General features: G+C 35.3%; 3 protein-coding genes and 1 non-coding gene across 7 annotated transcripts; 2 read left to right on the top strand and 2 right to left on the bottom strand.

Annotated features, from left to right (window-relative positions):
* Positions 1-21,778: 21,778 nt before the first annotated feature.
* Positions 21,779-26,021, top strand: LOC122319120 (pyrrolidone-carboxylate peptidase 1-like). The gene is made up of 5 exons (XM_043137034.1): positions 21,779-21,932; positions 23,062-23,386; positions 24,246-24,350; positions 24,453-24,500; positions 25,507-26,021. The coding sequence occupies exons 2-5, from the start codon at positions 23,120-23,122 to the stop codon at positions 25,744-25,746; spliced, it is 660 nt and encodes a 219-aa protein (XP_042992968.1). The 5' UTR covers positions 21,779-21,932; positions 23,062-23,119; the 3' UTR covers positions 25,747-26,021.
* A 3,475-nt stretch (positions 26,022-29,496) lies between these two features.
* Positions 29,497-34,587, bottom strand: LOC122318880 (shaggy-related protein kinase alpha). Of its 3 annotated transcripts, none has more exons than XM_043136602.1 (13): positions 34,339-34,587; positions 33,206-33,386; positions 32,991-33,083; positions 32,578-32,637; positions 32,194-32,466; positions 31,907-31,981; positions 31,726-31,782; positions 31,482-31,622; positions 31,345-31,395; positions 31,005-31,100; positions 30,835-30,918; positions 29,979-30,081; positions 29,497-29,879 (listed from the first exon to the last, which is right to left on the bottom strand). In XM_043136602.1, the coding sequence occupies exons 2-13, from the start codon at positions 33,317-33,319 to the stop codon at positions 29,797-29,799; spliced, it is 1,230 nt and encodes a 409-aa protein (XP_042992536.1). In that variant the 5' UTR covers positions 33,320-33,386; positions 34,339-34,587; the 3' UTR covers positions 29,497-29,796. The 3 variants fall into 3 exon arrangements, with proteins under 3 accessions (XP_042992536.1, XP_042992534.1, XP_042992535.1); XM_043136600.1 differs by having other exon boundaries at positions 34,409-34,586; XM_043136601.1 differs by having other exon boundaries at positions 34,428-34,583.
* An 8,594-nt stretch (positions 34,588-43,181) lies between these two features.
* On the top strand, positions 43,182-43,288 carry LOC122274810. Its single transcript, XR_006228354.1, has one exon. It is a non-coding gene; the product is annotated as a small nucleolar RNA R71 (small nucleolar RNA).
* Positions 43,289-50,408: 7,120 nt separating this feature from the next.
* On the bottom strand, positions 50,409-66,468 carry LOC122318538 (protein transport protein Sec24-like At3g07100). Of its 2 annotated transcripts, none has more exons than XM_043135984.1 (14): positions 66,362-66,468; positions 64,342-65,429; positions 64,114-64,252; positions 63,605-63,795; positions 62,833-62,940; positions 62,536-62,739; positions 62,015-62,246; positions 56,614-56,763; positions 53,778-53,934; positions 52,826-52,953; positions 52,426-52,748; positions 52,155-52,340; positions 51,118-51,385; positions 50,409-50,756 (listed from the first exon to the last, which is right to left on the bottom strand). In XM_043135984.1, exons 2-13 carry the CDS (start codon positions 65,374-65,376, stop codon positions 51,152-51,154), a joined length of 3,087 nt encoding a protein of 1,028 aa, XP_042991918.1. In that variant the 5' UTR covers positions 65,377-65,429; positions 66,362-66,468; the 3' UTR covers positions 50,409-50,756; positions 51,118-51,151. The 2 variants fall into 2 exon arrangements, with proteins under 2 accessions (XP_042991918.1, XP_042991917.1); XM_043135983.1 differs by having other exon boundaries at positions 66,190-66,440.
* Between the last annotated feature and the right edge of the window lie 5,621 nt (positions 66,469-72,089).

Below are 72,089 nucleotides of genomic sequence, written 5' to 3'. Positions count from 1 at the left end.
ACATGTACGAATAATAAGCATTGGAGTTCTCAAAAGGGCTGAAGTAGTCAAGATATCAACGAAGCCTCGCGGATTTTCGGCCATAAATAAGTGATATCCGTTCCACAAAATTGACACGCAAGTACCAACAGCGTCTGTGGAATTTATGGCTGTCAATCGGCCAGTCCGGAGGGCCGGTGGGTTTGAATTATTTTGGAGTCAATAATTCCGAAACATATGGACCCAAATTTAACGTCTATTTAACGGATTAACTTAACACAATCCATTTAAATATATATATATATACAAATATTATAGAGCCCTCCTTACCGATAACAAGATAAAAATTACAAGAAAATTATATAAAAGGTTTGAAATAAGTGTTATATTTTCCGTTTCAAATACATATATGACATGTCAATCAAGTCATGTAAGTTTTCATCTGATTGAACAGTGACCTGAATAATCCAAATAACATTTTTTATTTTTTCTAATTGGATTGTTTGATGCAAGCTCGCCTGGCCCAATCCGTTTATTACGTGTTAGGTCATTATCAGCTTCATGGGTAATCTAATTATAATATTTGGAAACAAAAACTCTATAGAAAGTCAGTTTTGCCCATTTTTCTATTACGGTGATTGATTATATTATTTTATTTTTTGCTGTCTAACTGTGGGTCTGAGCCAGATAAGCATAACGCGGAATTGGTTTGACTCCAAACCAAAATGAAGGTGGAGCTTTCCAACTTCAAGTCAGGGTTGGGAGCCTAACCTTTATGAGTCCAAAACAGCATGTAGGCCATAGTACTAGTCGTCTCTCAGTATAACCATTTTTCTTTTGCTTTCTTCTTTTTTCCCCAAGCCATCAAAGTGATCAGTTCAACCAATTTGAAACTCACAATGGCGTATGACCCAATTGATCAAAAGAAAGAAAAAAAGAAAACAGATTAGATCTGAGGGACCCCAATGCAAATGACTCTGATGGGAACCTAACACTCTGCCCCAGTGTCTGCTACAAATACATAATGCTGTACAAGAAAAAATATCATTAATGGGTCAGGAATCATGATAGCCTCGGAAACGAATATAATCATGTATGCCTTAATTAGTTTGGGTCCTTTGGGACTAACTCTCTTAATTTGTCCCATAAGTACTCTCTCTCTGGGTTTTTTTTTTTTAACATGTTATTAGAAACTAATAAAAATACAAGTCAGACAGCCGAATGAAAAAGGTAATGAGAATGGAATCCGAGGATAGAGAGCGGAATGAATAGAAGAAATTTATGAGTTTAACTTATTTCGTAAAATTAGTTTAAAAAGAGAAGTTTATACATTACTTTTAAACATGTTGAAGATATTGTACGTCTACAGATAATGTGAGATTTATTTTTTAATATGTCTTCTTACCATGTAAGTCAATATTTTTTTTTTATTTTTGTTATGAGAAAGTAGTGTGGGCTTTCATTCATCTTATAGTAAATTTTGATACTATTAAAAAATTTATAAATTTAATTCATCTCATCAAATTAAATCAACAAGAAAGATTTGCATATTATTTATAAATATACCTAAAACTTTATCTACAAATAATATAAAATTTATTTCTCAACATAAAGGAATATCATCAGGTGTAGAGGTACTATATTATATGAGAAGTTGGATTTTTTTTCATTCTCTTTTTAGGTTAGTGGATGTTGATCATCATGACGCTGGCCTATCGCATGTGCATGAGTGATGATCAGGGCCAACAAGGTTGCATGCATGGCTACAACTATTAATGAGCGGGTCAGATGATACTGATATCGAATTAATTGAGGTTGTGAAAATCCGTTGAATGCATATTATCTCGTGGAATATTAATTTTTTTATATTTAAAATTTAAATTAATATTATTTTTAATAAAATTTATTTTTTAACAATTATATTAAATTAATATATATTAATACACAAATATATTTATAATTAAATTTTTCATTTATTATGTTATATCACATCATATCATACATTAGGATCAGTGTTGAGCGAGTCAAAAGATGTCATTTCAAATCATACATTAGGATCAGTGTTGAGCGAGTCAAAAGAGAAAGGAAAAGAGACATTGGTGAAGATGTGTGAAGTACGTACCTTGAGTTGGGAGGTCTGAGCTGAATGGTACTGGATATCCATTCAAGAATGGACAGACCGATATATGTTTGAGCAAAGCGCGCAGCGGAGATTTAAACAGCTTGGCTGTGTACGTGGGTGGGTGCATGAGGTGCAGAGCAATTGCTATACACAACGCTAGGGGTAGGATGCCAGGCTACTTTCCAAAACAGTACGTGAACTCTACAAGTGGCAGGGGAGAGGATGAAGTACTGGAACTTTGGTCTTCTGGTTGAGGAAGAGGTACGTAAGACATACTTGACTGAAATTAATGGGAGTCCTCCTCGGTCTTCGTGTTGGGGGATGCGGACGCCTAGCTAGGATTTGACTCGCACCTCAATTTGCACAAACTCATTCTTTATCAAATAATTATGCTGGCTACGATTCATTAAGTTCTGAAATCACATGCAAGTTTATGGAAACAAATGCCTTGAAACGGACATTATTGCTACAAAGAGAAATAATTTCTATAAATTTTAAAATAGGCAGATTTTATGTAAATCTTTGTAAAAAAAAAAAAAATGATTTCATTTAAAAAAACTATAAAAATTTCATTTATTAAAAAAATCTGATTTTTTACGATAAACTTATATGAAATTTATCTTTTTAAAACTTGTATCTAATATTACTCTTCATAAAATATCTTAATTAATTACATTATTACTGTAGAGTATCTATTGATGATTCTTAAAGTTATTTTGCTAATTGGTTTATGATGCTATTTAGAAAACATGAACTTCAGACTCTCTAAATTACCACATGACCAACTTTCTCTAAATCCGCTTCTCTCAATTCAAAGGAAGAGCGGATCCTCCCTCTCTTCTTTCCCTTTCCCTCCCACCAAAGTGTTTGATCGAAAGTTGTGGCTTGTTTTTCTCTTTTAAAATGGAAAATTGTTGATTTATTGTTTTCTAGCCACCTCCAAACTACACGCGCAATATCATCGGATTCTCAAGCCACCAATTTATGAGGAAGAAGAAGAGATATATATATCGCAAAATGGGGGGCGAAAATCCAATTATCAGGCACTTCTAGAATCGATCTTTTGCTTACTAAAAATGTACCATATTGGCAGTTTTCGTTGTGCTATGATAGCCCGTTACGTAATTTGTTAATGACGACACATTCCAGCTACTAAACTTCATCGATCTTGCAAAGAATTTAATCACAGACAATTATTCCATGTTAAACCAAAGTTCCAATGACAAAATGTCAGCACTAAACTTTATACATTAGACGGAGTCGAAAGAAAGGAACTATACATGATGATTAAAATTGATCTAAACATAGGCACACAACTTTTCTACCCACCTGAAGACTAAACTAAATTAACTTTCTGTCATGCAGAAGAATGTAGAAATTGGTGTAGTCAGGCAGCTAGCATACTTTAAAAAATTGATCAGTATTGATCATGATTTCGCATGCCAATATGTCATGCAATTGAACTACGGTAATATGTCTTACTTGTACTTGATGAGTCGCAGGCTAGCTTTGATGAAAAGAGCAAAACTATCTGAGCCTGTGCTTTCAATTTTCTTGTGTAAGATTTATGTGTAAATCGCATCTTTCTCTTAACAAAATGTAGCCATTTAAGTAGAGAGATGCTCGTCAACTTTGCCACTTCAACTTTACCTCAGTCTGCTCCATCCATCATGGCATTCAGCTTTGACACGATCCTGATCTGTCTATTGTCATAACCTCCCTTAAGCTGGTAGCTGTATGTTGATCATCTACTGAGAAAACCATCCATTTTGTCCCGACGGTTTTGTTTGCAAGCATTTTTGAGCTCGATGGTTAGTGCAAAGTTTGAATATTATTCGAACTTGGCCAAACAGATTGACAATCATTTTGAAATACAAAATTGCATGTAGATAAAATGCGTTGCATTGAGGCTAGGACAATGATACCCTTCCAACTGGTTAACAACAGGGAAGGCTGGTATCATTATTCATTATAACATATTTGATAAAACTGTTCCCAGAGTACAATAAAGCACGTTGAAATGACTAGTTTTCTGTTTAATTTTTGTTACATAACGTGTGCCACATTGAGTAGAGTCCAAATCCCATTAATTATTGTTCTTGACTGAGCGGCAGTGGTTTATATAGCTTTCTTCTCCATCACTTCAAGATCGAAAATGTTATAGTGGGGATAATTCTTTATAAAGTACTTGTCTACTCAAAAAAGCTATATTATAGTGGGGAGAATTCTTTAGGATGTGTTTGGTTGTTGAATCAAACTCAACTCATTTTAATTCATTTCAAATCAATTATTGATGAGATTTATTACTTTTTAATTTTTCGTAAAAAAATTAAACTTATTTCAATCTACTTCATATATTTCAACATAAAAAGATAAACTCATCTTATTCTAAAAGAGTTAAACACATTTTTATAGCATTAACAAAATACTTTAAAATTTTTTGATTTAAAAAAAAATTAAAGCATTTTAAAGCGAAAATACTTTAAAATTTTGATTTAAAAAAACTTATTTTTTTTTTTATAATAGATTCTATTTTTATTCTTAAAGAATTTAAACGAGATTTTCGCTTCCTAAACTTAAATTCCTGACAACTCAGAACATGAAAACAAGGTTAATTTTTTCAAGCAGGTTGCAGTAGCTGTTATCAAGATTCAAAACCACCTTGATTAACAATAATGCAAAAAGGAAAGATGCAGCCTTACAAACAAGAACGCCGCTAACTAAAGGCCATAGAGTCAAATGGTCGGCTGTGTATGTATAAATGGTAGTCCAAGGACAGGGACAACCAACGACCCATGTATCAATTTGCATTGGCATCCGATGCTGCAGATAGATCAGAATTGCCCATAATTACATGCCACAGCTCTGGCTCTGAAGTCTATATATCATATCTAGCACTGCTTACTTTTAAGTGGTTTAATAATTAGTAGCCATGCTTTTAGTCATGACTCATGACAAAATGCATCATAACAATCTGATTTAATTCAAATTTTGAGTTTACAAGATTTAGATATTTTAAAAAAAAAATGAAGCTCAATGCCAAATATTAATGATTTTTTTCCTCTCAAATTAATAAAATTCCGGAATTAAAACAAACCATGGGATTGTGAATCTTTATTAGAAAACAACAATGCCACTTTTCATCTTAAATTTTATTACTGTTAATTATATATGCTAATATGATACATTTTAGCTGGAATGTAGATTTGGTATATGAAATATTTGAGAGAGATGAAGCTGTTAAGATTTGCATAATCATATATGCTAATATGATACATTTTAGCTGGAATGTAGATTTGGTATATGAAATATTTGAGAGAGATGAAGCTGTTAAGATTTGCAATATTCCATTAAGTAGAAGGGAGGTAGAAGATAAGTCTATATGGGGTTATATCAAGGATGGGAAGTTTTCTATTAGAAGTGCATATCACTTGGGAATTAGTATGGACAAAAAACAGAAGGGAGAGCCATCAAATTATCATGAACACAAAGGTATGTGGTAGATGCTGTGGAAGTTAAATGTTGCTGGCTCGACAAAATAGTTTATTTGGTGAGCTTTATAAGTCATTCTTCCTACCAATCAGATGTTATTTAATAAGAGAATTGTTGATGTTGTCTCACATCAATTATGGAATAAGCTGGTGGTCAGTTTATAAGTGTGAGGGAAAGTCTCACCTCTTGAGCTAGTTTTTGAGGTTGAGAAAGGCCCAAGATTGCCCAACACTCATATCAGAGCTCAGGTTTACCAACAGTTTTAGGTCCAATAGTCTCCAGGAGAAACAGGTTGTCACAGCTCCGACTCAAGGCTCGATGTCTGAGGTGGAGATTGTTGGAGTTGTCCCACATCAGTTGTGGAAGGAACTGGTGGTCAATTTATAAGTATGAGGAAAAATCTCACGTCTTGAGTTAGCTTTTGAGGCTGAGAGAGGCCCAAGACCACCCAACAAGAATTATAGAAAATGAAATTTGCCCAATTTGCTGCAAGGATGTTGAATCTATAAGTCATGTGTTGTGGTCTTGTCCTGCAACTACTAATGTGCTAGCAGAAATGAAGAGTCTAGCTGACAAGTGGAGTAGCTATGACATGAATTTTATACAACTGTGGGAGAAGATGCAGGAAAGGTTTAACCAAGAGAAGCTAGAAGAGATTACAGTAGTCTTTAGAGGATTGTGGCATAGAAGAAATAAGTTCATTTTTTAAAACATGTTTGAGAGTCCAAGTTATGTAGTAGAAGTAGCACGGTCTAATCTTGAAGATTTTCAAGAGGCTCAACAAATGAATAAAGGTGTGCAGGAAAAATTGAAAAATGGGGGCATAAACAGAGAAATAAGGAGATGAATGCCTCCTACGGATGAGTACACAAAAGTAAACTTTGATGCAAGTGCGGATAGAGCAAATAGAAAATTGTGGATTGGTATAATTGCTAGAAATAGTAAGGGTCATATTCTTTTTTCATCATGCACACGTCTTTCCTTTATTGGACAACCTTTCCTAGCTGAAAGTTATGCTTTGTGGAAAGCAATTGAAATATGTATTTTTTTTTAATGGAAATATGCTTCATTGCATTCATTCATAAACGAAATTATAACTGTGACTTCTCAATACAGGAGAACCAGACTATAAGTCAACTAACGCAAACTGTTCAGGAGCTTCCCCGTCAACAAATTTCTTTGTGATGGACATTGTCTAAACTTCTATACCTTCTCTCCTGACAGCAGTCAAAAAGAGAAAGCGCTCTGTCAAAACAAAGCTAAACGACCTTTCTTCCAAAGAAGAGAGGTACACCCACGCTCCATCCTCCAAAGAGGAGGAGTACTACTACACTCTCTCCTCCCAAAGAGGAAGAGTACTAACACCTACCTTCCTCCAAAAGAATGAGTAGGACTAATACCCACCTTCTTTCCTCCAAAAGAGGAGTGGGACACTGATCTATTTTTATTTTATTAATAAAAACTAAACTAAACTAACAATTACAAATACAAAAAAACAAAAAAACTGGCTTTGGGCTATAAAAACAAATGGCCCAGCCTGAGACAAAAGCCCAGATTGTCTGCTTGTGGGGGCCCAACCCGTTAGGGTTTCCAATACTTGCTCTGACGCCGCCGCCACCCATATTTTCACTTTTCTTCCTCTGCATCTTCCCCCGCCGAGTCCCTTGCACCAGCGCACGAGAAAGGCCTCATCACAAATGTTGAATTCAAGGTTTCAAGTTTCATGTGATTATAAATCTACACATGGATTTTGATGATAACAAATGAATTCAAAGAATAAAGGAGTTTCAAGCTCAAGTTGTTCACACAATGGAATCAAGCACATCAAAGAACCAAGCATGAGCAAGAAGGAAACAAGTTCACATTAAAGTTATAGAGTAATGTTGTAAATCTCTTAAAATTCGAAATTAGGATTAATGCTCAAAATTAATATTTTATCATAAAGCATTAAAATACATTTTTCACATGTGCATAAATATTTTTGAAAATTAAATTTGAAATTTTTGAAAGATAATTGATTGTCATCTTTTGCATGTGCATGCCTTGATTAAAGGGTTGAACTTTGAAAATATTAAAGATGATTGATTGTCATCTTTCACATGTGTATGTTTTATTTGAATATTTTCAAAAGTGATTGATGCTTTTTTAGACTTATATAAAAAGTAAAAGATTAGGTTTGAATTTTTTGAAAAGGAAAGTGTGCTCCTTTTGTCATATGCAAAAAGTAAAAGATTAGGTTTGAATTTTTTGAAAATGAAAGTGTGCTCATTTTGTCATATGCCAAAAGTAAAAGATTAGGTTTGATTTTTTTTGAAAAAGTGAATGATATTGTCTTTGACAATTGAAAAAGAAGAACCTTTTATTTGAATTTTTTGAAAAAATGAATGATGTTGTCTTTGACATGTGAATCTTTTTAAATTTGAATATGAAGTCTCATATGCCTATAAATAGATCATTTGAGAGCTTCACATTCACAACATCCAGAGCATACAACATTCATTCAAAGCTTTCATTCTCTTTTCTCTAAGCATTGAGCCTTAATCCTTATTCATTTTGAGAGATATAGTTTGTGCTGTATTGTTCTTATTTCACTCATTGAGGAGTGTTTTCTGATAACCTACCCACTATCAGTTTTTGTATCAAAAAAAGGGTGTGTATAACCCTTGTACGTGTAGAAAGTATTCTATACGGGGAATAGTTGAATCACCACTTGTAAGGTGATTGCAAGTGTAGAGGGTGTTCTACACGGATCCTTTGTAGCGGTGTTGTTCAAAGGTGTAATTGGTTTCTATCTCTACCTGAAGGAGGTTGAATAGTGAATTTGGGAATCCTCAAGGGGTAGCTTGAGGCGAGGACGTAGGCAGTGAGGCCGAACCTCGTTAACATACTGAGTTTACTTCTCTCTTACCCTTACTCTTTATATTTATTGTTATTTCATATTTTGTTTATATTTTATATTATATATTTGATTTATAATTGTTATTTTTTTTAATACAACTCAATTCACCCCCCCTCTTGTGTTAGTCATCTGGGTAACAATTGGTATCAGAGCTAGTTGACCTGTACTGTTCATACAGGCAGATCACTCATGGGAACTCTCGCTTGTGATTGTGTCACCGAAGCAAGACTCTCCGACCACGAGTGACGATGCACCAGTAGAGACGGTGGCCGGCTAGTCTGGTAGGTACAATTGTTAGGTGACATAGGTGCGGCCTATGATCAGTAACAATTGGTATCAGAGCTAAGAGCTCTATTATAAGATTAACTATCTTTTGAATTAAGATCTTATGGCTAACATTGCAGCTTCATTTGGTGAAGGTCAATCTAGCAGTCGGCCTCCACTCTTTTGTGGAGATAATTACTCATTCTGAAAAGTTAGAATGAGAATATTTCTTCAAGCTCAAGGTAGAGAAATCTGGAAATGTATTGTAAATGGACCTTATATTCCAACAAAAGTGGTTGATGGAGTAAAGGTCAAAAAGGAAGAAGAAGAGTTTGATCGTGAAGACGATAGACTTTATACTTTAAATTTAACTGCTATGAATTTATTATATAATGCTCTTAATGGAAATGAGTTTAATAGAATAATGAAATGCGCTACGGCAAAGGAAATTTGGGATAACTTGGAAGTAACTTATGAAGGAACTTCGCAAGTCAAGGAATCAAAAATTTATATTCTTACTCATGAATATGAAATGTTTAAGATGAATGATGATGAATCAATTTCTAGTATGCACACTCGTTTTACTAACATCATAAATAGTTTGACAGCTCTTGGCAAAGTTTATTCCAAGGTAGAGATAGTAAGAAAAATTCTCAACTCTTTACCAAAACGTTGGGAATCAAAAGTTACAGCGATTCTTGAAGCTAGAGACCTCAAGAAGCTCGAAGTCAATGAACTCATCAGATCACTTATCACCCATGAGTACACATTAAAAAGAGGAGAAGAAGAAGGAAAGCCAAAGAAGAGCTTAGCACTTAAAGTTGTTCCTCATGAAAGTGAAAGTGATGAAGATGAGGAAAATGAAGATAAAGATGAAGAAGTTGCGATGATAACAAGAAGAATTCAGAGGTTCTTGAAGAAAAATAGAACTCCTCCGAGGAAATCCTTCAAAAAGTTTTCCAAGAAAGATTCAGGTAAAAATGATACTTTAATTTGTTATAAATGCAATAAACCTGGTCATATCAAACCAGATTGTCCTCTACTAAAGAAAGATCGAAACAAGGGCAAGAAAGCAATGAAAGCTACATGGGATGATGATTCAAGTAGCTCAGATAGTGAAGCAAGCAATGAAGAATTAGCAAATCTTTGTCTTATGGCTAAAGATGACATTGAGGTAACAAATCTTGATAATATTGAAGATCATTCATATGAAGAATTGCAAAATGTTTTAGAAGAGGTATATGAGGAATTTGAAAAATTAGGTATCAAGTATACTGCTTTAAAAAAGAAAAATTCTTTTTTAACAAACGAAATTGAAATTTTAAGAAAAGAAAGTATCATTTTGAAAGATAAAAATCTTGAATTAAATAAGAAGAAAACCGATTTAGAAAATATTGTTGAAAATTTTACGAATGGAAAAAGAAATTTTGAAAAACTTCTTGGTAGTCAAAGATGTGTTTTTGACTAGGCAGGTTTGGGATATATGCCAAAACAAAAATACAAACCTTATAAAAATTTCTTTGATAATCATTCTACATCAAAAACTAATATTCAAAATTCTTTTCATAAAAATAATTTTGTCAAAAAAGGATATTATTATAATCATTCAAGTTTTTCATATATGTCACATGCTATTTGCAATTTTTGTAATAGAAATGGTCATAATTATCATACTTGTCCTATTAGAAGAAATCATACAATGACTATTAGGGCCATATGGGTACCTAAAAATCTTGTTTCTTCTAATACTAATAAATAAAGGACCCAAAGAACTTGGGTACCAAGAAAAATCATTTTAATTGTTTTCATAGGTATGCATGAAGTCTTCCACAAGCAAAAACAAATGGTTTTTAGATAGTGGATGTTCAAGACACATGACGAGAGACAAGACTAAGTTCTTTGATCTTAGATCTAAAGAAGAAGGACACGTGACATTTGGAGACAACTCGAAAGGGAAGATCGTGGGAATAGGTAAAATTGGTAATGAATCTTCTCTCATAATTGAAGACGTTCTACTTGTTGAAAGTCTAAAACATAATCTTTTGAGCATAAGTCAATTATGTGATAAACGATTTACAGTTACTTTCAAAATGGATAAGTGCATTATTTTGAATGATCATGATTGTAATATTTGTTTTATTGCTTTTAGAAACAATAATGTTTATACAATTGATTTTGAAGAAATTACCTCACAAGATGCTATTTGCTTTTCAGTTCAAAATGAAACTAGTTGGTTATGGCATAGAAGATTAGGTCATGCTAACATGGAACTTATTTCCAAACTTTCAAAAAATGATCTTGTGAGAGGTTTACCAAAAACATATTTTCTTAAAGACAAAATTTGTGATGCATGTCAATTTGGTAAACAAACAAAAACTTCTTTTAAAACTAAGAAACATATTTCCACTACTAAACCATTGCAACTGATACACATGGATCTTTTTGGACCAAATAGAGTTGCAAGTTTAGGAGAAAAATATTATGCATTTGTTATTGTTGATGATTTCTCTAGATATACTTGGGTCATCTTTCTTGCTCATAAAGATGAGGTACATAATGCCTTTACCAAGTTATGCAAGAGAATTCAAAATGAAAAGGGCTATACTATTTCAAGTATCCGAAATGATAGGGGAAAAGAGTTTGTTAATAAAAATATTGAAACATTTTGTGATGAAAACGGTTTTGTGCATAATTTTTCTGCTCTTCGAACTCCTCAACAAAATGGGGTAGTAGAGAGAAAAAATAGATCTCTTCAAGAGATGGCAAGAACAATGCTCAATGAGAACAACTTGCCTAGTTATTTTTGGGCCGAAGCGGTAAGTACTGCATGCTATGTTATAAATAGAGTTATGCTAAGGTCTAAGTTAGATAAAACTCCCTATGAGCTTTGGATTGAGAAAAAACCCAACATTGGTTACTTTCATGTATTTGGATGCAAATGTTTTATTTTGAATGACAGGGATAATTTAGGCAAATTGATGCAAAATCTGATGAAGGTATCTTTCTCGGGTATTCTACTAATAGTAAAGCTTATAGAGTATTCAATAAAAAGACTTTGACTGTACAATAATCTATGCATGTAGTATTTGATGAATCTAATTCTTCACTCTCCAAGAAATCTATTGATGAAGAAACAGGAGGTATAAATAATACGAAAAGTCTCAATCTCAACAAAGAGAAAACAATAGAGGAAGTTCAACATGGAGTCATCAGGAAAGATCATCAAAATTTAATACAAGATGCAACCAAACAGTGGAAATTTGTGAAAGATCATCCAGTGGAACAAATTTTGGGAGAACCTTCACAAGGTGTAAGTACTCGATCATCTCTTAGAAATATTTGCAATCATACTGATTTTCTATCTCAAATTGAACCCAAAAATATTGATGACGCACTTCTTGATGAATCTTGGATTCTAGCTATGCAAGAAGAGTTGAATCAATTTGAAAAAAATGATATTTAGACACTTGTTCCTAGACCCAAAAATCATACTATTATTGGAACAAAATGGGTTTTTAGAAACAAGAAAGATGAGTCCGGAGTCATTACTAGAAATAAGGTTCGACTTGTAGCCCAAGGTTTTAATCAAGAAGAAGGAATCGATTATGATGAGACATATGCACCTGTCGCAAGATTAGAAGCTATTCGAATGCTACTTGCATATGCTTGTTATAAAGATTTCAAACTTTTTCAAATGGATGTTAAAAGTGCTTTCTTAAATGGTTTTATAAATGAAGAGGTATATGTTGAGCAACCTCCAGGTTTTGAAAATCATATTTCCCCAAATCATGTTTTCAAACTCACAAAAGCACTATATGGACTTAAACAAGCTCCTAGAGTTTGGTACGAAAAACTTAGTGGTTTCTTGATTGAAAAAGGTTTTTCAAGAGGAAAAATCGACACAACTCTTTTCATTAAATATGAAAATGATGATATTCTTTTGATTCAGATTTATGTTGATGATATAATATTCGGTGCTACTAATGAAAATATGTGTCAAGTTTTTGCTAAGACTATGCAGGAAGAATTTGAGATGAGCATGATGGGAGAACTTACATTCTTTCTCGGATTGCAAATTAAGCAAGCAAAAAGTGGGACATTCATCAATCAATCAAAATATATTAAGGAATTACTGAAGAAGTTTGGGATGGAAAATGCTAAGGAAATTGGAACACCAATGAGCCCATCAACTAAATTTGATAAAGATGAATCCGGTAAGCCAGTTGACTCGAAGATATATCGAGGTATGATTGGTAGCTTATTATATTTAACAGCCAGTAGACCAGATATTATGTTTAGTGTGTGCTTATGTGTACGTTTTCAATCATCTCCAAAAGAATCACATTTAATTGCAGTTAAGCGCGTTTTTAGATATCTTAGTGGTACAATTAACCTAGGGTTATGGTACCCTAAGCATACATCTTTCGATCTAATCAGCTACACAGATGCAGATTATGCTGGCTGTAAAATAGATCGAAAAAGCACTAGTGGAGCATGCCATTTCTTAGGTCATGCATTAGTTTCCTGGTTTAGTAAAAAACAAAATTCTATTGCACTATCTACTGCTGAGGCAGAATATGTTGCTGCGGGTAGTTGTTGTGCTCAAGTTCTCTACATGAAGCAACAACTTAAAGATTTTAAACTCAAGTATAATCACATTCCAATCAAATGTGATAATACAAGTGCTATAAATCTTTCAAAGAACCCAATACAACATTCTAGAACTAAACATATTGAAATAAGGTATCATTTTCTTCGAGATCATGTGCAGAAAGACGATATAATATTAGAGTTCACAAACACACATGATCAGTTAGCAGATATTTTCACAAAACCTTTACCAGAAGATAGATTATGTATGATCAGAAGAGAAATAGGTATGATGCATGCTATGAATATCTCTTAAAAGATAGACCAAAGTCAATAAAAATAGAGATAGATTTTTTAAATACTTTTACATAAACTTGAGATTCTTAGCCTCATGTTTGAGACGCTCATTCTCTTCATACAATATCATGTCATTCTTATCCATGGGAACCGGCAAGCGGAATGAAGAATCTAATAAAGATTTCAACTATTTATTCTTCTGCCGAATGATTCATTCTTTTGTGTGAGACTCTTGAACAATTCGTTGAAGTACAACAATTTGTTCTTTGAGCTTTTCAACTTCATGATTTTTAGCTTGTAGCCGCTGAGAAAAAGCAACAATAGAGGAAGAGTAGCGAGTCCCAAGACTCACCAAGTCATAAATAGCATCAGAATCTGACTTATTAGTCAGATTATTATTTTCTTGCTGCAATATGGCACCAATGGCAGCTGCAGAAAGGACAGGAGGTTGAGATGCAGAATGCCTCATGGATGGATCTAGAGAAATGTTAGAAGAATGAGCCATTGAGAAAAGAATAGAAGGCTTAAAACGAGAATGTTGAAGAAATGCAGATGAGTTATAGATATGAGAAGAAAACTTAATGCGGATTAGATGAACTTCAGGACTGATTTTATAGAGATAGCATAAAGAATAAGACAAACTATTGTCTCTTCAAATCTTATTTAGTCAAAAGAAATACAAGATATGCTGGACACACATTGTCAAAAGTTTTCTTACTAACCCAGCGAGATTAACAGTAGATTGTCCCTATTTTTCTAGTAAACGATGAACCTCTGCTGTTATCTGCCGATGTTGACCTTGTATCTGAACCATTTCTCGTTCCAGCTCCTCTATTCGTGGTTGCAAATCATAAGCATACCAATCTGTAAATTTTTTCAACTCTTGGTTTTTTTGCTTTAGCCTTTTATTCTCAGTATCCTTATTAGCAAGCTTCTGTCGTAACTCAGATATTTGCATGTTAAGATGATCAATCTCACTCACCCTCACCATTAACCTTCGAGACAAGATCGTAACAGAGGCAGCATATTGACTACTGAGCATTCTTGATTCTGCAATAATCTCAGAATCAGCCTTACTAGAAAAACGGTTCACTGCTCCTATCATGGTATTGACGGTCTCAGGAGAGAAGATTGATGATTGATGCGTCAAGGGTTCCTGATTCAAGTCTGGAACATTAGTGGAAGAGAATTGCTCAGCCATTCTATCGTTGTGGAAAAACAGAACTCAGGTCAAGAAGCGATTATTTTTTTGGCATCCGATAGATGAAAATGATCATTTTTTTATAGAAACTCGGAGTCTTCAATCCCGTTTGTCAACAACATCAGGCGATTATTTAAATCTTCAGCCGTATTAAATTCATAGAGTTAGGCCTCGAGGCTTTGCAGCACTTGTCGGGTCACGGACGGCTCCATTTTTCAACTATCTACAGTGACTATTAAACGCATCGTTTTCTTTAGTCCATTTATTTGCTGCCGATCCTTTTTAATGATGCCAAAAGAGGGAGAAGTTTTAGACTAAAACATTAACATTGTTTAAATTGTTAAACTTGTTATATATGCTTGGAATTATATTTATACTTTTGCTTGAAAAACTAACGCATATTTTCAGGGGGAGCTTAAGTATTAATACAGGTTTCAAGTCCTATCAAGTATTTGTCATCATCAAAAATGGGGAGATTGTTGAATTCAAGGTTTCAAGTTTCATGTGATTATAAATCTACACATGGATTTTGATGATAACAAATGAATTCAAAGAATAAAGGAGTTTCAAGCTCAAGTTGTTCACACAATAGAATCAAGCACATCAAAGAACCAAGCATGAGCAAGAAGGAAACAAGTTTACATTAAAGTTATAGAGTAATGTTGTAAATCTCTTAAAATTCGAAATTAGGATTAATGCTCAAAATTAATATTTTATCATAAAGCATTAAAATACATTTTCCACATGTGCATGAATATTTTTGAAAATTAAATTTGAAAATTTTGAAAGATAATTGATTGTTATCTTTTGCATGTGCATGCCTTGATTAAAGGGTTGAACTTTGAAAATATTAAAGATGATTGATTTTCATCTTTCACATGTGCATGTTTTATTTGAATATTTTCAAAAGGGATTGATACTTTTTTAGACTTATACAAAAAGTAAAAGATTAGGTTTGAATTTTTTGAAAAGGAAAGTGTGCTCATTTTGTCATATGCAAAAAGTAAAAGATTAGGTTTGAATTTTTTGAAAATGAAAGTGTGCTCATTTTGTCATATGCCAAAAGTAAAAGATTAGGTTTGATTTTTTTTAAAAAAGTGAATGATGTTGTCTTTGACAATTGAAAAAGAAGAACCTTTTATTTGAATTTTTTGAAAAAATGAATGATGTTGTCTTTGACATGTGAATCTTTTTAAATTTGAATATGAAGTCTCATATGCCTATAAATAGATCATTTGAAAGCTTCACATTCACAACATCCAGAGCATACAACATTCATTCAAAACTTTCATTCTCTCTTCTCTAATCATTGAGCCTTAATCCTTATTCATTTTGAGAGATATAGTTTGTGATGTATTGTTCTTATTTCACTAATTGAGGAGTGTTTTCTGATAACCTACCCACTATCATTTTTTGTATCAAAAAAAGGGTGTGTATAACCCTTGTACGTGTAGAAAGTATTCTATACGGGGAATAGTTGAATCACCACTTGTAAGGTGATTGCAAGTGTAGAGGGTGTTCTATACGGATCCTTTGTAGCGGTGTTGTTCAAAGGTGTAATAGGTTTCTATCTCCACCTGAAGAAGGTTGAATAGTGAATTTGGGAATCATCAAGGGGTAGCTTAAGGCGATGACATAGGCAGTGGGGCTGAACCTCGTTAACATACTGAGTTTGCTTCTCTCTTACGCTTACTCTTTGTATTTATTGTTATTTCATATTTTGTTTATATTTTATATTTTATATTTGATTTATAATTGTTATTTTTTTTAATACAACTCAATTCACCCCCCTCTTGTGTTAGTCATCTGGGCAACAACAAAGAACACTGAAGTTTCGCCCCGGCCCTCACCCTCATGTAGCCGTCTCTTGCCCAGTCTTACCCCAGTCAGGCGTACGTGCTTAGCATGCTTCGGAAATCATCCAAAAACAGTCCAGCGCAGCATGCTTCGGTTGGAGTTCTTCACGGTTCACTCGCACACGACCCAGAAAACACGGTCCACTTAAGCGACTTTGGATGGACTGGTAGCATGGTCCAGAATGGCTGGTAGTAGGCTACGGTCGTGCCGCCTATCACAACCATCCCGGACGTGAACAAACCTTTGCTTTTCAAGATGAGAACAGAGCTCACAGAACTCTGCTTTTCAAAATGAGAACAGAGCGCTTGCCGATACCCAACTTCGGAGGCCAAGCAAACACCAACATAGAAACACCACCCCGGAGCAGAGGTGGTTACTAGAACCACTACGGGAGAGATACACCAAAAAGCCTTGAAACCACCGTTAAAACAACCACCTCAAGCCTTATTATTAGAAACTAAACCGATCTAAACCAAAGACAAGAGCAACCGGAGAGATGGGAGGGAGGGGAAGCCGGGGCTCCCACCTCCCTCTTGGGAGGACAATCGGCTTTGTTCTCTAGAGAGAGAGAGAGAGAGAGAGAGAGGACAATCGGCTTTTTTTTTATTATAATTCCAAGAATCTTAGTTCCATCCATCAATTGAAATATGTATTGATCTAGAGGTGAAAGATGTAGTGTTTGAATGAGATGCTAAGAATGTGATCCAAGCAATTAAAGAGTGCAAGACTAATTGGACATGGACTGGGCAACTATTGGCAAATATAAAGCATATCATTTCCTTGAGAACAGATTGGCAAGTTGATTTCATCTATCATGAAGGAAATGGAGCTGCACATGTATTAGCACAGAAGGCTCTATGAATGAATGGGGAGCAAATATGGATGGAAAAGGGACCAAATAAAATTAGTACTATTGTATTGAGTGAAATGGAATGTATTGAGCGACATGGAATGTCTATATCGTCTTTGAATGATTTAAAAAAAAAATAAAATTATACATTTTAAATGGTTTTAGATGTCTACTACTTAAATTGACAGTCACATTTTTTAAAAAAATATTTATAAGAGTAAAGGGTTTCGAATCTAGGCTTTTCATTTAGAGAATCGAGTCATACGCCATCAGGCCATCAGGTTCTTGACAAATTGAGAGTCACTTAAAACGTATTAAGATGTATGATTAATGATCAAATTAAAATCTAAAAACATTAATTCTCGTTAGAAAACTCGAGGATGCTATTGTCATTTTAGGTGTTACACATGCATCAAACACTACTACTACTTTTTTAAAAGGAAGATTTGATGAGCCACTCCTGTCTACTTTAATCAAGCAATTATTAATAGTACCCCAGTATAGGATATTAAAGAGTACCCACATTTAGATAATTCTCATAGTTATCAAACAACTTTGTACATAAGGTACATTAATTGGAGAGAAGGATTCCTCATTTTTTATATGTTTTTTTTTTCAAATTTATTTAGGGATGGTTTAGGTGGTGAAATATTTCGCTATTATTTATTATTTTATCATTATTTTTTATTTATTTTTTACTATTTTATATTATTATTTATCACTATTTAATTTTTTTATTATTTTTTTATTATTATTCACAAAATATTTAAGATGACCTCACTGCTCAAACATATCCTTAAAACATCCATTCGGCATTACTGAGTCACAAAGTGTCCACTAACCTCCTAGCTACTTACTGCACTGTACTTAAAGTTATAAACAGTGAATAAAATCGCACATCTAATTATATATATGCACTATTATATTCCTTATTCCTCTAGATCTTCACTGCTTTAAATCAAAAGAATGGGCAAGCAAAAGATGCAAATTGTCACTAGTCAAGTCATTTTTTTTACTTTTTCGAGTAGGCCTAGTTTGATTACATACTTTAAATAAAATGAGATTAAATATTTTATTAAAATATTAAATAAAATATTATTATAATATTTTTTTAATATTATTTTTATTTTAAAATTTAAAAAAAAAATTAAATTATTTATTATATTTTATATAAAAGTTTAAAAAAATGATAATAATTACATGAGATAAGATAAGATAATGTTTATAAAAATATTTATTTTTTAAGTTTTATACTATTGACTAAAATCTATGAAAGCTCCGCTATCCATCCCTACTAGATATTAATCTAAGAAAATACTCTAACTACAAAAAGATTACATAAAAGTAATCTCACAAATTGATGTGATTTAATATGGTTCGTTAAATTGTAAAGTTACTTTTATTGTAAAGCAGATCTAATAGATCAAATGAAACCACATCAGTTTATGAGATTCTTTTTGTGAGATTCTTTTGTTAATGTAACAGTACTCATAAATCTATAACATATAAATCTCATTAAATATTTAAAAAAAATAAAATTTATCATAAAAATATTAAAATATTTATGTGCAGTCATTTTTGCGTACTCCTTGCACACTTACTAATTTGATTGGTTGTGTCACTTTTTTTAATATTAGTTCTATATACAGTCATCCTTAGAGGATTGTATTGCAGTCCCAGTGTATGAAATGACCAAATTGTCCCCATTTTAGGCTTGAATTAACTACATTGCCCCTCTTTCTTCTACAACCTAAACCTAAAATATTTCAAATTGCAAAAAATTGTTTTTCCCTCTGCCGTACATGCCCCCCAACCTGAACTACTCTCTCCTCCACCATCGATGACCACCCTCAACCCAATCTCCTCCGCCCCTTAAAAATATTTTCATTTGCTGTTCTTTGTGCTCAAATATTTTGTTCCGAATTTTTATTATTTTCCCTCTCTTTCACAAAGCCGCTTATCTCTCACTGTTTGGGTTTTTTGTTTTGGAATTTGTGGAATGCAATTGTAGAAGATGGAGGAAATTGGAGCAATGGACAGAGGCAGCTTGTTTGCCTAGCCAGAGTGCTCCTCAAGAAGAGAAGAATTTTGGTGTTGGACGAAGCTACTGCTTCTATTGATATTGCAACAGATAATTTAATTCAAGAAACAATAAAAGAAGAAACAAGGGGATGCACCGTCATTACTGTTGCTCATCGAATAAATATTGTTATCAACAATGAATCAGTTATGATCCTTGATGAAGGTATGCTAAGAAATCCAATAGCCATTTTAGAAATTGGAAGGATTGACTTCCTGGACTTTTTCATATATATATAAAATTGCTAAAAATTATATAGAAGTCATTACAACTCAACCATGTGCATTTCACGTTCTGTGTATGAATGAATCATGCTGATTGGTGCTTGTCTTAAAAATTGTCTAATCCATTGAAAAGATTCTCCAACTCCAACCCAAAAACTCCAATCAATTGACGATCACAACTTTTTACAAAATGTCTTGAAATATCATACTTATATTGTTGTAGCCAAAGCTGATAAAGGCGTTTGCTTATTATTCCACCTGGCATGAAAGTCAAGGAATGCGATGGGGAGAGGCAACAGTGATAGCGATGGCAATGGGGCGAGGGGAGGGCAATTTCATCCAAGGAAGGAAAGTTTCTCGCCAAAAGACCTCCCTTAAGCGTCCATCTCCCGCTTTTATTTTCATGTAATGAAACAATGAAACGTAGCGTTTCATTTAGTAATGAAACACTCGTTTCATTAAGGTCTGCAAAGCAATCCTCCGAATGGGGATTGCAAATAAATTTATTCTAAGTAATTTTATTTTTAAAATTATAAAAATATCATTTTTAAAATAATATTTTTTTTTCATTTAATAAAATACATGTACGTACAATCTCCATTTGAAAACTGCCAATAGAATTAGGGCATGTTTGGGATTGCGGTTGGAGGTCTAAAAAGTGCGGTAGAATGGTATAAAGTGCTTATATGAAAAAATTTATCTGTTTGGTAGTTTTACATTAAAGTACTTCTAAACTAAGAAAAAGTAGAAAACTACGTTTCAACAAAAGTACCAAAGTGATGCTTTTTGTCAGAAACACTTCAGAAAAAATAATACCTATTTTACTGTGCTATGTACATTACGAAATGACCCTCATCATTTTAACACAATGACAATTTTGTCAATCTATATTTTTTATTATTCCCTTATAATCTACTCAAAACTTTACCCATCAATATTTTTCATTCTTCTCCTATCACTTATGCATCATTGAAGAAATTTTCTTTTTCATTATAATTATTGAAAAATCTATTAGACTATTTTTGTTATTATTTTATTATAATATTTTATTTTTATCAAGTATATGCCTTTTTATGTCTTTTTTATGTCAAAAAGTACTTTTTAAATTTGTTTCCAAACAAATTAGCATGTTTAAAAGTATTATAGACATACGGATCCTAAACAATAAATAGCTTTTTAATAATAGAGCTTATTGCGTTAAGCTCTAAGCTATAAGATTTAAGTTAAAAGTAATATTTTCTACCGCAACCCCAAACATGCACTTAACACGTTGGCCAATAAATCAATGTTTCAAATACCATACCATACTGGCCACTGATCCGATACAAATATTATACCAGTTTCGTACCGGCCTAAGTACCGGCCGATATTTCAGCCTTTACTTTTTTTTTCATTTTTTCAAATTGTAAGTTCTTTTTTTACCCCCAATTCAAACCAGATTATTTATAATTTATGTATATATATTTATATTTACTTTATTCATATATAGATTATTATTTTAGAGTATAGTTTTTATATATTTATATATATAATTTATTTATATATCAACTATCTCGAAATAGTACAAGAAACGATATCAATATCAAAATATTTCGTTCTAATACTTCAACCGATATGAAATCCGATATTGTATTCAAAATTTTGCAACAAAAGACAACATTAGTTAGACTCCAATAACAAAAGAGCATTGCCACTTACTGTCATAAACTTTACTGTTGCAAATTCCTACGCAAACGGCGGGTAATGTTAAGTGGATAGGTTGTTTCAGGAGTCTCCCATGAACAGTCATATGCCAATAATAATAATAATAATAATAATAACAATAATAATAGTGACATATGCGCTTGGATTTGTATTACCAGCCTACCACCTTTCCAAATAACTTTTTCTTTTTTTCAATGGAAAATTTAAATACGTATATATCTCTGTGTCTATATATATATATATATTTTTCCTATTCATTTATAACTCTCTTTTATGATATGATCGGAATCTTTACCAGTTAATGATCTTCGAGCTGATAAGACTGGTGGCTGTGTCCATTTTGTTTCCTTTTCTTTTGTGAAGATTAAAAGAGGTAAGGAAGGAAAGCCATGTTCGTTCTTTATCCTAGAATTTTTCTCAACCAACTTGATATGGTTTTCGTTTCCTCGCTTTGTTTCTAGACGTAGGTTTCTGGGTTTTTGATAGCTGTGAGAATCTGTCTGATTAAGCTTTCTGCTTGGATTCTAGTTTTTGGAATTTCGGTTCTGAGTGGTTTTTCTTTAATACGGTGATTCGTTGGGATTCCTTGCCTTCATAGTTCTCTGAAGGGTCAATCTACTTTTCTATATGTGCACCTTTGACTTCGGATCGGATTATTTGTTTAATTTAATGCGATAATGATTTTCTAAATTGGGTTGTCAGTAAATTCCACTGATTTTTGTTTTCTCGGCAACTTTGATTTCCATGGTTATATACTCTCATTCCTCGCATTGCCATATTCTTGCCTGTTACTAAGACTACCTAGCCTTTCCGATTTTCATATTGCCTTGGAGCTTTCCGAATGAACTGCAGGAGTCTCTTTCTGCTCCAATTGTTTCGTTTTATGGGAAATCTCATACTAAGCTGTATAGTTATCTACAGGAATGGAAATTCATTGGTGTCAGCATATAAATGATTCGTCAACATCTATTGTTATGATTGCTAAAGGATAGCCTTTTGTTATGGTTTGAAGAAACGGTGGGACAGAGATACAAAAGTGTAAAAATTATAGCCTGATAAAACATCAATTTACCTTCTATTGGTAGAATTGTTAGATAATGGCTTCATTAGCCCTAAAAATTTGGGTGGCTCTAGCTTGAGTTAAGGCACCTTTGGAAGGTTGACGAATTCTACCCCCAATCCCTTTGGCAGCTATGCCTTGGGGTTTATCTCTCTGTAATTGCTCTGTACTTGTGGGATGGGGAACTGCCACATTCCTGGGAAATTACTTACTGCTTGGAGGGTCCAGGACCCTGTGTTATAATTATAAAAGAAACTGAAGATTATGGTTTTCTGGGATTGTATGGTAAATGCAAATTCTATGTAGGGCATGGAGATTGTTGGTTTGAAAGTAGTCCATGAAATATGTAAACTACATTGATGGTAGATGTTATAGCTTTCCTAGTTCACCATGATTTTGTGTTCGCAGCTTCCCGATTGCCTAATCCATTTCCTCTCAGCAGGTTCTCAGATATTGCCTTTGATTTTGGCACAATTTTTAAATATATCTCAATAATTGCTATGGGGTCTGAAGGGCCTCCTGCAATAACAATTTATGTGACGGGTTTCAAAAAATTCCATGGAGTTTCGGAGAATCCAACTGAGACAATTGTTGGTAATCTCAAAGAGTATGTAGAGAAGAAGGGATTGCCTAAAGGTCTAACTCTTGGGAGTTGCAGCATTCTTGAGACTGCAGGACAGGGAGCGCTTGCTCATTTGTACCAGACATTGCAATCTGCCATTAGTGGGGTGGACACAGAATCTTCAAATTCTGGAAGAACTATTTGGGTCAGTTTCCATCATGTAATCTCTTCTGTTTTGTTATATGTTTTTCCCCAATTACTCCTTTTCCAAGGTTATTTTTGTGTAAGATTTTTTTCTTCAATTAGAAAAATTACAAATTTTGTTTTCCCATTTCCTATTCTTCCAACAGAGATGCTAACCTGGTAGGGAGATCTATTAAAATCAAACTGTGATTAGAAATCCCAATCTCTAATCAGCAGAGCATGAGCCAAAATTCTTAAGCTTCATTATATAGCTGGAAACATTGACGAAATGCATATTGGACACTTATTGGAAACGCTTCTTACTCTTGTAATAGCAGCACAGCATTAAGAATACTTGGGGTGATAAAAACTCTCGATTCTCTAGGATCTGCTGAACGTTCTGGCTTTACCATTTAGCTAATTCTTCACCCTTCTAATCCCCTCTCTGGCACACAAAATAGGAGACAAGAAATGAGAGATAATGCAAGACTGAGAATAATTTTGAATTCATATGATTAGTGGCTCTATTAAGTTCATACGGGAATGTGATACAGGTCTAGAAACTTATCAAACCCTGCTGAATATGATAGTGATTAAGATTGGCTTGTGTCAGTTCGATCCTCTGCAAGTACTATTTCACACTTGCAAGTAATAATGGTTTCTCTACACCTTGAGAGAGAAGATGAAACTTGAGGATTGTAAAATGCTAATGGAACCTCTTAACTTCTTACTGTGGTTTCACTAAAATTGTCTTTTAAAACCTTAAATTAGAACCAGAACAGTATCTACATCAAGCCAATGACAATTCGTTGCTGCTGAGTTCACTGTACACTGTATTTATATGAGTTATGTACCGTACATTTGTAACTACCTTTCTTCAGGTACACTTTGGAGTTAATAGTGGTGCAACAAGGTTTGCCCTTGAGCATCAAGCTGTCAATGAGGCTACTTTCCGTTGTCCTGATGAGATGGGATGGAAGCCCCAGGTTAGATGAAGTTGCCAAGGTTTCTTGTGCACATGTAGATTTTATTTCATTGCACATTTTAAATGTAATTTTTTTTAACTTACCTCATTTTATGTTATGTAGAAAGCTCCCATCATTCCTGCAGATGGTGGAATCTCACACATACGAAAGGTAAAATGTGTTTTTTTTCATTACTTTCCTGAAAAGAGTAATTTTTTTCTTGTCTTCATATAGTTTCATTGAGTTATAATAGACCATTTGTTTAGTGCTATATATATTTGCACACATGCATACGTATAGATAGATAGGTATTATTTAATTATAAACTCACTTGCTTGAAGAACTGCAGGACTTATCACCGTGATGGATGAAACTAAAGTTAAATAATATTTATGCCAATTTGCGGTCACGTTTCTTACGTGTACTTTCTTTCTTGTTCGCTTAAAATTTAGCAAATCTATGGTCAATTCTCTGTTTGAGCATTTAACTTTTTACTTTGGTTTAAGGATTTGTTGCTTTTGTGGGGAAGGATGTGATTGTAGAAAGAAATATATTTTTGTATTGCAAGTGGTACAAAAGTCAACTTTATGGGAAGCAGGTCATTCACTTTTTGTGTCTAACCCGTCTAAGTTATTTGAGCTGTCCTGTTGGCTACTGTTTTTATGCAAGTGGAAAGAAGGTCTTGCTGGCTCCTGTTTTTATATGGAAGAGATTAAGTCCAACTTCAATCAAAATAGAGGCGTTTACATGCGAAAGATTTTAGTTTTATACTGTTGCAAAACAGAGTTACAGTCTAGTATTCTTTGTTTCGATGGCATGGATTCAGTTTTTTTATTCCCCCTCTCAAATAAAATTTCTGTTAAGATTTGAGTAGAGGACAGTTAGACGTGCACTGATTTCCTCTAAAGTTAATGTTGACCAAAATCTCAGCACATGATGACACTCTTTATCGTCTTTTCTTGTTGTCTTGATGCTTGTGTGGAGATACCTGTTTATACAAGACTGTATGTCACAGTTGTCCAGAAGTAGAATGTATCTCATTGTCAATATTGGTGCTAGTGGATTTTTTGGACAATTGCTTTTCTTTGTCATGGTTTTGTGATTTATTCATGACTATTCTGTATTTTTTTCTCTGTTTCACCCTTCCTAAATTGTTATCTTTGTTCCAACTGTACAGACTTCTCTTCCAGTTGAGGAGGTCACCAAGGCCTTAGCAAAGATGGGTTATAAAGTGATGACCTCAGATGATGCAGGCCGCTTCGTGTGCAATTATGTTTACTATCATTCCCTTCGGTTTGCGGAACAAAATGGGACCAAATCGTTATTTGTGCACGTGCCTCTCTTCTTGACGATAGACGAGGAGACCCAAATGCAGTTCGCTGCCGCATTGTTGGAGGTACTAGCTTCTTTAAATTGATACAATCCACCCACAACTTCATGTCCAAGAGCTCTGTCCTCGTGATGTTGGCTTTTTTCTGTAAAGGTGGCTGGATGCATTTCTATTAATATGCTTCAGTTAAAAAAAAAAAAAAAAAAAGGTGTGTTTGATTTAAAAATAAGAAACAAAGAAAATGTGTTTTAATGGTTAAGGAATCTACTGCACATGTACATGATGCATTGTGGTGAATGCTTTTGGCAACTTGCTGAAATCTTATATGGCAATATATGAGTGAAATGCTAGTTTGCTTCGTATTGTTTGCCCATTTAATTCTCTGTGCCTCCTAACTCAAAGCTTGCTTTTTATGATTTAGTTTTCTCCTGGATGGTTTATATCTGGATTGCTTGCACTTAACGTTTTCAGTCCGCGTATACAATAAGAACATTTTCAATGTAATTATCAATTTCAATGCATAGTTGTAGTTGGAGGCTAATGCTTTTTCTTAAGCCTTTTGAGCACACATTACTCTTCTATGTTGCGAGTATCCTTGGTATCACTTACTAACAACTCTCACTTTACTCAAATTTTCTTGGGTAGATTGGCAACAGACAACTCTTTTTCGCTTCTTCTTGAGTGTGAATCCGTACTTGTTCTCTACAAAATGTGCCATAATTTAGCCATATGGTTATCTCACTGTGAGCTTACTCTGTTCCAAACTTCCGAAGTAGCGACATGTCGCTTTGTAGAATTAGTTATTTTGATGGCAAGTTAATAATAATAACTCAAAATGATTGAACTAGTAAAAGATATTCAAGCAGAGAAGAAAATTACGGAAAGTGCTGACAAAGTTCTAGACGACGTAAAGAACAGAGGAAGAACCTTATTGGTGTGATTTGATGTGTCAAAATAAAGACTTGAAAATAGTTTTTTTTGTTGATAAGCTGGTTGCTTAGCAAGTTTGCGAGCTTGGCATTGATACCAGCTTTTATCTCTACGTGCAATACCATTCATGAGTCTCTGTACAGATTTCAGCCAAGTTCAAGAACGAAACTTTCACAAACTAAATAACATTTTTCGGAGATTTATATCTTTGGTTAGTTCTCAAGTTTCTGACGATGTTGTGAATTCCTAGCAATACAATAGTCGGTATACTTCTCATCTTTTATTTCATCTGGACTCTTTCGTATTGTTACGGGTATTTCATCAATTCCGGTTAGTTCAAGCAGTATTTACATTTCAGCCGGAGAGTGTGCTTAAAAACCATGGCATCTTGATAAAATGGTTGCAGACCTCTTTTCCAAATCCCGGAGTATTGTCCCGGTTAGTATCTGCAATAAAAAAGACAACTTGGCGTTATAATGGGGCTGCAATCGACGTTTGGTCGCTGGAAAGCAGGGGAAAACGAGGCTGGGAATTTAGATTATTCCATAATTCCCAAAAAGCTCAATTTTTATTATAATATATATCATTCTAGCAGGCCCAAAAATAAGTAGCCTAAGTCGGCCAGACGACCCATTAGCCCATTAAGGATCCCTGGCCACAAAGTTAAGGTCGGTTTATAGTCGTAATCGCATGGGAAGTTCCAAAATGCAGGGAAGAAAGGGACACTTAACTCCTGCCTCCCCCTACAACGCCTAGCCTTAGAGAACCTGTATAGGCAGGCAAGCGGAAAGAGCGGGGAGCCTTGATCTTTTGACAACAAGTGTGAAGGAATCTGACAGAATGCACCTACAGTAAGGCAGAAGAGACAGGAAGCCATGCCGCATTAAAGGGCTCTGACCAAGAAAACAGCTGCGGTAACATATACCCCTGACACAAAGTATGGGCGGTTGATCCCTAGAATCCTAGTATAAAAGCCAGCCATGCCGCATTAAAGGGCTCTGACCAAGAAAACAGCTGCGGTAACATGTACCCCTGACACAAGGTATGGGCGGTTGATCCCTAGAATCCTAGTATAAAAGCCAATCCTCAAGTACGAAGGTCTCTCTCTCTCTCTCTCTCTCTCTCTCTCTCTCTCTCTCTCTCTCTCTCTCTCTCTCTCTCTCTGTGATTCCTTTACTCTCTCGCACGAACTACTAAGGTGATATTGACTTAAGTATTAGAGACTCTCCAGCCTCCACCAAGGCCTCCGATTCTCTGTGTTTCCTTTAAATGAGCAGACTCAAGATCGAAGACCCGAGTCGCTAGAATCTGATCCAAAGGTGTGTGAAACATGACGTTAACAGTAACGCTGTCTGTGGGATTGTTATAGACTTCATGTGTCTTTCATATACTTGTAACAACCCATTCTCATACGACTTGGGGATAATAAGAAGTAACATTGAAAAACATAAAAACAAGGCTCGCAATGATGGAACATCTAGTAGGGAAGGAGAACAAGGCTAAGAGAGGCCACCAACAAGTCGAAAAATGACGTGGAGCCAAGCAACAGGGAATGCAAAAGCTTTGGAAATGTTGGAGGGGGTGGCGACATGAAGGAAGAAATGAAAAATGGGCAAAACGTCCTCCCACGTCCACCTAAGTGCACCCAGTAGATAGCGATTTCCAGAAGGAGCAAGCGCATAGAAACAGGAATTTGATATTTTTGTAATTTTAATGTAAAAATCTTGATTTTTTTTCGTAATTTTCACTACTATTCTTTTTTTTTTTTTTGATAAGTTCACTTCAATTCTCACATTTGAAGATTCTTATATGTGTTTTAACTTTTTAAGACTTGCTTTGATATAATTTTGAAATATAATTTATACATATATAATTAATTTATCTATATATAGATTATCCCGAAATAGTCTCAGTATCGAAATATTTTATTCAAGTACTTTAACTAAAATGGTCACCAGAACTATATTCGAAACTTTGATATATCCTTATCTTAAAATATAACTATGAAATATGTTGTATGGGTATCAGAATACCTCTCGTGAGAATGTTATGACACGTTTCATTACTTGCTCGCCTTGAGACATCATCTCATCCTTCCCATCATATGGGTTTCTTGTCTAACTGCTTCGTCTCACCATCCTTTTTCCATGGGCGATGTCATAAGGGATTACTTAGAAAGCATTAATCAAAGGAAAATTTTATACACTATATTACCATCTCACTCTGATCCTATTATGTAAGATGTGACATATTTATCACTATTAGATGATCATTTATTAAATAATTCTTTACCATCTAATAATGATAAAATATGTCATCTTACATAGTGAGATGAAAATAAGATTGAAGGATAGAATATAGCATTACTCCTTTCATCTCAACTTCACTTATGTAATTTTCTGCAATCTCATGTTTCATGCAGGGAGAATTTTGATTTATTTAAATCTATAAGGTGGAATCCATACTAAAAAGGTGGGGGAAAACATCTTTCACTCTCAACGGTCGTCCACAAATGTGAAACTAAAATGGTCAACAACTTCTTGGATAATTGCCAGCAGAAAAACGAGTTCAATATGGCAAGTTTCACGCTGACCATTCCTTGGTAGGGGCCCGCAACTACGAAATAAAAATTATTCACTTGTTATATTATGAGTACAAAGACCAAACATGCCTAATAAGTAGAACAGAGCTGCGTTTAAGTTGAAAATTTCAACCATTAATCCAATTATTGAATGGAACACGTCAAGGATAACATTATTCAACTAAATACCATATGCAGACATGACAAACGTGGTTGAGCTCGTCCAAACAGACAAAAAGGTGGTTGGTTCTCCCAAGACAGATAAGACTGATAAATGAGGATTGTAGAAATACCAACACAGAAAGAAGCCACTAGACATATGCAGATGTCTTCTAGAAATACGAATATAGATAAAGGCATTTAGATAGTGCTGATATTTGTCTTCTATGTGAGGTTACAAGCTGAAACGATTCAGGAACAGGGTAATCAGAACGTGACCCATCGAGGAGTTTGGGCAAGATAGTTGGCATATCTCTAGATCTGCTTTCACAAAACAAGGTGATACAACAAAAGATACATTGACGGAAAGGAGAACAAATGGCATAAAATGAAGGAACACATTACATTCATTCACTGCTTCCATATAGGGACAACGCTATCACGGGTTCATTACAATTCACATCAAATCACAAACCAACAATGGGGCATTGCTTTCTTGCATGCTCTGGGATCAATCTCACCAAAATCTCAACGGGTACCCCCTTCAATTCTAGTTGACAATCAGCAGCAGCAAATGGCAACAAGATCTTGTAAGACTTTTGCAATTGTTTAAATGTTTACAAAATGTAACCATAAAATGTAATCATACCATGTGATTTAAAGTTGAATAAAGGTGGGAGGAAACGTCCATTGGGCAAGCGACCGTTTGGATCACGAAGCTCATCAAAAAAGGGATGTATCAAGGCATCTAGCTGCATTCCAATTGGAGCATAATTAGCAAGCCCAAAGCTTACAAAACAGAGGAACGAGAAGGAAAAATAGAACAAAATGTCACAAAAGACGAGATGTTGCTGTTCAAAAACAATTCTGATTGTCCAGCAGCACGAACCCAGTTAGTTGGAAAATGGATCCATAGAGCCAACCTTAATAAGTTGGGGTCCTGAAAAGTTTATTATGGCGCCAATGCAAAACATGCTTCTAGGACAAACACTCGGTGGTGACATGGTAACAAGATGAGCTGCGAGCTAAGTTTCAAACAGGAATATGCTTGTCAAAGACATTGGAAGATGCTATTGTACAATTTCCACTACTTCTGAGACACATTCCTAACTGGCCCCCAGTTATGGAAACTTTATATAGCTCTGACTCACCTCTTTTTTTGTTTTTAAATGAATTAGAATCCCCCATTTAAGATCATGACCTGTTTATTCAGACATTTTTGGTGAACTTTGTCATTTATGCCTTTTCCAAACCCACCCATCCCAGAAAAAAAGGGGGAAAAACAAAGGATCTATAGTTTATAAACAATCTCTTCCATCTTGCAACTATATTGAACAATTACCAAGACTGACTGACCAGATTTCTACGTTGAATGCCTGAATAAGATGATAGAAATTTAAGATACTATTAACTAATATATATAGGCATTATACCTAGTGATGAATGTCCCTTAAGAGTGAAGGTAAAAGCCAGGATAATAGAAATTTAAGATATAATGTACTCACAGCTGCGCATCGTAGGTTTGGGGAGTACTGCAGTAGTCTTGAAACCAGATCAACAGCTTCTGGAGGCATACGCTTGTGGAATATCTAATCAAAGACAACTCGCAAGCATTATGGTAAAGCGGTCTGATAAAGAAAAATACATGAGATTTTGACATTTACATTATGAATACCTTATGCCATGGATGAGCTTTAATCTGCGGGAATTTGAACTCTGTATAGTTAGGGTTCATGCATTTGATTTCCTCCCTTGTCGGAGTGCCCAGAATCTATAACAAAGAAGAAGTCATGATACAGCATGGAGGGGAGGGAGATTAAAAAATAAAAGTAAAGAAGCATGAGGCCAACTACTGCTTGGCCTAAGAGGCTAAAAGCTAACACATCTTTTGGGTTATTGTCAGCCCAGTGAAAGAATTATAATTAAAAATCCTCAATACACTTATCAGATAGATTCAACTCACACAAATCAGCAATTTTAGAGAATTACAAGAAAGTCCACGATGTTACAGTTACCTTTATTATCTCCACCAGCTGGTCGACTCCACTCTCCCCAGGAAACAGAGGCTGACAGAATGAAAACTCATTTTAAGCTATGTAAATATAATTACATGACCGATAGCTTGAAAGAGCTTAAATGTATAATCACCAACCTGTCCAAGCAGTAGCTCAGCAAGAACACAGCCAGCAGACCATATGTCAATAGCTGTAGTATACTCAGTTGCTCCAAATATAAGCTCTGGTGCTCGATAATATCTAGAGCAGATGTAAGAAATATTTGGTTCCCCTCTTACCTGTCAAACATCAAAGAAAATAAAGACATTGAATAATCCTATAGAAATCAAGACAACTAAAGCTGCAGGAAAAATAGCATGGATAATAAAAACATAAACATACCAAAACTTTTGCACTTCCGAAGTCACATAATTTAACCTGGTGTGTATGTGGATTCACCTGCACAAAGCACAAGTTTATACTTCGAAAAAGTAGTTAAATTGAATTCCTGTCTCAGGCGATCCTCGCCACTCCCCAAACCACCCTTTCAGAAGCATATATGCAATTTCTGTAGTAAGCATACCAAAAGATTTTGAGGTTTAATGTCCCTATGACACACTCCAATGCAGCGATGAATATATGATAGTGCCCTAAAGATCTGCAAAAAATAAAGATCATAGTGAAATCTCAGAAGGAACAAAATAAATTGATTGAACCATGGAAACAACAAATGTCAATGAACTTAGAGCTGGCTACAACCCAACCCAACAAAAATTTCACTTTTACCAATCTTATGAACATTTAAACATTCTCGAAACACAAATTGCAGACCAGAAATACATAGTGAAAGCAACTCTCAAGTAAAATTACCTGGTACGTATATAGTTTCACATATATCAACGGCATCCTTTGGTTCAATTTGTTGTAGTGTTTGATCACGCGATGAACAGTTTCAGGGACATATTCAAGTACCAAATTAAGGTACAGTTCATTCTTTTCGGTTGTTGAAAAGAAACAATGCTTCAAAGAGACAACATTAGGGTGGTCAAGAAGGCGCATCGTTTGCAGCTCTCGGTTTTTATATCTCTTGTCTTGCAGCACCTTCTTTATAGCCACAGTTTCACCAGTCTCTAAGCACTTTGCCTATATGAACATAGAAACCAGTTATATGGACAAGAACAGTTCATATGAACTAAAAAAGGTTAAAGTAACAATATTGCAATAATCTATAGTTTGAATGATATAAAACCTCACTTGGAACACAACTCCAAATGATCCATGTCCAACAACGCGCTCAGCCATATAGCTTATTGTCTGCAGCATGAAGAAATGAGATTGCATTATAGGAAATACATAGAATTTCCGCATCAATTGAAGCCCCAATGTATTTTATAAGCTAAAATGATGAAAACATGTATTCAAAATTTCAAACCAATAAATATGCACAAATCCAACTAACAAATTTACAATCATTGATGTTTTTTGCAATAGTTCAAAACCAGGTCTAGTTGGATGGCTATTTGAGCATGTTGAAGAGAACAAAAATAAAATTAATAAAAAGAACAATTCCAATAATTAATTTCAACTTTTTCATTTGAAGTAACACTCATAATTAATTCCAACTATTACAAAAATATTGGAGGATATCTTGTAAGCCAAAGAAATACCTGCTTCGGTTGGCCATTTCTACCACCAATAGTTGTCACAATTATGTGACCCGTCTCTGTCCCATTACCATCAACAACCGTGGCTTCCATTTCCTACATATTAATGAATCATATGAGTAACTAGCATATGAAATTCATAAATCAGATAAACACTAGTAAAACAGGAAGAACAATTAGAAGTAGAAATAGAAATTACAGATCGATGCTGTCCTTACTTTATCATCCTTGATTTTCATATCATTCATCTCCTCAGGCAACCGATCAACACCAATAGTATGACCACTGGGTTCTCTCAAACCAGAAGTAGGAGCTACGCCCACTGAAGCCATTGGTTTAAAAATTTTCCTTATATCCTACTTACGTTCTATTTTCACCGTGATTAAACAAATCATTTACCTGTTCAAATTGAAAGGCATTAACAGATTCAGTTACAGAACATTCCTATAAACAATAGAGAACAACACATCCTTTCCCATCCTCCACAATCCACAGAAAATTCATCATAAAGTAAAATAAAAGGAAACATAATGAGACCCAGAACCTACCAAACTACAAATCATACTAGAATCACTCATAAATTTGAGCTGAAGACAACAAAAATTCTCCTAGTTCAACAACATAAACTTTTTTTTAAATATTAAAGGTTTTTATTAAAAGTAATCAACACAACCTAAATTTTTTATGCCACTCCTTAAAAAATATCAACCTTCACCAAATTTCTAAGTTTCCATTAAAGCACACAAGAAAAACCCAACAACATTTATTAATTATTATTTTATAAGTAAGAAAATCCCAAAAACATTTCTTTAACACAGTCAAAGTATGTATAGCCTTTTGTTTTGCTCAAACCTGGTGACTTCCACACGGAAATAAAACCGTAGAAACCCATCAAGAAAAATTCCATTCATGACAAAAAAGAAAAAAGTGCCACATAGGTTAGTGATAGGGGTTTAGAGAGAGAGAGAGAGAGAGAGAGAGAGAGAGAGAGAGAGAGAGAGAGAGAGAGAGAGAGAGAGAGAGAGAGAGAGAGAGATGGGCATCGAGACGATGAACCCAAAACGGAAATTTTCATTTGCCATTCGGAGAACACTAACTGACCCAAAAAAAAAAAAACACAAAATCGTTTATGTTTCATACATACCCACAGATAATTAAAGGAAGAAAATCCAGAAATCTAATCATCAAAGCAACCAGATCCAACCCAAACTTCCTAATCAGAAACTAAAAAAAAATGAACAAAGAAAGAAGGCTAGTCAAAGACCCATGGATCCATACCAACCAAAGTTCTAACACAGCAAATCCAATCAGAACACCAAATTAAAATAACTCAAGCAAAGAATAAACCCACCAAATATGCCAAAAAGGTTTCTTTCTTCCTCAAGTTGCTGAAAATAAGCAATAGAGGAAGAGAACCATACCGATGGAACCAAAAATTACCAGGCATCAACGATAGCCTCTTGAACAACGATGTTTAGGAGAATCAGAGGCCTAGATCCATAGGCTTCGATGTGTATGAGTTGGTTTTCCTCTTCTGGACTGGTGTTGTCAGAGAGAGATGGATGGTTTGCTTTTTTATGTGGTGCGTGCTATAATGCGCTGGTAATAGTCAAAGTTAGAACCCCTAAAAATTAATGTTACAGGTGCTTTCTCCTTTCTTTTTTTCTTTCTTTTTTTTAAATGATAAATAAATTAGTTTTTTAAAAACATTGAGAATTTACTAAATTAAAATATGGCAAAACTTCGTAAGTAGAAGCTGTCTTTCTTTTTGACCGTTCAAACCCTACTTTCATTTTTTTTTCTTTTTTTCTTTTTTTTTGCTAAAGATTTGGTAGGAGATTTAATAAATCCATAAAGTATATTGATTTTGACAGCTATGAGAAATTGCTTATTGGGCACCCACTCTCCAAAAATAGAAATAAGGAAAATTATATATATCATTCTAATATCTTCCTTTCATCATATTATATAAGATATAATACATTTAATATTATTAAATAATTATTTATTAAATAATAGTAATAAATAAATAATACTATAAACTACATTTTTATCCTATTAAGTGAGATGTGACTCATTTATCATCATTATATGAAAAAGAAACATACAATAAATAATCAATTAATGGTAATAAATATATTACATCATACTTAATAGGATAAAAGTGAGATAGTAGTATGGTGTATAGAATTTTTCGTAATAAATATGTCACATCTTACATAATTAGATAAAAGTGAAATAATAGTGTGGTATATAACATTACTCAGTCTTAAGAATCTTTATTTCATTTTTAAAATTAACTAAGAAAAATATACAAAACATACAAAGCAGTGTGAATATCCTACACCATATATAAATATTAATATTGATTTTATTTGTCTATCTCATTTTAATTTAAACTTAAAAGTTTGAATCAAATTTTTAAAGAATACTAATGGATGAAAAATTTTATTCTTAAACCAATATGTAGAACACACATAGTTGATCGATGCAAAACTGCAAGTGCACAATATCGTAGTTTTATAAGAAAGTGATAAGAAGAGTATCGTCCTCAGGGATTGGTACCTTACTTTTGTCAAATATTAAAATTATACTAATCTCAATTTTATCTAGAGGAATCACTAAGATTTTTGTAGCTGCCAATTAAACTAAGATCAACTCAGAGAGTAATACGCAAATGAAATAAAACAAACATTCGAAGATCAAATTAATGGGAAAGAAAACTTCTAGGAAATCGATTTCACCTAATTCTTCACTATGCTTTTCTTATCCAGCTAACTTAATTTAATTCTTTTTGTTCATTAGAAAATCTCTAATCCATCCAACAACCTTTTTCGATAGTCAATTGGAAATTATTCTTATTCATCAATTCACATAAGAATATGCAAATTAATAAAGCAAGAAAGCAATAAAACCAATGATTTAATTACTACATAGGTTCATATAAGTCTTTCGATCTCTATACTTACCTATGCTGAAATATTCAAAATCTACCCTATGATTCCCTCTTTCGATAACAAATCACAAGATTAAAAATCATCTAATCAATGGCCGGTTAATTAGAAGCAATAAACTCAGAATAAATAAGATAAACAAAGAGAGAATTTCCTTAAAATCAAGCATAGTTCGGAAATAGGTTACATCGTTTTCCTAGAATGAATAAAATTTAACTCATACTAGAAATGGAATTCAACATAAACGAATTCACCATAATTGTTCTGAGAAGATTGGAAGAAAATAAACGCTGAAAAATACTCCTCGAGCTCACTATCGAGCGGCCAAGGAAACGATTCAATGCTTTTCTCCCGTCTGTGCTCGTGTATGATTCCAACGTACGTACAAGAATTGGAATTCCCTCTCCAAAACAATTGAATTGAATCCTTCTAACTGTCTTTTTCAGTCCCAAAAGGTGTTCTCCAGTCAAAAAGTATTGCCATAGAATGAAAAATCCATTTTATATCGTCTGACAGCGGAAGACCCTAGATCTGTCAAAATACGATGTTCGCTCGAGCGGGGTGTCGAGCGCACGTCGAGAGTTCGACTCTGTCTGATTTCGCTCGAGCGTCCAATCAAGCGCACATCGAGTATTCGACTCTGCCTGATTTCGCTCGAGCGTCCAATGTCTCCGCTCGAGCGATCTTGGTTTTTCAGCAACCCGCTCGAGCTCCCTGTCGAGCGACAGTCGAGCGTTTGAATCTGCCTGAATTCGCTCGAGCGGCCAAAAGCCTCCGCTCGAGCGAACTTGTAAAATCTGCAATACGAAATTTTTGCAAGTCATCAAATACCCCCAAACTTACAACTTTGTTTGTCCTCAAACAAAAAGAAAAGCAAATGATAGTTTAGGCAATATCAACTCGACCTGACAGAGAAGTATCATCACTCACCAAGCTTTTATGAATTTAGATTTCATCTCTAGTATCTTACTCTTTTAACATCAAAGATAGCAAGAAAATCAATCAAAAATTTTGCAATTTGCCAAGCAAGAGTTAGGCGTTTACTTCAACGTAAAGTTAAGACCTTGAGTGTGTGTGTGATATAGTCAATTTAACCTCAAACCACCTGCAAACTCAAATAAAAGTAGAACAACCAAAATCAGAAGAATTCTCTTAAAACTTAACCCCATAAGTCCAATTTTCAGAAATCCTCTCCACTAATGTAGTCAACACCAAAATCAGAAATCAAAAGGTCTTTAATAAGGTTGTAATGATAGGCCACAGGGTGAGGGTTAAGAAAGAATTAGATATGGAAAATCAAAGCAAACTGGGAAAATACTTAGTGAAAAGAACACTAAAAGAGATATCCACATCATTCAAATCATAGCTCTTTCTTGGCAATATGCTGATACTTGTGGCATTATTATTGCTGTAATCACTGATGCAATACCAACAATTCTCTTAACAAAATCTAAAGTAATTCACACTCCGCTTAACGATTCTTTTTCTTTTTCTTTTTTCTTTTTTTTTCTCTTTTTTTTTTTCAGTCACTTCCTTTCTTTTTCTTCTTCTTCTTTGATCAAACAGAGCAAACATAATACGGTTCATCATGAAACAAATTTTCTCTTTTAAATGTACTCTCCACCAAAGTATTTTCTCAAACTATCAAAAGTAGATTCATTGTTTTTCAGGCTTAAAGGGGGCATGGTTTATGTAGTTCAAAGAATAAATAAAGGCTTATGAAGGCTCAATGGGATTGACTATGGAAACACACCATGTAATGATGGCATGATATTTAGAACGGCTGGGAAAGCTTTTTAGTTATGCCAAAGAAATGCCTAGATCATTTCTCTAATATTTGGTCTCAACTAGGATTTCGCCTCAAGGACCCATCAACGGATTCTAGAGCAAAACAAAATCGAACTTCCCTCTTTCAATTAATTCAAATTCTTCTCTTCATAAGCAAAATGGAATAAGAGAAAAACGACTATGTGCTCAATTTTGTTCAAGGTCAAAGATTTAAACCAAAGTACCCACAAAACTCCACTTGACATAAAAGAAATTTTTGAAAATTTTTCTTAAACCATCTTCAATCACAAATTTCAAAGTCATGGAGAATTCAATTTTACTCCAATACATGCTTGGTAAGAGAATCAAACAACCCATCAACAACCCAAGACTTAGAAAATAAGAGGATCAAATGACTATAGGAGTTTACACCCCCAAACTTAAACTAAACAATGTCCTCATTGTAATGCAAAAGTAAAAATGAATGAAGAAATAAAAGAAACTTCCCTGGTTTCATGATGAATCTTCCGTAGTTTAAAATTTTTTTCAACTCTTTATTCATGCTAAATAAACCTACATCAAAAACCAATTTATTAAAACTAAATAAATAAAGATAATAAAATAAATGAAAGAATGAAAGAAAGATCTATGGGTTGCCTCCCATAAGCGCTTGTTTTTAAAGTCTACAGCCAGACTTTTCAATCATCATCAATTAGGATCTCCAAGAGGAATAAATGCATAGTTCCTCTCTATTTGTTCTCCATAGTAGTGCTTCAATCTCTGACCATTAATTTTGAAAATATTCTCTGTCTTGTCCTTCAAATCTACTGCTCCAAAAGAGAAAACCTCATGAATTGTATAAGGACCTGTCCATCTTGATTTTAACTTTCCTAGGAAGAGTTTGAGTCGTGAATTGAAGAGTAAAACTTATTGTCCTGGAGCAAACTCTCGCCTAAAAATTTGTTTGTCATGCCACTTCTTCGTCCTCTCTTTATAGATCTTTGTATTTTCATATGCATCATTCCGGAACTCTTTCATCTCATTCAATTGAAGAAGTCACTTTTCACCTGCTGCCTTCAAATCAAAGTTAAACTTTTTTACAGCCCAATAAGCTCTATGCTCCAATTCCACAAGAAGATGACATGCATTTCCAAACACTAATCGGTATAGAGACATCCCGATAGGTGTTTTAAAGGCTATATGGTATACCCACAAAGCATCATCAAGCTTTTTCGCCCAATCCTTTCTATTGGTTTTGACCGTCTTTTCAAGGATGTTCTTGATTTCTCTATTGGAAATTTCAGCTTGGCCATTAGTTTAAGGATGGTAAGCAAGTGCTATCTTGTGCTTTACACCATATTTAGAAAGAAGATTTTCAAACAACTTGTTGCAAAAGTGAGTCCCTTCATCACTAATAATAGCTCGTGGAGTGCCAAATCTTGTGAATATATGCTTGTGCAGAAATTTGAGCACTACCTTTGCATCATTTGTTGTTGTAGCAATTGCTTCCACCCATTTTGACACATAGTCAACTGCTAATAAGATATAAGCAAAACCAAAAGAAGGAGGAAAAGGCCCAATAAAATCTATTCCCCAAACATCAACAACTCTACTTCTAAGATACCTTTCAGTGGTAACTCATGACGTCTTGAAATATTTCCCATACGTTGGCATCAGTCACAAGTTTTCACCAAAGTGTAACTATCACGAAAAATAGAAGGCCAAAAGAACCCACTTTGAAGTACCTTAGCTGCTATACGGGTGGCTCCAAAGTGTCCTCCATATGATGATGAATGGCAATGATGGAGGATGTCTTGCATCTCTTCTTCCGGCACACATCTTCTAATGATTTGATCAGGGCATCTTTTGAACAATAAAGGCTCATCCCAAATATAATAATTCACATCATGCAAAAATTTCTTACGTTGATGGTAAGTAAGATCAGGTGGTAAAACTTTACAAGCTAGGTAGTTAACAATATCAGCATACCACGAAAACTTGATCTCACATGCAAACAACTGCTCATCAGGGAATGCCTCTTGGACCACTGACTCTGGTCTTTCTTCCTCTTGCTCTAATCGAGAGAGATGGTCAGCCACTAAATTCTCACTTCCTTTCTTGTCTCGAATCTCCAAATCAAATTCTTGAAGAAGTAGGATCCAACAAATTAGCCTAGGCTTAGCATCCTTCTTGCCAAACAAATAGCAAAGTGCTGCATGATCAGTGAACACTATCACCTTTGTACTAATGAGGTAGGACCGAAATTTATCACAAGCAAACACCACAGCAAGCATCTCCTTCTCAGTTGTCGTATAATTCAACTGAGCTTCATTCAATGTCCGGCTTGCATAATAGATGGCTCTAAACAGCTTGTCTCGCCTTTGCCCCAACACTGCTCCAATTGCAAAGTCACTTGCATCGCACATAATTTCAAAAGTTTGACTCCAATCATGCACAATCACAATTGGTGCTGAAATTAGTTTCTCCTTGAGTGCATTGAAGGCCTGCAAACAAACAACATCAAAGTCAAATGCAGAATTTTTCTCAAGAAGATTACATAAAGGTTTAGAGAGTTTAGAAAAATCTTTGATAAATCTTCTATAAAATCCCGCATGTCCCATAAAACTTCTGATTCCCTTCACATTCTTCGGAGGTGGTAATTTCTCTATGATTGCAATTTTGGCTCGATCCACCTCAATTCCTTTAGATGACACTCTATGGCCAAGCACGATCCCTTCTTGAACCATGAAATGACATTTCTCCCAGTTCAGGACTAGATTCTTATCTTCACATCTTTGCAAAACAAGAGCTAAGTTATGCAAACAATGATCAAAAGATGTATCAAAAACTGAAAAATCATCCATGAAAACTTCCATTATATCTTCCACCATATCAGAAAAGATAGCCATCATGCAACGTTGAAATGTCGCAGGGGCGTTGCACAATCCAAAGGGCATCCTCCTAAAAGCAAACGTTCCATAGGTGCATGTGAATGTAGTTTTCTCTTGATCTTCAAGAGCTATAGCAATCTGATTATACCCCGAATAACCATCCAAAAAATAATAATAGGAGTACCCAACCAATCGATCCAGCATTTGATCAATGAATGGAAGTGAAAAATGATCATTCCTTGTTGCTTTATTCAACTTGCGGTAATCCATGCATACACGCCATCCCGTGACCGTTCTTGTAGGAATGAACTCATTATTGTCATTTTTCACCACCGTCATTCCACCCTTCTTTGGTACAATTTGCACTGGACTTACCCATGAGCTGTCTAAAATAGCATAAATGATTTCGGCATTAAGGAGTTTCAAAATTTCAGCTCTCATTACTTCCTTCATTGCTGGATTTAATCTTCTTTAGTACTCGATCGTTGGCTTGTAAAGCTCCTCCATTAAAATCTTGTGCATACAAATGGAGGGACTTATTCCTTTTATGTAAGAAATAATTCATCCCAAGGCTGTTCTATGCTCCCTCAATACACGCATCAACTTTTCCTCTTCTTCGAGTGTGAGTGATGTAGCAACAATCACTGGAAATGTATCACTATCCCCCAAGAACGCATAGCGAAGATGATCAGGTAATTTCTTCAACTCCGGAGTTGTACTTTTCTACATCTTTTCTTTAGCATTTTCAGATTCAGCCTTTGGTACCACTGGCTTCTATCTTCCCCACTTCATTACTAAGTGATGTAACCTGCTGCAATGCTCCCAAAGCAAAAACATAGTAGAGAAATTCTTCACTAACAAAAGACAAGTCAGATTAAAAAACAGTAGAATTATTAAAATCAAAAGCATGAGATGAAGTGGTGATACAACGTTCTAGGTGATCGGATGACATATCTTCTTGAAATGCCTCTTCTACACATTGCTTAATGATATCTACCCGAAAGCAAGTACTTGGGTCTTTTGGAAATTTCATGGCTTGGTAGATGTTGAACATAACTTCTTCCTTATTAACTCGCAATGTCAATTCACCATTTTGAACATCAATCAAAAACCTTCCCGTAGCCAAGAATGGTCGGCCAAGAATTAGTGGGACTTCTTCATCTTCTTCCATGTCCAACACCACAAAATCAGCAGGAAAAATAAATTTATCCACCTTTACCAATACGTCTTCTATGATTCCACGTGGATACTTGATGGATCGATCCGCTAGTTGCAAGGAAATTGGTGTGTGCTTCATCTCTCCAAGTCCTAATTTCCTGCATATAGAAAGTGGCATAAGATTAATGCTAGCACCAAGATCACATAAAACTCTATCAAAAAATGAATTCCCAATAGTGTAAGGCAAAGTGAAACTCCCCGGATCTTTTAATTTTTGAGGCAATTTCTTTTGAAAAATGGCACTGCATTCTTCAGAAAGCTTTACTGTTTCAAACTTCTTCAATCTTCTCTTCTTGGAAATGATGTCCTTCAGGAATTTGACATAGTTTGGCATTTGTTCCAAGGCATCTGCAAAAGGAATATTTATGTGAATTTTCTTAAAAATATCCAAAAACTTAGAAAATTGCTTATTTAATTTTTGCTTTTGAAAATGCTGAGGGTAAGGAAGTGGAGGAGAGAGAATATGAGGATTGTCAGGAAATGAAATTGCTGGAGGCAAGTCAGTTTCATTGACAATCTCCTCTTCTTCTACTTGATCTTTGCTTTGGCCATTGTTCGCAGCGGTAGGGGTGGACTTGCTCTCCTTTAATGGTGACCTCTCAATTTCTTTTCCACTCCTAAGTGTGATGATCTTGCATTGTTCCTTTGGATTCACTTCAGTGTTGCTAGGAAAAGCTCCTCTTTGTTGGGCATTGATGGTCGTGGCTAGTTGCCCAATTTGCACTTCAAGATTCTTCATAGTGGCTCCCATGTTGCTACAATGAGTCTCAATGTTGTCCAACCGTGAATCAGTCTTTTTAAACCTTGCATTGGTCTCCTGAACAAAGGAAACCATGGCATCCTCAAGTGACATCTTCTTCTCGCTTGGTTGGCTATCAAATCCTGGAGGAGAATGAGGTTGCAACACATTCTTTGTATTCCCATATGACAAATTCTCATGATTTCTAAGCCCTGAATGATAGTAATTTGGCAAAGGATTACCACAATAGTTGTAGTTCCGATTGTTGATGTATTGAACTTGTTCTTGACTCGCTTCATTACTTGGAACTATCATACTTGTAGATGCAACATATTCTGTACTTTGTGGTATCCTTTGTGTTGTCAAGGCTGAAATCTGATGAGATAAAGTAGCTACTTGAGCTGAAAGGGCTGCTATCGGCTCCAAGTCATGAATTCCAGCAACCTTCTTAGCCAAAGTCCTCTCAGTTGGCCATTGATAGTTGTTTGAGACCATTTCTTCCAAAAGGACAGTAGCACCCTCAGCTGTCTTTGACATCAAAGTGCCACCAGAAGCAGCATCAACTATAGTTCGAGTTTGCCCATTTAACCCGCTATAGAACATCTGAACTTGCAACCAATCTGGCAATCCATGTTGTGGGCAACGTCAAACTAAGTCTTTATACCTTTCCCACGCTTCATAGAGTGACTCAAAATCATTTTGCTTGAACTGGCCAATCTCACTCCTGAGTTGGGCTGTTTTTGCAGGAGGAAAGAATTTAGCAAGAAACCTCTCAGCCATGTCCTGCCAACTAATGATGCTTCCCGGTTGTAGAGATTGTAGCCAACCTCTAGCCTTGTCCCTCAAAGAAAAAGGAAACAATCTCAGTCTAATGGTATCTTCAGGAACACCATTGATCTTCATAGTGTCGCAAATCTCTAAGAACATTGCCAAATGAATATTAGGATCATCCAGTGGCGATCCGCTGAATTGAGCCTGCTGCACCATGCTAATCAAAACTGGTTTGAGCTCAAAGTTGTTGGCATTAATTGTCTGACGCATTATGCTCGAGTAATTTCCATTCACAACTGGTCGTACATAGTCTTTCAAGGTGCGTGGTAGTGCCTCACGTTCTTCTTCAGCCATGGCTAGTATCTTATTTCTTCTTAGTGATCTAAGAGTTCTTTTAATCTCTGGATCAACAGGAATAATATCACGGGATCTAGCACGGCGCATCCAACGTCAAAAACACACCTGTAGAACAAATTAAAATAAAATTTTAAATTAAAAACCAAGACTATTTTGTATCGATATTGACAAAAAGAATAAGAATAAACCAATCCCCGGCAACGGCGCCAAAAACTTGATCGGTGCAAAACTACAAGTGCACATTATCGTAGTTTTATAATAAAGTGATAAGAAGAGTATCGTCCTCAGGGATTGGTACCTTACTTTTGCCAAATACCAAAATTATACTAATCTCAATTTTATCTAGAGGAATCACTAAGACTTTTGTAGCTGCCAATTAAACTAAGATCAACTCAGAGAGTAATACGCAAATAAAATAAAACTGACGTTCGAAGATCAAATTAATGGGAAAGAAAACTTCTAGGAAATCGATTTCACCTAATTCTTCACTATGCTTTTCTCATCCAGCTAACTTAATTTAATTCTTTTTGTTCATTAGTAAATCTCTAATCCATCCAACAACCTCTTTCGATAGTCAATTGGAAATTATTCTTGTTCATCAATTCACACAAGAATATGCAAATTAATAAAGTAAGAAAGCAATAAAACCAATGATTTAATTACTACATAGGTTCATACAAGTCTTTCGATCTCTATACTTACCTATGCTGAAATATTCAAGATCTACCCTATGATTCCCTCTTTCGATAACAAATCACAAGATTAAAAATCATCTAATCAATGGCCAGTTAATTAGAAGCAATAAACTCAGAATAAATAAGATAAACAAAGAGAGAATTTCCTTAAATTAGCATAGACAATCAAGCATAGTTCGGAAATAGGTTACATCGTTTTCCTAGAATGAATAAAATTTAGCTCATGCTAGAAATGAAATTCAACATAAACGAATTCACCATAATTGTTCTGAAAAGATTGGAAGAAAATAAACGCTGAAAAATACTCCTCGAACTCACTGTCGAGCGGCCAAGGAAACGATTCAATGCTTTTCTCCCGTCTGTGCTCGTGTATGATTCCAACGTATGAGCGTTTGAATTGGAATTCCCTCTCCAAAACAATTGAATTGAATCCTTCTAACTGTCTTTTTCAATCCCAAAAGGTGTTCTCCAGTCAAAAAGTACGGCCATAGAGTGAAAAATCCATTTTATATCGTCTAACGGCGGAAGACCCTAGATCTGTCAAAATACGATGTTCGCTCAAGCGGGGTGTCGAGCGCACGTCGAGCGTTCGACTCTGCCTGATTTCGCTCGAGCGTCCAATGTCTCTGCTCGAACGATCTTGGTTTTTCAGCAACTCACTCGAGCTCCCTGTCGAGCGACAGTCGAGCGTTTGAATCTGCTTGAATTCGCTCGAGCGGCCAAAAGCCTCCGCTTGAGCAAACTTGTAAAATCTGCAATACGAAATTTTTGCAAGTCATCAATAGTACAATGCTTACATGTTATAATTTGATTTGGAATATAAATTTTAAATTTTATAAATCAAATCTTAATATTTAAGTAATGTAAATAGTGTGCTTTACACACCTGTTTGAAAATAAAATAACTCTTAATAGACACGGTTCAATTTATCTATTTTATCTATAAGTGGCCGGTACAAGGGCTTCGCAAAGGGTTGCTTAGAATAGCAAGGATCTAATGGCTACTACTGCAATAGTGAGTGAAGGGAATTTAGGTTCGATAGACGAAGGTGCTTCAAAGGGGGGAACGTGGAAGCGAAAGGCTAGAGCCCATGGAAGTTCGGGTCAGTGTTTCTTTCTCTGTACTAGAAGACATGTGATGGTTTATTTTTATGTGATAAGGAATAAGTTAGTGAATTTAAGAAGAAACAGAAGGGAATGGATGGGGCTCAGACTAAGGCAACTGTTGTCATATCAGCGGAGGATGCTAGGCAGCCTCACCGGGGATCATGAGTCTACTCAGTTGGAACTATTGAGGGCTTGGAAACCCTTAAACAGTTCATGATCTTTACCTCATGGTAAAGAATAAGTCTCTCAAGGTGGTTTTCCTAATGGAAACATTACTAACAACCTCACGTATGGACAGAGTTAGGAGGAAATTCGATTTTGATTGCTGTTTTACTATTGAGCTTTGAGAGTATTTTCAGGTAATCCTTCTATTGAGATGGTGGAGGGGGAGGTTAGCTGATCTAAGATGCAAAGTTACAAGGGATATGAACCAAAAGTTAGATAAGCCTTTTGTGAGGGCTGCAGTTGAAATGGCCTTATCACAAATGGCTCCTTTCAAGTCTCTTGGCCCGGATGGCTTTAGTCCCTATTTTTTTCAAGATTGTTGCTACAATTCTGGATTTTCTAAATATAGATTAGTTTATTAAGGAACTAAATCACACTAATTTGGTTTTAATCACTAAGATTGAGAGACCTATATCTACTAGTGAGTTTAGACCCATTAGTTTGAGTAATATAGTATATAAACTAACGGCTAAACATTAGCAAATATATTAAAATAGTTTTTACCTGAAATTATATCCTATAATCAGAGTACTTTCATTCCTAGTAGACTAAATTCTGATAATATTATAATTGCCTATGAGACTCCTCATACCATAAGATCTAGATTAAAAGGAAAAATGGGCATTATTGCTATCAAACTGGATATGTCAAAAGCTTATGATAAGGTTGAATGAGACTATTTGAGAACTATTATGTTGAGATTAGGCTTCAGTAATAGATGAGTGGAGAGAATTATGGTGTGTGTATCTTTTGTTCAGTATTCAATTCTAGTCAATGGATAAGGTAGTAGATTAATTAGTCCTTTAGAGGGTTTAAGGCAAGAGGATCCTTTGTCCACTTACCTGTTTTTGTTGTGTGCTAAAGGACTTTCCTCTATATTACAACAAGCTGAGTCTCGAGGGTCATTAAAAGGGGTGAAGGTTAGTAGGGGAGGTACCAGTATAAGTCATATGCTTTTTACAGATAATTGTTTGATTTCTGCAAAGCTAAATTGTATCAATGGAGAACTTTGGAGGGTATTCTGAATACTTATGAAATGGCTTCAGGTCAAAAGCTGAATTTGAATAAAACCCCTTTGTTTTTTAGTTGTAATACTAAAAGAGAGGCGAAGGAATCTATAGCTCAGACTATTAGGACTCAAATATGTGATGAAGCTGAGAGGGGAGGTCAAAGTACAAAGCTTTCTGTAGTATTAAAGTGAGAATGGAGGATAGAATTAAAAGTTGGCGTAATAAATTCCTCTCTCAAGCTAGTAAAGAGGTCTGTTAAGGATGTGTCCCACCACCGCAAATGCAACCATTCACCTGCACAATGTAAAGATACTCCAGCATGATACGCTTCGAAACATTCCGACACTTAAATGAGTAAAATGTATCACACAAGTAATTTAGAATTTAAAAATGTACCGTCTTTGGGGTTACCTGATATATATAGAGGTTTCCTGTTGAATTAGATTAGCACTATATGAGATTATCATCAGGTGATGTCTATCTTGTGTAGTGTTTATCAACTTAGATCATCTCTAAGTAACTGAAACAATCACGTATATGCATGAAATTCACTCATTCCCAAGTTAGGTGGCATGTAGCATGTAGACAAAACTGGAGGAGTATTACAAGCATGGGGACTTGATGAGTGTACTGAGATCAATTTAGTTCAATCTAATTTTAAATTGAATCTAACATTCAAATACAACTATTAAATCACTAAACTCATTTTAACTCAAAACCTTCTTACACTTAACCGACAACATTTTTCAACTCAACACTTCTTTACATGCAGGGTCCACAACTATTTTCAATTTTTTATAAACAAATCTAAACTTATCTTAACATCTAAACTCATCTTAAGTAAATCTCATAAAAATTACTTTACCATCTCAATTAATTACAATTCATAAATAACTCAACTTATCTTAATTAAGCTCAACATTCAAATGTAGCCTTAATGCTATTCAAGAAATTTACTCGAATAATATATATTTTGCAATACCTATTTTGTGTCCCTCTCTTCTATTATAAACCCCAGAATTCGAACAATAATTCTATTGAATCGATTGTATGGCACGCTTGTTTTCGACTTCTAATTCTGTTTGTATGTATATATTTTTATTGTGAATAAAGCATTTGATATTATAAAAAAAAAAAAAAAAAGATATACGCGGAGTTTATGCCTACAATTTTATTCTTTATTTTAAGATAGGGAACTTTTAGGTCCATTCATATAATCCCTTTAAATTATATAAAATCACCTTTAATTATTGTTCATATAATCATTTATCGACATAATTGCTTGGAAACATTCTTTTTGCAATTATAGCTTTTCAAAAATTTAACAGATATGTCCCCTGAGGCTAACATGGTCTTTTCGCAACGGGCGCCTCTTTCGTCAGGAGCGTCCAAATCATTTTCAGAAACATGCGAATATACATGCAAAATTGCTACCATCTTTGTGCCATAAGCAGACATGATATTTTAGTCAACGATATGATGTAGAGTCAACGATATGATGTAGAAAAATTAGGCAGGTTGCCTTAGGATAAACCATTACAATTGGAGCATATGCCTTTCTTCTTTATTTTTTTTAATTCTCTTAACGTACATGTTTGTCCATTTTGAGTAATAATACATATAATTATAAAATATAAAATTTTCATACAGTCGTTTTAAAAAATAAAGAGATTTATTATTAAAAAATTAATTATTTTTTTCATGTGAGTCCCGTATTTATTCAATTTTTTAAAATGATTATACAGCACTTATATATTTATGATTGTAAGTATTATTTCCTTAATTTGTTTTTACAAGAGTTATTAACTTGTTTTTTGTTTGGTAATTGTTTGGGAGTTAGTAGATTTAGTAACTACTCTTTTGGATCTTGTAAAATCTATTTTTTTTTTAAATTTTTATGTATTACAAAAATAAAAATTGAGGTAAGGTTTTATGTTGATTGATTTATATTTTTTTTAATTAATTAATAAAGTTTTTTTTTTCCATTTAAACATCATTAGTATATATTCTTATAATTTCACTGAGAGTGATGAAAATGAGAGAAAAATTAGGTAATGATTAGAGAAGTGGGATGGGTAGAAACCGGTAAACAACAAATAAGCAGTCATAATTAAAAAAGAAGAAAAAAAATTCCCCCAACCCCACTTAGAGCCTAATAAAAAGAAAAACTGGCTGCTGTTGGAGGATCAACGCTCCTAATGACACTGGCGGTGGAACAATCAGCCCCTAATAATGACTAAATGTCCAACTAAATAATAAATAGTGGTTTTCATTTAACTATTTAGAAATTCTGGCCAAAAGCCAGTTCTCCGGGATAGGTTTGAAAGATATATTTAAATTCAAAATTTTTATCTTATTATTATAAATTTTTTAAATTTCTACATAAAATATAATAAATAATTTAACTTTTTCATATTTCAATACAACTTTTTTAAATTTTAAAACAATAATAATACTCAAAAATAATATTTTAAACTTTCATTTCAATTCAAATTATCATCTTACTTACCAAACCTGCGTTTAGAAAAACTTGGGTTCAAAACCCTAAACCACCCTTTATTAAAAAAAGAAAGAAAGAAAATTCTATTTATAAGTCAACGTTAATAATATATTTAATAAAATATTTATATAGTTTTATATAGTTTTATTTATAAGTCAACGTAGATAACAAATTTAACAAAATGTTTATATGAAATGACATGATTTGAAAAATAAATTTTACATTCCAATTGTTAATAGCTCTAAGGTTTGGTATCAAATTGAATATTATCTACTAAGTGTCTAATGATCTGATAACATATGATCCGTGTTAGAAAATTTTTTCTCTCAAGCCTGAGGCCCAGGAACAAAGGTCTAAATGCAAGGGGCTTGAGCCAACTAGGCAACCCCCTCGACCTATAGAGGGTCCCTAAACCCTAAAGGATTGTGAACATGGGACACACTGTCCAAGTTTCTCCCCTGCACCACCTAGCTCCGAAAAGTTCGAACAGACAGGTGGGCGGTATAAGCGGGAGACCCTTGATCCCTTGACAACAAGAAAGGATGGAGGAGAGATCCGATATATCACACCTGTCACAGGCCGACGGCCTAGAAGGTCACACCACATTTATGGCATCTAACTGGAGGCACGGTGGAGGTGGCATATATCTCTGACACCACCACAACCCCCTTCGCAATGTTTTCTTTGTGTCCTCAAGCCCAAGACAGCACAACTCAAAGGCATGCGAAATACTACATTAACAACCTGGTTCTCCGAATGAAAAATTTAGATTCAAAATCCTCCACATCCTTCCCCCCCCCCCCCCCCCCCCCCCCCCTCCTCTTTTTTTTAATAAAAAAGAAAAGCACTTACTGTTATCTTAAAATTCAATCCTTTGACAAATTGCAAGACACCTAGATACAAAACGGGTTGGTCGGTTATCATTGAATTTCAAAACCTAACCCAAGGTCTCGATCACCAAAAATCAACCGATCTGAATCTAACCAAGTCCATCAATAGTGCTTGATTCGACTAACATTTTTGCAGTATAACCATCAAACTATTTAAAATATTACATACCTCCACATATTAAAATATAAGTTATACGTTAACCCCTCCAAAATTATGAGTATCATATCTGATCCCTACTTACCTGTGTTTTGTTTTCAATGTTAATACAGAGATATCAAAAGGAAAAATACTTTATAATTTGTAAGTGAAGAGAATCAAATAATTTAGTAAGAAAACTGTTGTTCCAAAACAATCGTGGCATGTTGGGAAAAAGAAAATCAAAATAAAACACAGATTAGAAAAATGGCTAAAAATAGTTAAAAAAATCGCAGACAAAAAATTCACTCAGTTTGTTTTTCTTCTCAATTTTAAGACTACATCTTCCCTAATTTTTACATCCTGATCCTGTGAAGGACAAACAAATCTTTCAATATGTCTGGTGACCAGTTCATCAAGTTAACCATCACTCAAATTGATCATGATTTTGATAAAAAGAATATGCTCCATCAACTAGTGTATGAGGTGCAGAAGGTGCCTGTTGGGACCCTGCAGAATTCAATTCAAGGAAGGCATCAGAAAGCAAAGATCATTTAACAAATATTATACTTCTAAAACAAAGAGATGGCTGTTTATCGCTTTTATCCAGAAACATTCTGAAAACAAATAAAAAACAATCTGAAGCATGGGAGTTCCTAAAATTCCATAACGATGCGCAACACGGAGTTTAACCTTGAGTATCATGGTTTTGTTCTACCATGCAAAAAGAAAATCTGTAATTGATCCGTAGAACAGGTTGGCCATGTACTGAATCAACTTCCAAGGTGGGATACCGTCCTCTCTCTCTCTCTCAAACAAAAAAAATCAACTTCTAAAGTAAAATGCCAAACTCGACATTAGAAGTCATTACCTGTATATTAACAGATTTTACTGAACTTATCATATCATGCATTTTGCTGAACTTGCCGGTGTATTTGTAGAAACCAATTGACATAACCATTAGCACCCCCCATCTGGTCCTCCAAAAGATAGGAAAGAAGAAGGAAGCTTTCCCTGGGCTGTTCCCCCTGTCTTACAAGATGACACAGCTGATAATATGAGTGGTCGCTGTCTCTAAAATTCTTAATTATCCTCATCAGCTTCCTCGACATTTCATTATCATGTTCATAAAGGTTAACCTGATTCTCAAAAACAACACAAGAAGACAACAACAGGAGAGGTCAATTATACCTTGAGTCGGTGAGGTTCAGACTAATGTGAAAATTCATTGCACTATTGCTGCAGAGGCTTGGGCTAATAAAAAGCTGGTCAGATTCTCAAGATAAACAAAACTACAAAACTTTTTTTTTTTTTTTTGATAAATAAACAAATTATATTGATCAAAGAATGGCAAAGCCAGTAACACAAAAGAACAAAACTTTTTATCAATAAAAGACATAAGATTGAACCCAAGGTCATACAAAAGGAACTTCCCAAAACAGCCCAGTCCCCAAGGACATGCATAGGCAGATCAATGTCCACCACAGAAGCAAAAGAAAAAGAAGTTCATAAGCTAGATAAAGGATTGATTGTGTTTGACGGTAGTTCTTATTGGTTTGGTTTTTATTTTTTATTTTTTGATAAGTATTTTTGGTTTTTATTTTAGCACCTTGGTTTTGGGCTTTTTGGTATATCATTGAACCACCAAGGTGCTCTGGTTTGTAATACACATGATTTTCCTCCACCACAAGTGAGGATATTTGATAAACACAATCGCCAGATCAAGGGTTTCATGCATAAATGTTTTTTGATAAGTAAAGCTATCAAATTAGCTAAGATAATTGTCAAGCCACATGGAGACAAAAATGGTAATGAAGATCATTGTAGTCTTTTGTTTTGTTCCTGATGGAGGGTGGATACTGTAATTTTTTACAAAAATATTATGTTATTTGTTGTGATCTGGCATACCTTAGATAATTCTGCTGCGAAGTCCGCCCCAAGTAAATTCATAGCTACATCAGGTGAGAGAGCTCTACCAAACCATAGAATAAAGCGAAACCCATCATCATATAAATAAAGACCTCTGGCATCTAAGTTCTCAGCAGCCAGAGGTAATGTTTTCTCAAGATCTTTGATATCAGCCTGGGTAGATGCCTGCAAATATGAGAAGCAGAAGAAATTCTGAGAATTTTCAGACTAATGTCATCATGAGTGCATTCTTGAGTCCAGTTATAATTACCTTCAGAAGATACTCGTCAAGTCGAACCAATCTAGGATATAAAAGCTTCAACAATTTCTTAACCGGTAGAGACATCATTGTGTAACCTGCTGAACAGCACTCATCTAGTGGAGCATCAGCATACCCTCCACGAAGAGGCTTTGATCTACAAATTGCTAATCCATACAAAGGCAAAAACTTCAGAGACTCCGGATATATCATCCTGCCTCCCAAACGATGTTGCACAGCATAGAGATTTCGATATTCTTTAAGAGCTTTAACGATTCTTAGTTGCAGAGAGTTTCGAGCATCTTCCAACTTATGGGACAATGTTTTTTCAATTGCTGCAGGTTATGCTAATTAATATTAAAAAAATAAAAATGAAAAATAACATGACTGCCATCAGCTTAGGTAACTGTACCTAGCCTGCTTAGCAAGGAAACAATGGCACCAGAATCAGCCTGGCGATACATCTCTCCCAGATCTGCAACCACTGGTGCAGCTGCTGTGTGTACTCTAATACGCCTTTCTCCACAAGATGCAGTATATCTATATATGGTTAAGGCCAATTCCATCACTTTAAAACTTCATCAAAATGTCCAAACCAACAGTATTTAAATGGAATCCTTACAATCTAGAAAGTCAAAAGAGTCCTGGAATAAAAGGCCATAACAAGAAAAAATGTCCCAGACGATATTTAGTGCAGCAGGGAAGATAATGTCCAACACAAAATCAGTATGGAAATTTATTCTCATGCCTATTAGAAGAAAAGGCAACTGCAAAAGTCCCTTAAATATCAAGGAATGCGGCTCTCACATTATAGAGACCATGCAACATCACAGTTTCCTGAATAAAAAAAGATCATGATGATAATTATGACTAAAAAACCCTTAGGGGTTGGCTCAAGCGGTAAAGGCCTTGGACTGGAGAGTATGCTCCCCCCAGGTCTAAGGTTCACATCACCTTGGGTGCAAACAATCTATAGGGGCCATTGGACAATTATCCAAGGTGCACTTGTGGGAAACTTCTTGCCAAAGGCCTGTGCATCCCTAGGATTAGTGGGGACGCTGTTCTTGGACACCCGGCGGCAATAAAAAAAAAAAAAAAATTATGACTAAAACAGACCCCTAAAATCCAGGAACAAGAATATCAGCATAAGAATCATCAAATGAGTTTCTTCTTCTAAAGCATTCTTTATGCAAATTATTGGGGAGGGGGAGAAGGCGGGGGAAGCTCATTAATTACATGGCTACAACTGTCCAACATCATCTGTGATTTTTGATTATATGACTCATCAAACATAGTAACATCTTATATGCATGTCTACATGTACACATCAGAGAACATATCAAGAATTTTCAACACAAGGATACAGCAAAGCAACTTGGAAATATACTGTCTGAGTTGTCAGTAATGTATCTTCAAGAGATAATTGTGCTGCATATGCTTTATCACAATCTACAGCAGGAAGCGCCATTAAATCCGTAGATCTTAGCATAAAGTTTCCGTGATAAGATGTAAAGCGGACCCCTAGAAGTATAAACAAACAGAATCAGCATATTAAGCACATAGCAATAAACCCATAGGTATAAATTATTCAAGTTAGGGGAGTGCTCGATTAGGCCTTGCCCTATGGACATTGAATGATGATATTAAAAAATAATCAAAACCATTAGAATAGACCTACACTTTTGCAAATAGGCCCGTTCATTCTCAACATGTCTAGATGTATGAATGCATAATGGAGATCAAGACACATGCTTCTCTTGATTTTTGCTTTTTTGACATCAACAACACAGCTTTTAATCTCATAGACTTAAGCCCTGAGTTTTTTTTTCTTTTTTTTTGAGGTAAATTCACGACCACCCATATGTTTCCATCATATTACTAATGGAAGTTGCCAGCATGGAATTGTAGTTAGCCTAAGTGTCACACAGTTCAATTAAAAAGCAGATGTGTCATCTCGATAACTAAAAAAAGCTGACGTGTCCAAGAGGAGTGAAAAAAAAAAAAAAAAACGAAACTGAAGTAATCCCAGAAATATGAAAGGGGAAATTGAAAACCAGGCCTCAGTAAACTGATATCTCAATCCCTAATTGAAGGTGCATGATAGGGCTCTTGCTTATTCTGTTCCCAAGTATGCACTTAATACATCAACCTTTTGGCATGTCCTTTGTGGAGATTCAGTGGGTCTATTTGTCAGAGGTAAATCCAGTTACTTCGAAACATTTACCCATGCACATGGGGCATTGCTGCATTTGGGTATTAGAACATTTTTGCCTGTGAATATAAACTCGATGGCTCTGTTGAAGTAAACAATCAGCATGAGGACAATTCTGTGGTACCCTAGGAAATAATTGCTGGTAAGCTACCCGTAATCTGAATAATTTCAGTATAGTAAGAAACCACAAATTTCTTCATGGTTGAAGACATGATCCTGGAAATATTCAGATAAAGACCCAGACGATGGCATTACAAGACACAAGAACGTCAAATTAGCTGCTTGCATCGTTGAACATTGCAGAGAACATATAGATACTGTCTTCTCCCATCCAATTGCCGGTCACTACCTTCTTTCTGGCAGATATAGTCTCCTTTGACTCTTCTCCTCCCTACACCAGCGTGATCGTATCTGGCCACCCAAGCTCTCTATTGAAAATCTCTCCCTTTGGGGCTTTGATATGGATGCGGAAGATGATCTTCAAGCCGAAGGGAAGTTAGAATGAGATCATTTTTGCTAAACTTTAGCTTAAAGCAGTCATGTGCCTTCACATGCGTGCCAAATGGGGAAATTTTTAGAGTTGGCAATCTTTGGCACAATCCATGAATCCGACACGAATAATAGAGTTAGGTTCAAACTTAATTTGACTGGAGTCAATTTGACATGAACCCGATTGACCTGATTATCAATTAGGTTATTTTAGGAAAACCTGAGATGATACATGAATCATGAATAAATTTTAATAACTGTTAAACTCTAAATATTAATGTAATGAAAAAAATATCTAATTGGGTGAGTTCAACAAATTCACAAGTGATTAATCCCTTGGGTGAGTTCAACAAATTCACAATTGATTAATTCCTTGACTTTTGTATTGCAAGAAATATTGTACCAAAGACCCTCCAAAATTGAAATCTCAAAAATTGAAACTCTAACTAATCGTGAAACCTCCATTCTGGTGTTTTGGCATTGACTACTGCAAGATGATAGTTTAAGCTCACTCCAATCTGTCACATCTACCGACAAGGACCTCAAGAGTTGATATATGATTTATTTCCTTTTTGAGTTTTTGTAAAAATTTGTTGGTTTTTCAAATTTATAAAATAATTGGCTTTTTTTTTTTTTTTTATAAGTAATAGAAGATTTTATTCCCAAGAAATAGGCATAAGCCAAAGTACACAGGATGTATACAAAGGAAATACCTACTACTAAAAACCTAATATATCTGGACAATCTAAACATTTCAAATTTATAATATATTCTTAATCCTATTGATATTGTCAATGTATGCTGCAGATGAGTGACAGCAAATAAGAAAATGATTCATGAAAAATACATATAATTATTATATGATTAAAGTAAATCCATTATAAAATGTTTCAACAACAATGAAAAGTGGCAAAAAGATGGGTCACCTGACACAAACCTATGACTCACTACCCGAATGACCCAAACTCTACTGCCATGTCTTGTTATTTGGGTCGAGTTAGAGTTGACTGATTGATGACCCGACATGAATTGACACCCCTCAGAATTATCAACAAATTTGTGGGAGATTAGATATAATGTGGAATGATGGTCTGCATCAGATAACTGTTAACAGAGGTAGCAGTTCCATTTAAAGAATCAACACTGTGCTAGGGATCTTGAATTTACATTCAGAAAGAACTCAGGTCTCAAATCTATGAAATTAAAAGCTAGCGTCTTGATGTCAAAAAAGCAAAAAGCAAAAGATGCTTGTGTCTTGTGTCTTAGATGTTGATCTTGATTTTGGTTATGAGGGATTGTTTGTTGGGTTGTTGGGGTTTTTTATTCCTGAGGTTTAAGATCTCAGGGTCTTTGTTTCTTTGGGTATTCCTCCGCCATAAGTGAGGATTTTTTTAATAAAAGTGGGAAGGGGTCACTATTGGACAAGTGACCTCGGCTCTTTGAAAAAAAAAAAAATGTATGGGATAAAAACTGCAATGGAATATAATGAATAGGCTGACCTTTTCCACATCTTATCCGCATGACAGCTTCCCAGGCAGTTTCCCTTGTAAGGTCTCTGGATAACTCATGTCTCAACTTCTCTCCATGAGTGGCAGATTGGAAGCTTGGATAATAATACACCTGACCTCCGGTGTACTTTGCAAGAGCTCCTACATTAAAGAGTATTAAAAAATAGTCAATATTATGTCTCCTTTTTTTTGGAATATCAGGGAGGTTTTACACATTATAAGTCAAAACTTCTGCAGCATAGGAATAAGCTTGGATATACCTGGCAAAGCATCTAAAAGACTAAAAAGTACAAACAAATGTACTAGCAAAAACGCGCAGAGATAGCAGAAAGAAAAGATCTGAAAGTTCACAGTTGACTTATTTTATACAAGTGAGTTATAAATATGCTCATAATCAGTCTACGTTACATGGCCACAAATTACCAAAAGAAAGCATCCTACGTTCATATTTCATAGTCAAAATTTGGGCACAAGTAGAATTATCAGCACATCCACTGCATGACACAGCTGTGTAAGACTCGAACATTCAAAGGAATATTTAAGGAAATCTTTTAAGTTACAAATTTAGGACCAACATCTTCTAGCCCATGCCGAACTCTTTAGTAGACCAATCAACCATCCTACCTCAGTACCAACTGCAGGCCACATGCACTACATTTGTAATGGAAAAAAAATCTGCAGGTGGATACCAAGATCTTCTCTAAAAATATCAAGAGGTGTACAATGAGACACGTTCAAAAGAAAACGTAAGTGCACAGGACCTATACAAGAGGAATATCTAAAAATATAGAAAAGGCAGCAAGAAACTAATGAAAACTAAGCCCATTAAAATATATGGAAGCTACACAAAGGAATAGAGTATTGAAAAAAAAAATAAAAATTTAAGCTCCTCCACCGTCTGCTTGAGGTCCATAAAGTTTCTATCATTCCTTCCCTCCATCCCTCCAAATACGCCACATTAGACAGTCAGGACCATTTTCCATACTACAATTTGTGAGCTGCCACATATTCCTCTCAAATTGGCAGAGGTTCTAGGCACAACCCAAGCCAAACCAACTCAACCAGAAAAGTCATTCCACAAGGCACTAATGATCTCAATTCACCACTCTTTTTGCACATACAACACCAATCTGTCACAATAATATATTTCTTTAGTTATTCATGATAAGATCCCTGGGAAAGAGTACTATTCTTGGGTGTAAGAACTATAGAAAAAAGATCGAACAGTGAACTTTCCTTTCCAAGAAAGGGCATAAAGAATCTTATATGCACCTCCAAGATAAGATTTGAAGGTTGAATAACTTTGTGAAGGCATCAACTTCCCAGCTAGGAGCTGCTCGGGCAAAACTAATATTCCACTGAGGAAAGCCACTGGAGAACTCAAATAGATCAGCCACTAAAGCCTCTTGCACACACAAAATACCATATACTTATTCGGAAGTTGTTTGAGGGTTCCGTCACAGTACAATAAATCATGCCAAAGTTTAGTCCTAGAGCACTACCCACCTTGGTTCTTATGTAACGCCCCAATGGAAAGCCCAAACCCCATGGCTTATACTCCAAAATAACTAGTCAATGATATAATTGGAGCCCCATTGGAACCCCATAAAGAGCAAGAATTTCTCATTCCCAAGCAATGTGGGATCCCATGAACGCCCAAACCACATGACCTATACTCCAAAAGAACTAGTCATTGATATAATTAGAACCCCATCGAAACCTTATAAAGAGCAATAACTTCATCTTCCCAAGCAATGTGGGATTCCATACACCACCCACTCTTATACTTATCATATGAGGTATCACATCTAATATGACTAGAAAAAAAACCCTATAACCTTTCCCTGATATTCTTCCATGGCCCTACCTCAAGAGGTCCATGTACCTCATTGAAATTTATAATCCACCACGCCTTTCTACAAGGTTTCACTCTCATGTTAAACTTCCCTCGAAAATTGAAGAGCAGGCCTTACTCTAAGGAGAGAAAACCTCCACCAACATTAGCTAATAACATTTTGTGGAGAGCTTCCATGGAAATATCGAAATATAATGGAGATAATGGATTATTTGACCATGTGAAGGAACCTCCAATGAGAGAAAGATCCATAAGATCTTGCTCAAAGATGGAAAAAAAAAAAAAAAAACACCTGAGAAATCCACCATAGCATGGAAAAGATGAGCTTTGACCGATCTTTCACTCAGAAATCAAGTGACATTGAAATCCCAATTGATGCAACTCAGTAGTAATACTAGGGCAAAGCTCAATTCCGACTGTGACTCAAAAGAGGGCCCTACCCTGCCTTATGAAAATCAAAGCAGAGTCAGAGTTGAAAAGCAAAGTCCAAGACTAAAAGAAATACGGAAGATTCAAAATTAAATGGAACCTAAAATTTGAGAGAAAGAGAGCAAAAGATTCAAAATTTAAGCAAACTTCCTTTTTTACCTAAACGAAATACAAACTAAGCAAAACAAAAATGTGACCTCAATCCTCATCAATAAGGTGAAGAAAACTCCATTGTGACATGGCGAAGGCTCTTTGGGATCATATCTTTGTAAGGCTAGACATTGCTTGGGTGATGCCTAAGAAGGTGGTGGATCTGTTGGCTTGTTGGAGTGGAATACAAGGAAATCGTCAAGTAGCGGAGGTTTGGAAGATGGTGCCTCTATGCCTTATGTGGTGCATATGGAATGAGGGGAATGGACGATGCTTTGAAAATGTGTTCTCAAGTGACAGCTGTGTGGAAGATGATTCCTTTGTGTATTATGTGGTGCATTTGGTTGTAATAATGTGAGGAAAACTAAGTAAAACAACCAAATAGGTTTGCCAAGTTTTCAAGTCCTTGCTCACACTTTCTCAACAACCTAATAATCAATCAAATCTAAAGCACTTAATTACAACAATAGATTACAACAGATTCATTGGATTATCATGGTGTCTCAAAATAGATCCTCTCTTTTGCCTTGCCAAGCACAAGAATGCTCTCTACCATTGTCCCAAATAATGAAGACACATTTGCGCTCTTTGCCAATTCGACTTGATGATCACCACACTGGTCTCCAAATTAGGGAGCTTCTAGACCTATGGAATGCGATTGACTCCAAGAGAGAGAGAGACCCAAAGGGCCATTGAGGTAGAGGGGAGACAAGGAGAATCTGGGCAAGTGCGTAAGTGAGGGAGACACTGACTCAAGAGAAAGAGAGATTGAGATGGGAATTGAAACTTCAAGCTGGAATTAAGTTTACTAAAACGATGCTGTTTAAATGGAAAGATACCACACTGTTTAGATGGTTAACAAAAAGAAAATAAGGCTAGTTTATGTGGTTCAGGTGGCTCAAACAAAGAAGGTCAGATCTAAGGATATTCAAATGATAGCAATTGGGCTGTTTAAAGAATATTTTATCATTATGGCACCTTTTAGAATATGTACATAAAATAATTTGATTTTTTATATGAAAACCAGAGTTAGAGTTTGTGTTGCAGAGTTCTATTGGACTCTGAATTCCGACTTTTCCAAAAATCCGAATTCCAAGTCCAAATTGGAGTTGGAGTTCAAACATTTTCAACAGCCCTAGGTCGTATCCACCAACTACAAAGACCTGCCAGCTCCTCCCACAAATACCTTCTCTCACTGTCCAAAGTTATGCCTATAAGTAGCCACAAAAACAGAAGAGAAACCATCCTCTACATTTCTATAAAACAAGTTACGGTAAACTGTATTGACACATTATTCCAATTTCCTCTCCACCCCTATTATCCTGCCAGATGCCCATTGGGAGCTAAATAGATCCAACTAGGGCTGTAAATGAACCAGTCTATTCGATAGCCCACTTGGTTAAACTCGAATCGAACTCGACAAGTGAAAAAAAAGGCTCGTTTGTGAAAGCAGATACCCGCTCGATTTGTAAATGAGACATACCTGACAAAACTCGACTCGACTCGGCTAAGGCTCATTAAGGCCCACTCATTTATGCTTGAGTCGACTCATTAGCTCAACTCGATTAAAACTAATTCATAGATTGATAAATATATACATACACCTATGTATATATACATATATATATATATATGTATTAGCTAATACTATGAGCATACCACTTTTATAATTAAATATATAATATGTAATCTAATTACTTATGTTTATATAATGCATATATTTCATAGGTATATTTTATAATTTGTATAATAATTAGTCAAAAAAATTTAATAATTTCATATACCAGCATATAGGAACCATATATGAAATAGATATATGCTATCATATTTAAATGTATGTATTAATAATATATGTAGGTATATAATATATTGTTATTTTAGATAAATACCAACTAGTTTGATATTAATTATTTATAAATTTTTTAAAATTTTACAATTCAATAGAGGTTCTACTTATTAGTTGTATAAATTCAATATTAGATCTTTTATTTTTTTATTTATTTAATTTATTAATTATTAAATCTTATTTAAAAAAAAAAATTCAAGCTCGAGCTCAGCTCGGCTCGACTCGAACTTGTTTGTGGGACGAGCTTAAGCTCGAACTCGAGTTAAGAGTTTAGCTTATCGAGTCGAGCTTGAACAAAGAATAAAAAAAAAAAAAAAAAAAAAAATTCGAACTCGGGTTCGGGCTCGAGCTCGAGCTCGAGTATTTTGAGTCGAGCTGAGCTCGGCAAGCCAAAGACCGGCTTAGCTTGGCTCAATTATAGCCCTAGATCCAACCCACATGATGGAAACCCCACAAGCTTCAAACCATGCATCTAGAGACAAAATCCAGCTTGGTTTTCTGCAAACAAAAAATTATCTGACTTTTTTGAGGAATTCAGACACCGTGCAAATGCAACATGTCTTTAATCCGGTTAACCCCAGACCCGACCCATATAATGCATCCCCATCATACAGATCAGGTAAATCATTAGCTCTTCACCCATAGAATGTGGCCCTTAAAATTCTTTTGCACCCAAGGGTTCAAACCTTACCTAGAGGGAGCATACCACAATTATCTACCGTCCATTGACAAAGTAGACTTTCAATCCCAAGGTGCTTGTCAATCTCACTCAAGCAATTTACATTCTAGGATAGTAACTTAAACTTCATAAAGAATCCAACAACACCCTCCACTTGACTTGATCACAAATAGAAATCCCATGTCTTGAGCCATAGTTGCCAGACCAAGTGAGTCTTTTTAGTTCTCTATTCCCTTCTCGAAGTGAAAACATATGATAAAACCGAATTTGCGACATTATTCACCACAATGACAGAAAATTGCAACATGTTTGAAGTTCAAAAATAATAATGAAATGTCAATATAAAAAAAATGCTCCAAAATCTTTTGAATATCAGCTTAGACTTTAGTCACCAAAAACAGATGCACAGAGCAAAGGAAATCAAAGCATGTACCTAAAGAGGCTATATCAGTGTACTTTTCACTGAAGGCGTATGCATTCAATGATATCTGGTTCTTAGTTAATTCAGCAGCCATTTGCTTGTAGAATGGATCTTCTGGAAGTCTTAACATGTGTTCTTTATCCGTTCCATAAACACGAAGATCGTCTACACGCAATTTCAAGCGGCCAACACCAAGAGATGGCAGTGTGTTTTGAAAAATTAACAATTTTCCCCCAAGTTGACTCTGCAAATAGAGAACAGGGTTAATGGAGATGGACTGAATAACCAAAGTGTGTCCAGGAGGGATAAGCAAATAATTTGATGACCTCATCACTCAAGAAATGAAAATATTACTTTTTAAAAAAAGTAAGAAATGCAAATATTAGCAACAAACAATAATTATATTTATGCACGGCCAAAGTTACAGCAATGTGCAAGGATAAAATTTTTTTGATAAGTAATTGAACGACAGCTCGAAATGACAGAAATTTGTGTAGCTTTGCAAGAGTATTGCAAGGATAAAATTAACATACCATAACCATGAAAGCTGCCTTAAGAGCAGGACCAAAAGCAGATTCCACATTCATATTGTCCTGAAACATGGAGGGCAAGCTATCTAGGAATGTTTCCACCACATTTCTTGACTCAGACAAATTGACAAGGAGATCATCTGGCAATGGTACAAATATGTCATCTAGATCTGAGACAACCATCATTTGTGGCTGTGTCAAAGATGACTGCACATGAAAAAACCCATAAAGCATTCAGAAAGTGTTTTGGCTGAAGCAGGGAAAAAACCATATCAACCAGTAGTAACACATAGTGCATGCCTTCATGTTATAAAAATGTATTGCACTGTCAAAAGTTGCAAATCCGATTTGTGTTCTGGGGAAGCCAGGGAGCTTGTCCAAACAAGATCTAATTGTTTGGGCCACAACCTGCATAAAAATCATAGAGGTTAACGTAAGTTCAAATTAGGAAAAAAAAATATCCGTCCAAACAAGATCTTATTGAAGATAATTTTACAGAGAATAACAATTTTTATTCAATTTAATAGAAAAACCACCTTAGAAAGGGAAGCTTTTAATAATCACATCACTTGTGCTTTGATGCAGTTAACTGCAAATCCTACTGCATTGGTGCCATGTAAGATAATATGCCAAAACTACAAACTCACAATGGAGGTAACCTCCCCCAAATCCACCAGGTGCAAAATCCCAGCCCTCCAATGAGTTGAACCCAAGACCTTCCCTCATTTAAAGGTGAAGATATCCACATGGCTAAAACGGCTAATAGTGCCTAATCATTTATACCATTTGCACAACGCATGCAACATAAACAAAAGAAAATATTTTTTTCTAAAATGACCTAATAAATGAAACATAGCACTCGCAATCAATATTTTCCTTAGATCTAAGAATGTCTGTATGCTGTTATGCCATAGAATAAACTGCAACACAAATAAAACTTATGTGATAATATAGTATCAGACACATATGCCCTAAAATTGCTATGGCTGTATTTGAGTTATGAAAGAAAAAAGTGTTTTTAGATGGTAAATTGAGTTGCAGCAAAATCTGATGTATAACTGGAAGTGCTTACCTCAATCATACCACTTCTTACTGCAGAGATAGAGACGTCAATGAGGAAAAAATACACTGGAGGCATTGGAGGCCGCATCATATATTCAGTTGGAGCAACAAATTCGACACTACCCTTTGTAAGCTCAGGCCGCTGATCCAAATCAAGTCTTCTGCCAGTGGCATCTAAATGGGAAAAATACTCACCAGGAACTGAACACGAGACACAACATAAATTAGTATTTGTACCACAAGAACAATGAAAAGGAGATCTACAAACCAATCATGATCCACCAAATTAGTAACAATGCAATTGCAAATGAGAGTATCTGGCAAAAATTCTGCACCATGCAGCAAGTAGAATCATTGATTTTGACACTAAATTGCAGTGCTAGCTCATTTTCCCTGATAATAAAAATATTACATCACTCTTTGATGCAACTATTTAAAGTTGGCTTTTTTTTTGTTTATGGGCGGGGGCGGGGAAGAAGAAAGGGGGGGGGGGGGGGGGTGCTATGTCAAGTTTATTACCATCGTTCAGTAAAGAACAAATGCTGCAGCGCCATTTTCTCCCAGAATCTGTAAATGTGATAAATGGATTCACATATGTGCGACATCTTCTACATCGAATAATGCCTGTTGAAGCAAAATTAACTACTGGCACTTCGTCCTGAAGAGATAAGACCAATTAAAAAGGTAATCATCACAGCATGTACAATAATGGCCATTATTTATCATCCTGGATTTAGAGACACTCACCCCATCAGGAGCTTCTGCAAGTGGGCAAACAATGGCTCCAAGGGGCAAATGCCACCTTGCAGCCAAAGATTGGGAATTTGGAATTGCACTAGTAGTAAGTCGAAGATATCTAGGATCGCAGTTCATAGGATACATTTCAGCCAGCAATTTTGGTTCCACGTCACCTTCCAATGGCCTCGGCAGTGCTTTGGGATCGATTCCTGGGTCAATTGATCCAGGAACAGACCCAATGGAGAGTGAGCTGAAGTCTTCCATCAAACCTTGGATAGAACCAATTGGAGGTCCAGAGCCAAAATGCTGCATCTGGTCCCTCGACTGCAGACCCATGGGTGCTAACACTGGCGGAGGTGGAACATAACCACCAGGATGAGCAAGGAAAGGGGATGAAGAAGGTAGAGGGGCGGGTGCATAACCTCCTTGGTGAGCAGAAAAAGGAGACTGTATAGGTGGGGCTTGTGAATCTGCGTTAGATTGCAAACGGATGTGTCCAGGAAAAGATGACTGAAAATTGGGTCTGGGAGCTGGAACCGTTGAATCTGGTGAAGAGTAAGGAACATTCATGTTGGGTGGTGCAGAATTTAGACTTTGAGGTGGAGATCCCATTGGTACAAGAGGTATTTGTGGCTGTGTACGAAAGGAAACTGACGGTGCAGGAGGTTGAGCTAGTGGTTGCCCCACTGGCGGGGCATGTGAAAGTGGTACTTGAGCTGTTGAGCGAAAAGGTGGTGTTGGGAAACGCTGAAATGGTCCAACTGTGGCTGGGACACTTGATGTTGGTGGGGAAGGCACAGATGGATCATTAAACCTAGCTATCGGTGGAGATCTAAATCCGGAGACTTGTGATCCATCCATATGCATGGATGGAGGCATCATAGGCTGGTGACCAGCTGGTAGAGTACTTCTAAAACCAGAGGACTCTGATCTGACCAAGGGACCGGATGATGAAAAAGGCATCACATTCTGAGGAGGAGCTGCAAAAGGCGTAGCAGCAGGTCTTGCAGGAAACTGCTGACGACCAGGATTTTCAGTCCCCATGAGGCTTTACAAATAAACGATTGGTCTTTCTGTTATAGCAACCCTCTCATGACCTAAACCCATGAAAACAAGCAACACAAGAGACATGTTGGTTAATATAGAGAAGCAATTAAAAATCATTGTCACCCTTGAGAACTGCATAACATCAGGAGATAGGAAATAATCATAACAACGCAAAGCAAATCTAAACACTGATTGAAGAATCAGCATAAGTAGACCAGAACCTATGCATCAACCTCATCAGCGAGCTACTGCAAGCATAAGCATTTTCTCTATTAGTTCGTGGAACACAAACTAAGAGCTCAAGAAATCAATCGACTGTATGGTGAGCAAGAAAATGACCAGCATGTAACTGCCGCATAACTCTTATCTTCGAGCATCGTATCTGAAAATTAGACTTACAAATCTTCCCAGAAACAAGGGAAAGATAATAGAAGCACTACAATCAATGTATGCATCAATAGGAAATCATAATGAAAAGAATCAAAGATAGTTTAGTATGATTGCGTTAAAAAACAAGACGGGGGGAAATATACATCAATGGAGTAACAAGTAACAGCACTGTTTTTAAAAGTCCCAGACCACAAATTGGATCATAATAGCTGACAATCAGAACCCCCAATTCCGGAACAAGTAAAATTATAGAGTTCCACTCAGTAAAAAAGAAATTCAAACCAGAATTCACAAAGCCCACTTGACCAAACTGGTCAAATCATTAACAAATTGTATACTAAACCAACTGTAATGAATAGAATCGAATTAAATCGATCAAATAACAAATACCCATTACATTTTATGCGGAAAAAATCATACCATAGACTAAAATTGGTGCACTTGGAAACAGATATACGGGTAGCTATTAAGTTTCAGCAACAAATGAGACGAGAACAAATGAAATTCTGACTTCAAGGATCTCCAGACAGTGAGAGGGTAGAGAGAGATCGGAAGAGATCGAAACCGGCTAGAGAGGAAGAGAGATAGGCACCTGGGATGGATCGGAGGAGGAGAGCGTGAGAGAGACGGAGGACGTGAGAGTGTGCGTGCTGTATCGAGTTCGACGCAAGAAAGCTTATAATTTTACATCAAATTGATTTTAATGCATAGAGTTGCATATAATTTTAATATACGAAATATTATTACTTTTTTAATTATTATTTTAAAATTATTTTGTTATATCATATTAAATGATTAAAAAATATTTATTATTTATACTAAATTATTTAATATCATATTTAAAAATGATAAAATGATAACAATTAAAGTGATGATAAATATTATTTTTCATAAAATAAATTAAAAACTTGTGTATGAGCATTGTTTTACATGCAACAATATTGGTTGGTTACCCGTTACCCAGCCCACCTGCATTTCCACCCCTCTAGTAGGGTAAACGGGCGGGAATCCTTTGTTTTTTTTATAGAAATCAAATTTATTGATAGCTTTAACAAAATGAATGAATACATTTGAGGAAATTTCTCTAGATCAATCATAACATCAGTGACACCTAAAACATCTTTGCTTAACAACTTGAAGAGCATTACCCTCGATTATGACCCTCTTTAGTCCCAGATCCTTACAAAAAATGACAGCACGAAGTGTAGCAAGTGCCTCTATTAAAAGTGGATCAAGATATAGATCACTATTCATCTTTAAAGTGGCAATAATAGAACCTTCTCAATTGAATGATTGCTCCAATTCCAACTTTATAATGAGTTTTATCTACTGTTGCATCCAAATTAAGCTTATAGACAACTTGAGGAGGAGCCTGCTAGATAAGAACTGTTGTATTATGAACTGTTGATGGGTTCTCATTACTGTTAGTAACCTATTGGAACTCTTGCAACAGAAGCGTTGAGTGGTGCACTAGCATGTTTGGATGAGTAAAAGTACTTTTGAATACAAAATCATTTCTTCTAGCCTATATCTTCCAGGAAATAACTGAGAATTCTTTCACTTCCTTCTTTTCTAGTAGATCAAACAATTCGTCCAAAATATCCTTAAAACCTTTCCTTTGAGACTTGAGTTTTTGGATTTTGATTGAGAATTGCCCCCATACATCTCTGGTTGAAATATACTCCCATAATGCATGCTCAACCTTGTCAGGGTCCTGCCCACAGATGGGACAACTTGAATCATCAATAACTCTCCTCCTGAAAAAGATTAATTTTTGTAGGAAGAGCATCTAGATAGGCCTTCCATAGAAAAGTCTTGCAAGCTTGAGGGATATTCAGATGCCAAAATTTTGGCCAATAATCTTTCATAGTCTGCACACCTAATTGTTGACTCTGCTTTTGATCTTGCATAGCTACTCTTAGGTGACAAGCACTCTTCACAGAGAATAGACCTTTGTTAGTACATCTCCCAATAAGCTTGTCAGGTCAACTGCATGGACTAATAAGGATGGTTTTGATTAACTCAGCTTCTTCCTTGGAGAAAATAGCATACACTAAGGATAAGTTCCATTGCTTGGCAGATATATCAAATAAGTTTTGATACCTTAGTGTCTAGCTGGAGGAATTTGATAGAGCTTTGAGGCTTTTAGGTAGCTGGTTGGGGAACCCACTTATCATCTCAGATACTAACTTGTTCCCCATTTTCAATTTTCCAAAAAACTCCTTCTTCCAAAAGCGGTCTAGCAGCCAACAAGCTTTGCCAAACATAAGAAGGATTGCTGCCCAATTTTGCTTGGAGGAAAGAAGCACTTGGCGAAATATTTGGCTTTGAGGACCTGTGCTGCCAATGAGTCAAAATTTTTAAAGATCCTCCAACATTGTTTTGTAAGCATGACAATATTGAAATCTTCAAAATCTCTAAAACCAAGTCCACCTACTCTCTTTGCCTTTCTCACCTGAGCCCACTTAACCCAATGGATTTTATTCTCATTTGCCTATTTACCTCACTAGTAATTCTTCACAACTTTATTAAGCTTATAAATCAACTTCTTGGCAGTTTGAATAATCCCATGCAGTAAGTTGGTATTGCTTGGATTACTGATTTAAGCAAGACCTCCTTACCTGCTTGAGAAATAAATTTTGTTTTCTAGTTGCTCAATCTGGATCTCACCTTGTCAAGTATTTCTCTAAAAGAGTTGGATCTTGATCTTCCTACAGTGGCTGGCAAACCCAAATACTTTTCGTAAGATCTAGTAGCTTTTATTCCTGCAGCTCTAATAATCAATTCCTTCAATTCACTTCTTGTATTACTACTAAAAAATATAGAAGTCTTCTCCTTGTTTAACCTTTGACCCGATGTTTTCTCATAAACATTCAGAAGGCTGACCATCCTCCTTCATTCAAGGGAGTTTGCTTTGCAAAACAATAGGCTATCATCTGCAAAAAATAGATGATTAATGGAGACATGACTCTTGCCCAAAGGCAATCCAGTAAACATAGCATTCACTTTTGCCTTATTCAACATACAACTGAGGGCCTCAGTACATAGAATAAAGAGGTAGGGTGAAAGGGGATCACTCTGCCTAATTCCTCTAGAAGGATAGAAACTTTCTTGTGGGGATCCATTTAAGATAATGGAATAAGACACAATGGATACACATTGCATGATAAGATCAACTCATTTTTGTGCAAACCCCATCCTTTCCATAACTACCTGCAAAAACCTCCATTCAATCTTGTCATAGGCTTTACTCATGTTTAGTTTTAAAGCCATAAAATATTCTTTACCCTTCATTCTACATTCTATTGTATGTAAAGATTCAAAAGCCACAATCACATTGTCTATAATAAGCCTATCAAGGACAAAAGCACTTTGGGTTAGTGAGATCAAATCAGAAATGACAAGTTTCAACCTGTTGGCTAGGACTTTGGCAACAATTTTGTAGAGGATGTTGCAAATGCTAATTGGTTTGAATAATGAAACTGTGGAGGGATTTTTCTTTTTTTGTATGAGAGAAATGTTAGTATCATTTAGGCCATGTGTCCACCTTCCATGATTAAGAGCGTTCAAGACAGCAACACATAGTCTAAGTCCCACAATGTCCCAATGTTGTTGATAAAAAGTAGAAGAAAAGTCATCAGGTCCAAGGAAGCCTAGAGGATTCATTAAGAAAATAGTTTCCTTAACTTCTAAAGCAGAGAAGACTTTGGTAAGGCTAGTGTTCTTCTCCTCAGCCACTAAATTTCGTAAAGGGCTTAGACACATCACAATACCTTCAGGCTTAGAAGTAGCAAACAAATCCTGGAACAACTCCTGAAAAGTTTTGCTAATAAGTTTAGTGTCAGAAGTAGTGTTGCCATACCTGTCAGTAATCTTATTGATAGATTAGTCTTCTTCTTTTGACTGACACACTAATGGAAATATTTGGTATTCATGTCCTCATCCTTTAGCCAAACTTACTTTGTCATTTGCTTCCACCTAATGTGGTTCTCTTCTAGCATTGCATTCACCATTGGAGTTGTTTAATCTTTACATTAAAACTCCCATCATTTGATTCTTGTAGGTTCTTGATCATCTCAAGCTCAGAATTGATAAGCTTAGACTAGCCTTTGTAGAAATTCTTACTCCATTGTTTTAGCCTCAACTGAAATTTTTTTAGACTTGTTGTGACACATGATAACAAGCTTGGGGAACTCATCAGACCCATCCATGCTTCTTAAACAGCTACATTACAACCTTCCTTCTTTCCCCAGCACGCTTCATATTTGAAAGGTCTCTATCTACTGATAAAGCCATTTGAAGCAAACAAAGAGACAAATATTGGTTTGTGGTCTGAACAATTGATAGCCAGAGTGCTAGTAGAGTATTTTCCATAAGAGCTGAGCCACTCAAGGTCACCAAAAGCTCGATCTAATCTTTCTCTTGTGAAGCCATCGCCCTCCTTGTTATTACTCCATGTGTACTTATCACCTTTATATCCCAGGTTACTCAATCCACACTCTTCAAGAGCTAGCCTGAAAGCTTCCATCTGACCATAAGGTCGGTTAGTAGCACCATATTTTTCACTTTGGAGAAGGATTTCATTAAAATCTCCCATGCACAACTAAGTTGTAGTAGTAGTAGGCTTGATTGCACGTAAGAGACTCCAGCTTTGAACTCTCTTTGTAGTAATTGGATTCCCATAAAAGCACGTGAAAAGTCACTTCTTTCCATCAACTGACAGTGATATTTGTAGAGATGTGTCATTGTGTGAAAGAATTCAAATTAACATCCAACTAAGATTTCCAAAGTAAGGCCAGACCCCCACTTCATCCTCTATTATTTACAACAAAACTTTTTTCAGAACCAGTTCTATTTCTTATCAGTTCAACTTTCTCCCTACCATACTTTATTTCAATGAGAAAGAGATTTTATGGGTGCTTCAGATTCATTAGATGGTGAAGCTCTCGAACTGTTCGAGAGTTCGCAAGCTCTCGACAATTCTAGTTTAGACAAATCATTGTTGTTGATGGAGCTTCTTAGCAGCCTCCACCAATTCAACCTGCATTAATCTCTTTGCAAGAGTGAGCCTTGCCTTCTTTTTCTTCATCGGGTTACTACCTTCCATTCCAGACCATCTAGATTAACCAGTTTAAGTCTTTTCTTTGGTAGCCCAATAGATTGGGCTGGAACCATCTTCTGTGCTTCGTTAGTGAAAGTTACATTATGGTCCCTAGCCCACCTCTTCCACTTGATTACGTTGGCAGATTGGTTATGGCTAGTAGGGATCTTCTTTGATATTTTGTCAACATTCTATCCAGTAAGGTCAATTAAAATTATAGGATCTTGACTCATAAAATCACTAGCCGTCTCCTCCAAGAGAATATTCTGTCCCTCCAAAGGCTCATTTTGAAAACTCAAATTTTCACAATAAAAGAAAGAACTAGCTATTTTGGGAGTGATGATGTCTTCAATTGGAATAGTTTCCTTTTCCTTCTCCATGATCCCCTCTTCCCTTGATACTGCTATTGGGTGTACTGTGATATTTGCCATTTTAGTCTTTGATTGTACCTCTGACTTCCTCTCTTGATTGTTCTGTACTTTTTCAACAGTGCTGCTTTCTTCCTCGTCAAAGTTCCCTTACCGGTGGGAGGAATTTCTAGAGTCGAACATGTCACCATATTTTTTTATCCCTATGCCAATAAGGGAGTTAAATTAGCCCATAACCATGGTCAATCATTGGTCATATTGACCATGGTTATTTTGATCTCCAAAGGACAAAGATTTGGTAGTCTTTCAAACTTGAAGCTGATCAACTAGAGATCATACATTTGACTATATCTACTATGGTTTTATTTTTTTCTTTTAGCAACACTATTATATATAGGAGAATATAGAACAGTTTCCTCGTGCATAATATCGTATTATATATAGGAGAATATAGAGCAGTTTCCTCGTGCATAATATCGTTTTCCTCACAATATTAAACTAATTGATTAGAAGAGTATTTACCTGTGACTTGGTAATCTTAATCTTTCTTTCTAATTGGCTTTCAACTTTAGTTTTATAGATGACAAATTTATTAAAAGATTCATATTTTGTTTTCACTAAATAAACATAATAAAATTTGGACATATCATCTATAAAAGTAATGAAGTATTTATTACCGACTTTTGAAGAGACACCATTTAAATAGTAACCATCACCATGAATTAATTAAAGTAGTGACGAATTTCTTATGACATATTTAAATGATTTTCTAGGTTGTTTAGATTGAACTCATATTAAATAGTTTTAATTTAAATCAACAAGAACTTTAAGAATAATTTCTAAATCTATCA

The sequence above is a fragment of the Carya illinoinensis genome, chromosome 8 (genome assembly GCF_018687715.1).
Source record: "Carya illinoinensis cultivar Pawnee chromosome 8, C.illinoinensisPawnee_v1, whole genome shotgun sequence".
Lineage (NCBI taxonomy): Eukaryota > Viridiplantae > Streptophyta > Magnoliopsida > Fagales > Juglandaceae > Carya > Carya illinoinensis.
This window is presented reverse-complemented; position numbering and strand designations above follow the sequence as displayed.

Bases quoted from the DNA above. Each gene is read 5' to 3' on its own strand.
- LOC122318880 (XM_043136602.1), bottom strand. From the start codon at position 33,319: ATGGCTTCAGTGGGCGTAGCTCCTACTTCTGGTTTGAGAGAACCCAGT. The intron at 33,084-33,205 runs GTAAGGACAGCA...ATTAATATGTAG, and splicing joins TGAAAATCAAGGATGATAAA to GAAATGGAAGCCACGGTTGT. The intron at 32,638-32,990 runs GTATTTCTTTGG...TTCATGCTGCAG, and splicing joins GAAATGGCCAACCGAAGCAG to ACAATAAGCTATATGGCTGA.
- LOC122318538 (XM_043135984.1), bottom strand. From the start codon at position 65,376: ATGGGGACTGAAAATCCTGGTCGTCAGCAGTTTCCTGCAAGACCTGCT. The intron at 63,796-64,113 runs GTAATAAACTTG...TCTCGTGTTCAG, and splicing joins TTGTTCTTTACTGAACGATG to TTCCTGGTGAGTATTTTTCC. The intron at 53,935-56,613 runs GTCAGCCTATTC...TTATACTTCTAG, and splicing joins GCGGATAAGATGTGGAAAAG to GGGTCCGCTTTACATCTTAT.
- LOC122319120 (XM_043137034.1), top strand. From the start codon at position 23,120: ATGGGGTCTGAAGGGCCTCCTGCAATAACAATTTATGTGACGGGTTTC. The intron at 23,387-24,245 runs GTCAGTTTCCAT...ACCTTTCTTCAG, and splicing joins ATTCTGGAAGAACTATTTGG to GTACACTTTGGAGTTAATAG. The intron at 24,501-25,506 runs GTAAAATGTGTT...CCAACTGTACAG, and splicing joins GAATCTCACACATACGAAAG to ACTTCTCTTCCAGTTGAGGA.